At 32.6% G+C, this 68,843-nt stretch overlaps 1 protein-coding gene and 1 pseudogene across 1 annotated transcript; one reads left to right on the forward strand and one right to left on the reverse strand.

Annotated features, from left to right (window-relative positions):
- Positions 1-19,308: 19,308 nt before the first annotated feature.
- On the reverse strand, positions 19,309-23,644 carry LOC134705066 (uncharacterized). Its single transcript, XM_063563834.1, has 3 exons — positions 22,635-23,644; positions 21,724-21,863; positions 19,309-20,533 (listed from the first exon to the last, which is right to left on the reverse strand). The coding sequence occupies exon 1, from the start codon at positions 23,635-23,637 to the stop codon at positions 22,654-22,656; it is 984 nt and encodes a 327-aa protein (XP_063419904.1). The 5' UTR covers positions 23,638-23,644; the 3' UTR covers positions 19,309-20,533; positions 21,724-21,863; positions 22,635-22,653.
- LOC134705734 (uncharacterized) lies at positions 20,632-21,888 on the forward strand (annotated as a pseudogene).
- Positions 23,645-68,843: the final 45,199 nt, after the last annotated feature.

Here is a 68,843-nt window from a genome sequence, read left to right on the forward strand (position 1 = left end):
TTTTATAATGTTCTTAAAATATATATGTCTTCACACAAGTATGTCTTGTGTTAAAACTGATGACAATAGATTAACAAACTATGTTTATCCATCTGCTGGGGTACGTCAAGGGGATCATTCTAGTCTCAACTTGTTTAAAATATTTATAAACGATCTTCCAGATATATTTTCGAAAGAATGTGATCCTGCTAATCTCAATTCCACTGATATTAAATGTTTAATGTATGCTGATGATGTTATTTTAATTTCTGTAACTACTGAAGGTCTTCAAAATAGCCTTGACAAACAAAATAATTACTGACTAAAATGGGGATTAAATAAAAGTTGAATACTTCAAAGAGTAAAATTCTGAATTTTAACAATACAGGAAGATAAAAACTATAATAAGTTCACGTATGGCATTTTGGATCTGGAAAATGTTCGAAATTATACTTTTTGGCATTACTTTTAGTATTTCAGGTATTTTCAAATTTATTTAGCTAAATATTTTAGAATAAAATTAACGGTACCAATTTTCTTGCACCAGATGCGCATTTCGACAATACATGTCTCTTCAGTGGTGCTCGTGGCCAAAATATTTGAAATCCAAAGCTTATATAAAAGATGAAGAGCTATAATCCAAAAGGTCCCAAAAGTATAGCCAAATCCGTGAAAGGAACAGAGCTTTGCATTAGAAGTCATAAACCAAACATTAAAACTTTAATACACATTTTTGATCACATTGTTAAACCTGTTTTATTTCATGGTAGTTAAATCTGGGGATTCTTTAATAATTTTGAGTTAAAGGCCACAAATGACTTCTGTTATTATGTACAACTATGTAATGACCTCCCCCAAGAGAACATTGATTTCATAGAAAAATGTGCAAATATTTATAAGAGGTAAATAAAAGAGCTCCCACAGTAGGAGTTATGGGAGAGTTGGGTTGCTTGCCTCTTATGTTAGAAGTTATTGTTAATATGATTTCATTCTATGTTGGATTACATGACAGCAATGATATTCTCTTACGAGATGCTTTTCTGACCTCAGAAAGTCTCCATCAAAACCATAAATCTTCCTGGATTGGCTGCATTCATGTTTTATTCAGTGTTTTAGGCATCATGGCTAGCAATTAATAAGACAAAACCTAAAAGAAAATTAATCTTTCAGAAAAAATATAGAACATTTGACACGAGCAAATATTTCAAGATTATCCTAACCTAGATCATGAAAATAAATTTTAAGACCATACAAAAAGTTTAAATCTAATTTTAGTTTCAAAATAGTTAACAGGCTGTTCATTGAAAAATTATTAAAAGCCTTGATAGACTAAACTTGGAATTGATATACACAGTCTAACTGAATAAGGAGTTTTAAAGAAAGTAAAGAGACGGGTAGTACAAACAGACTTTTAGTGTTAATATAAACACTTAAAAGTGCGGAGTACATAATTGTTTAAAATATTACCGCACATCCCTATATTTGTACCTTTGAAAAAAGTTGGACTGCATTTTAACTTTTCATTCTAGTAAATGAATTCCTACGAACCACCATACTGACAGTGGCACAGCTTAAGCCTTAAGGAGTTGTGAAATTGCATATTTACAGAAGTGTAACCTTTATATTCTATATCGTTAACATTTAACTTGAAATAAAGGATACAACAGATAAAAATTAGTCTGCTTCTCCGCATTAAAATCGATATTAGGGAAAGGAAGAAATCACAAACCAAGATTAATTCAATTTTTATCGCTGTGAATTGTTTTATGTTGTAACATTACACATTGTTGTTACAGTAGCCTTAAAATAGAATTATGTCTCCCAGCTGAATCATATTCTAGAGCATTCTATTCTTTTCAAGAGTTCATTTAAAAGGTGTTAGACAGTCTCTCAAGACTTGAAAACAAATTTTATTATGGTAAAGTTGAAGTAAGTTCTTCGAATACGGCTTTGGTTAAACAATTTTTTTTACCAGTTTCTTCCATTCAGCAGTAAACTCATGCTTAAGAGGTGTATTTGTTTGCTTGTACAGAGTGTCTGTTCAAAATATGTAAGATATCACGATGGTTCCTCGAGGGAGAGCAACATGAATTTTGTACGTTACAGAACCTTTGTATGAAATCTTAGAGATGGCAAAACAAAACTATATTCCATGTTAACCAGGCCCTCAATGTCCAAGGGCTTGCATCTGCCATTCATCAGGGTAGAAGTAAAACGATAATAGTTGAGGGTTTTTTCGACAAAAAGTTCGTCCTTTTTCTCAAAAATATTTCCGAAAGATCAAGTGCAAATAGATATACATGTATATTCAGTGTCTACTTTACAAAATTAACAAGATCATTTCGAGTGAAAGGATCTAGGTGCTGAGGTTGAATATCTTTTTATTGTTATGCCCCACCTACGATAGTAGAGGGGCATTATGTTTTCTGGTCTGTGACTCCGTTCGTCCGTCCGTTCGTTCGTCCCGCTTTAGGTTAAAGTTTTTGGTCAAGGTAGTTTTTGATGAAGCTGAAGTCCAATCAACTTGCAACTTATTACACTTGTTGCTTATAGTATGATCTTTCTAATTTTAAAGCCAAATTAGACTTGTGACCCAAATTCACGGTCGATTGATCATAAAACATGAAAGTGGGAGTTGCAGGTTTAAGTTTTTGGCCAAGGCAGTTTTTGATGAAGCTGAAGTCCAATCAACTTGAAACTTAGTACACTTGTTGCTTATGATATGACCTTTCTAACTTTACAGCCAAATTAGACTTTTGACTCCAATTTCACGGTCAACTTAACAGAGAAAATGAAAGTGGGAGTTTCAGGTTAAAGTTTTTGGTCAAGGTAGTTTTTGATGAAGCTGAAGTCCAATCAACTTGAAACTTATTACACTTGTTGCTTATAGTCTGATCTTTCTAATTTTAAAGCCAAATTAGACTTATGACCCAAATTCACGGTCGATTGATCATAAAACATGAAGGTGGGAGTTGCAGGTTTAAGTTTTTGGCCAAGGCAGTTTTTGATGAAGCTGAAGTCCAATCAACTTGAAACTTAGTCCACTTGTTGCTTATGATATGATCTTTCTAACTTTACAGCCAAATTAGACTTTTGACTCCAATTTCACGGTCAACTTAACATAGAAAATGAAAGTGGGAGTTTCAGGTTAACGTTTTTGGTCAAGGTAGTTTTTGATGAAATTGAAGTCAAATCAACATGAAACTTAGTACACAAGTTCCCTATAATATAATCTTTCTAATGTTAATGCCGAATTAGATTTTCACTCTCCATGGAACATGGAAAATGATTGAGAGGGGCATCTGTGTACTTTGGACACATTCTTGTTCCTGTTTTTTGTCTTCGTGTCATAATCTTTCTGTTGGTATTATGGTTGTTGGTGTATTTGTGTTTTAAGCATCCGCCATCGGGGTTTCTGACTTTGTGTGTTCCTGGTGTAGGTGGATCCTGTTGTGCATTTTTTTAACAGTTATTTACTGTAGTGTTTCTATTTTTTTAATTTTGTATTCATATTTCACTATAACGAGAAGGTGTATTCTTTATACGATATGTATTATCAACGCCAAAACCTTTTTTCTGGGTGTCTTTCTTCGATTGATTTATAGTAGGTTTGTTTAAACTTTAAAGTCTGTTATATTTGCATGTCTGTAATGTATGTTTATACAGTGTTTGTATCGGTATCCAGATTATTGTCACATTAAAGTATTAAGTCTATTTGGGTTGATCACCGAAATTTGTCAATATAACAAAACTATTTACCACTGTCAAACAAGTGGAGTGTTAAGCTGTACAACCAGGTTCTACAAATTATTTTCTACGAAAATTACCTATTCCAAGTCAAGAGTTTGGCAGTTCACCTGTTCTGATGATTGGCAGCATTTGATTTTGTCGGTTTTCAAAACTATATCAAGTTCTGATTATTATACATAAATTATTTGTCGATGAAAGAGTTGCATATATAATATAACTGCATATTTATTTAGTTTGGTGACCTTCATTCATTCATTAACCGGATTTCCGTAGGAAAATTCTAATGTGTTGATGTAAGGCAGACGGCAGCCAAATTTTGTCCGTGCATTTATTCATGAACCGTTCAACCAAAGCTTTAAAAATTTAAATATGTTGTTACTGAGTAAGTACAAATTGATCATTGTATAAGTTGATAAGTAATACCAAGCTAATATACATGTATGAAGTGTGTAACATATCTCTTTTCTTTTATGCCTATGACAGTTGTTATTGGATCGTTTTGAGCTTTTGCCATTTGATTAGGGACTTTCCTTTTTGAATTGTCACGGAGTTCAATATCTTTATAGTAGAGAAGATTTGGTAAAATTCCACTCAACTTCAGTTTTTAGCCGAATTTTGCTGTAACATAGAACCCAAAACCTCCTTTTTCATTACGACAATTGAATCACACTACTTATTCGACCATTCTTTATTTAGTATACAAATTCTGTTAATTTATTATTCTTGATTAACCGATTTTTTTTCAATGAACCTAGTTTATATGGTACCAGATTTGAAGTATTCTTGACGAGTTCCTTGACCATGTAAACTAAATACTAGTTTACTGAACAATTTAATGTCTAATTAGATTTATAAAGTAGGCAAACAATATTTCAGTTTTAATGAAGCAAAAAAAATCCTAGCAGACAAATGAAATTAGGCCTTTAAGTGGGAGACTCATCACACTTACTTAATGGGATATTTTGAGAATATAGGCAACCTTGAGGCCAAGTTTAATAAGGTAAAATACAACACCAAATGAAGGAGCTCTTACAAAGTAATATTGATGTGTTCTATAAATTTCAGTGTAGTGTCGTTTCCTGTTAAAGGATAAGTATTGATTTTTACCCTAAATGCTTCAGTTAAAATGACCTCTGACGTGCACTGCATATAGTAATTACCTTTTACTTTATACTAGATAACATATCAATAGTTGTTTTTGTAAAACAATTTAACATCCATATTGATATTAAGCATTGTTTTTCATTCATTGTTCCAAGTCTGATATGCAATAGTAGCATCACATTATTCCTATGTCCTATCTGGTAATTATCTGTCCTAGGAGTCGAGATTAAGAATTGAACGATGGAAAGTTAGTGCGGGATTTTTTCTTGCTACCTGATTGGAAGATATAACGAGACGTGAATAATCAAAGTTTATTGATTGGTTAGAACAATCCAAACCTAATAAATGTCCTTCAATCCCGTAGAGTATCGAATTTGTCCTCTCTATTTTAACAGTTGAATTTTCACAGGAAACTTTTATCTATAAATAGTCGAATCTTCTGGAGTAAACCATGTAAACAACAACGTTAAACGATATATTACTACTTCATAACGTGTGACCTCACGTGTGTAGTAAAGTTTGTTGATTGATGCACGTGGCTATTCTAGTAAATGAATTAATCTACAAAGCGCGAGCACTTTCCATTTTCATCAGCTAGGAGTCGAATAGCCCTTTTGAAAAGGCTAACGATTTTGTAAATACAACTATCAATTCAATTTTGACCTAAACATTTACCAAATAAATACAACACTGCCATGGTTATGAAAATCAAATCAAATTACAGAAAATCCTCATGCTTTGGTACAGAATTTTTTAACACATGTTTACAAGGTTCAACCCACCATTTTTTTTTCTTAAAATGCCCTGTACAATGGCCATTTTTCTGACTAATTGGTACAGGGCATTCATTAAATTTTGTACCAAAGCATGAGGATTTTCTGTAATTTGATTAGATGTTCCTACCAGTTCTTATTACAGAAAATCCTCATGCTTTGGTACATAATGTTTTAACACGTGTTTTCAAGGTTCAACCCACCATTTTTTCCCTCTTAAAATGCCCTGTACCAAGTCATGGAGATGGCCGTTGTTATATTATAGTTCGTTTCTGTGTGTGTTACATTGTAATGTTGTGTCGTAGTTCTCTTACATCTGATACGTTTCCCTCAGTTTTAGTTTGTAACCCGGATTTTAAAATTTATTTTTTTCGATTTATGAGATTCGAACAGCGGTATACTACTGTTGCCTTTATTTTTCTGCCGATTATTTGTAACAAAAATTCCTGAATAATTGTTATTAAAGGCTAATTTCAATGTCCTAGTCACTACAGTACAGCACACAAGAAGGTGTGGTAGAAAAGGTTTATAATTGTACTTGTTTCAACATATAGCTTTATTAAGAACAGTTATATGTTTTTATCATTGGTAGAAAAGCATGCAGTTAGACTTTACGTACAAAACGTACTTTTTCAAAGTATGTTAAATGCAAAACCATTATGTTAAAAAGATAGGCGGACAATAAACAATGGACGTGAAGCTGTTTTGTTGCTATTAAGGTAAAGCAATTACCACAAATAATTACAGTACAATTAAATACTTGTCATGTAGAAACTACCGTCTAAAGTATTCCCTCAAATAGTTACTAATGTCAACAAGGAAGTCGGCAGTGAATAAGGCATGTGTGATAATTAAAACATTATATAAAGTGAACAGAGAATTGATTGTGAAACAAGTAGCATTACATTTTTAATTGAAAATAATGGCCATTAACCATTCACATCCCATGTCTATGATATTGATCAACAAGCTTTGCGGATATATGACCATTCAACTAACTACATTAACAGTATTTCTTTAATGTTCGAAATAATTCAAAATGCAAATAAGTAAAGGTAACACGGTTACACAATGTGTTTATAACATAAATTTTATACTTCAGAACAGAATGGAATTTTTTAATAGCTCTATATTTACAATGACTGAAATCTGCTTTGTGCTAACGAATTATCTTCCTTTCATAATACACTACAGATAATTGATGTAGAAGATATCAATAGAGTACCGTAGTGAGAAAATAAAAACAAACACGAGACAAAAATTAAAACAACTAACTTGAAAAGATTGTAAAAAAACTTATTCATCATGCATCTAATGATATGAAAACCTATGTGGCTCGAATGTAAGGGTATGGATTTGGCACCGATATATGTTTTGTCTGCAAGCTTAAAACTTAAAAAATATGTCTCTCCTACATGTAGCAATAGGACATGTATTCAGGTATGCGCAATATAGGGTACTTTCCAATTCTGCACACAATGTTCATTTAGGTCAATTTTGATTCGTGTTTTTTTTATGATAGACGTGTCCTTCTTTTTCAAGTTAAATAACAAAAGAGGGAGGGATGGAACATGCTATCCACAATTTAAAACAATAAATAAAAAAACCCATTAAACTAGCACAAAATAGCCATTAATTGCCAAAGGTGTGCATCAGCTATTCACTTTTTGAAAAAAAATAAAATTTACCGAAACGTGATAATTTCCTTATAAGAGGGAATTATGCACCAATCTCTATTTAAAAAGAGGTTAATTTCAATATCCTCCTAAACCATTGTATAACCCTATATGATTATATGCGGAGTTGACAATACATTTTCATGTTTCAGTTACAACAACTGTGGATACTCATAATAACTGAGTAATACTAATTCCTTACATGTCGAGTCTGAACATATTATGGTCACGACATAATCTTGGTATAACAATCCTTAATCAGATAATGATGTTAGTGATATAGATGGTAAGCTTTTAAATTTCAAATAATTAAGGAGTGTGATTTATATTTCACATTAGTGAAACGTAGTATAACGTAGTTAATCATGTATGATTCAAGTCCTGAAATATTTACATGTATCTTGTCCCATAACCACAATATAGGATGGTGCTTACAGATATATACTTAATTAATGGTTGTATGCTTTAATGAACATGTTTTAATATATACCTTTACAGACAAAGTTTAGGGATATATAGGAATCACTTTGACTGGCTGGCTGTGCTGTTTTGTTTCCCACTACCAATTATTCTGTTCCTTCTTATCATGTTGGTCCGTCCGTCTGTGCATCAGTCATTTATTACCTCGTGTAAAAATGAAATAATACATTTTTGTTGCACCGAAAGAAAGAAAACATGTCGCTAAAATAAGTCGTGCATCTACATTTTAAAATAAGCAAATACTTATCAATTTCATGATTTTTCAGTCAGAAAGATACAAATAAAGAAGACCAGAGTAGCGGTTCAAAAAACCTACGCTACAGACGTTGTACCACCATCGACAAGAAAAATTTAAAGTTTTAAAGAAGGTCAAAATCGGGTAAATCAATACATTTATTATCTTGAAGCCTTAAAAACCATGCTGGTTTATTACATGGCTCTTCTTGTACAAAATAAATTTGCGTTGAGATATAACACCTTATGAATTAATAATTAATATATCCAGTTAAACATGTTAAAATAGATATTTATTTAACATTATTTTCGAGACTAATATGTATAACAATTTACATACTTTTTATGTTTTAAATTTAATTTAAGCACTCGCATTTCAAAGCATTGCGTTACGCAAATAACTAGCTTAAACAGTGAAATATAAATAATGTTCCAATAAATGATTTTCCTATTTCAATCATTTCTTATAGAAACATACACCTGTGACTATTATTGATGATTCTAAGGACAACAACTTTCCTCCAAGCCCTCACATTTTGAAGAACGAAGTCTGTAAACGGAAACTATTTAAAGGTATTTTGAATTATGTATTGTTCAAATTTACAACCAGCAATAATTATACGGATTGGCCATAACTGCATCCTCTTTATTTGTTGTCTTTATCTCAATTTTAAGAACTACAATTACTAATTGAACACATGTGAGGGGATTAGCTGTCATTTCCGACTGTAACAGTTTACTAGTATTGTAATTTTGCAGTGAAACACACATTAACAGAGAACACAGACTACTTTAACAGACATAAGGTGTTATCAAGAGATATTTATATCGGTGAACTTACTGTATCGCAGGGAAAGAACAAACAAATCCAAACACATATCTTCTTAGGTTCAGTAACATAGAGGCAAAAATGGCACAATAAAGAATTCTGATATGTCATTAATGATAAAAGACAAATCACTTTATTAAATAGACACTCGTTTACTTGAGAGAGGGATGTTTCCTTGAAATTTAAAACATATATTTAAAAAGTTAAGAGGCATTCAGACACAAACTCAAAAGTAGCGAAATCTAAGAATTAAGATTATATTCATGAACAATATTAATGGATTTCAGTTGCCATCTTTGTGCATGACACATAATTTGTCGACTAGTCTGACTCAAAAAAAATTGAGTCGCCTGCAACCAGATTTGACATCAGCATCATGTGTTGTCAGTAACATCGCATAGGAGTTGAAGAGTGAAAGAAATTCAGCGGCAGCAACCGTGACTGATTGGTCTGAACTTTTCATGGCAAATAGGTCGTGACATAACCAACAATTTTATTCACGTCAGGTTTGCTTTAAAAGCTGTGGTTGCAGAGATATGAGCCCAAAACTGCATTTTACCTTATGTTCTATTTATAGCCATGTCGGCCACCTTGATTCACTTGGAGGATCACTGGACACATTTTTTAAACTAGATACTCTAATGATTCTGGACATGTTGGTTAAATTTGTCTTAGTAGCTTCAGAGAAGATTTTAGTAAAAAATGTTTAAAAAAAATTAAGGGGCCATTTTGACCATTTTGGTCATATAGACTTATTTGTATATCTTACTTTGCTGAACATTATTGCAGTTTACAGTTTATCTCTTTCTTTAATAATATTCAAGATAAAAACCCAAAACGGCATAATTCCTTAAAATTACAAATTTAGGGGCTGCAATCAGACATGAGATTGATCTGAAAATTTCAGAGCAGATAGATCTTGACCTGATAAACTAGTTTACTCCTTGTCAGATTTGCTCTAAATAGTTGGGTTTCAGAGTTATACGGCTAGCTTAAAATTATTCAACTTCTCAAAAGATGGTGATAAGAAGAAAAAGATTTGCTTTTTCAGTTAATTTTCATTGGTAAGATGAAAGTCTTGATTTTTTAACTTTTTTCATAGCTTTTTTCCCTACCTTTTTATCGAGTCAACTTGGTTTTGTTTGTTCCGTGTTCTTGGACTTATTTTATAAATTTCACGAATTCTTTCTATGCGAGAAAATTATGGATGGAATAAGACTTTTTTGTTTACATTTTAGGAAAAAATCAGTTCTCACACAGATCCAAGAACACTAATATTCCAGCAGTTGCTGTTTTTGTTTATACATTGGCAAACAAAACAACTAGCAAAAACCTTCTTTGAACAATTCGTTTTTTTGTTTTGATGCATTTATTCAACATTATCATACAGGAAATATTCAGTTTTTAAAGCATATACATATCAACATTCTTTAAAAGAGATTTTGCAAATATTAATATTATTAATAAAAAAAAAGGTAAATATCAATACTAATGGAACAGAAATACATAATATTTAGCTATACATAGAACAGTATTAATACTGTGATACTGTACAGGTTCATGGATTATGCCACTGGTTCAACGTGAAGGACAACAACGATTCGGCAATTTACTTATATAAACTGATGCAAGATTATAAAGCTGGAGATCTTGTTATTAATGTTTGAAGGTGTGTATTTTGTATGGAGAACTTTTAAAGTCTTGTTATCTTATAACCTGTTATAGTCATATACCCAACGTTTTTTGTCAAATTTAATTCATTATTCGGTTAAAGAAGAAAACATCCAATTATACAATATACCAAGTGCAATAACTCGTTCAGTTTTGAGGCTGTGCAGATAAAGTTATTATCATTTGTAATGCCTTGTTATACACATATAATACCATATACATTTTTTACCATTATGACAGAATTATAAAAAAAGTACAATTTCGACAAAAACCTTCCACTTTTCCATCTAATAAATCAAGAACAATTTCTCTTGTTATGTAGAATGTGTAACTGGACTTTCACTAGTTTATTGCATTTTGTGAGAGCTTTCCAGTGATGTATAATACATTAAAGGTTTTAACATTTTTGACAGTATTATTAAATAATGTAATTTCGGCAGAAACCATCTTCCTTTTTTTCCCTAACAAATCAAGAGCATTTTTTTAAGAAGATCCATTTGCATCTTGTGAGAGCTTTCCAGTGATATCTAATACTTGAGGGTTCTTAAGATTGAAAAAATACCCCGTTATTACTATATGTACCGAGACGCGTAAACAGTCATACGACCAAGGAAACCATGTCTCCAAAGAAAAATAGTGAGAAACTGTCTGTAACACAACCCAAGTACCTAGAATATCAAGACTTGTATTCTCTTTGAAGTAGACGTTATTTGACGATACCGGCGCGCGTTAGTTATTGTCCCAACACCGATGATATTTTAGAGATACATGTATTTATATTTGTGTGTAAAGTTGATATACTGATGCAATTGCGAGGGCATTTGTTTATCATAGATTCCCTAGTTTAGGGGATTATATTAATCTGAACAGTTTTGATGAAAGTTCTAAGAAATGATAACAGTTCTGATGAAAGTTCTAATATAAGGAAAGTACTGAGGAATCGCCAGATGAGATAGATATAAAATCAGAGGGCAGTTCAGATCTAGATTGACACGAGGATTACTATTTTGAACATCCTGACATTAAGTTATTCATAAAATATTTGCAAAGGCCTCAATAGGGTTACTACTTTTAACATATATTTTCAAAGCCAAGGAAATCACTCTGAAAAGCTTGTATTGTTATTAGAAAGAAAATGATCAATTCATGAATTTCTTTATTTCTGTGTTGAGTTGTTCCAAGAAACTCGCATATATAACAACGACAGAAAAGGTCTGTCAGGAAAGGTGTAGCTTCATTAGACAGACACATAAGTGCAATGTTCATATAAATTGACAAACATATTCAAGGACTTGTGGTTTCTATTCCTATTTTTCAGTGCTGTACTTATAAAAAAGTAAAGTCAATTTAACACCAGACTAACATTTGTACGGCTTAGCTATACAAAAAATATAATGTTTTCTACGAACATTTTATGCTGAATTGAAGAAAAAAATCCTTACGCTTTTCAGGCTTCCATATTATTATTAATGAGCAATACGCAGCTAAACAAAAACTCAAAGGACATTTGCGTATTATCTTTAAAAACGTTGTATATTTCCTAGTTATTTTTTAGAAAAATTGAAACGGGATGCCATCTATTTTTTGTCAAATGAAAACAGTCGATTTTTTTTCTTGGAAATGAAGCATTGACACATGTTAAATTATTCCCTTAAGAATAACTACATGTACTATACACTGTTAGTGGACGCTTTATTCAAAAGAGAATCATAAGTTAAGTAGTCTGCTTGGCGACCGACACGATTTATTACATATTTTTACTTCTTCATAAACTCTCCGATGATAGATTAAAACAAACTAAGAATGTTTTAACTCCATCAGGTAAAGATTACATTAGATGAATCAGTGTATGCTTTTTAAGCCTGTACCAAATCAGGAATATGACCGTTGTTATACATTCGTCTGATGTGTTTGAGCTTATAGTATTATCATTTGATTCGGAACTTTTCGATTTGAATTTACCTCGGAGTTCGGTATTTTTTAAAATTTTACTCTTTGTTTGTTTGTCATATAGCTGCTAACGAACGCTTCTATTTTTGGCGAATATACAAAATTAAATCCTGGTAACTATGATGAGTTTATTTGCAACCACTGGGTCGATGCCACTGCTTGTGGAAATTTATTTCCCCGAGGGTATCACAAGCCCAGTAGTCTGCACTTTTTGTGCTGACATGAATTGTCATTGATATGGTTATATTTATAAATTTACTGTTTACTAAATTTTGAATTTTTTGAATAACTAAGGCTTATTTACCTCAGGCATACATGACCGTAGCTGAATTTGACAACACTTTTCGGAATTTTGGTCTTCGATGCTCTTCAACTTCGTACTTTATTTGGCCTTTTTAACCTTTGTGGATTCGAGTGTCACTGATGAGTCTTTTGTAGACGAAACGCGCGTCTGGCGTATATACAAAATTAAGTCCTGGTATCTATGATGAGTTTATTATTCTACGTATTTATACATCAGTCCTTTCAAGTTTTTGGGTTTGAACTTTCTTTCAATAGGTGAATAAAATAAAATAAATTTGATTTAGTTGTATAACCAGAATTTATCCATCAAATAAATTATTATTTTGTCAAATTATAAACTAAGGTATTTTATTTTCTGAGGAAAGCATTATTATAGAAACATGATCATGTATGTACTCAAATGATAAATGATAGGTACACATGATTACACCAGCGTCAAATCACAAATGGAATAGTTCGAAATTAGATCATATAAAAAATATATCAGTATGGGCTGACTTTCGTTTAGTAATGCATATTATTAATTAACGCTCACCTTCGTTAGAAAAACACATATTATAAAGGGACATCTAAGACAGGGTTACGTTAAATACATCCTTTTAATGAAAAAGTTTATCGCAAGATTCTATGACTTGTAGATTTAAGGTCAACTTCACAATCATACATGATGGTCTTCGAAGTAAATATTCTAGGTACTGACGTTGTTTTTCATTTCAATAACGTGTCAAAGTTGTTGGTTTGTTTTGGTTAATAATTATCTAGTTGTTTGTGTCCATTATTGCATATTAGCATTATCTATATGCCTTTTAGTTTTTCTTTGTTGAAATATTTGTTTGTTATTGAAGTGATGTTGATTGATGTACAAATATTACCCTGGCACAATAACTGTATGAGGGTATGTATAAGTATCGAGCCGCATAAAATGAATATATTAAACAAAATTTATAGACTTAAAAGAGGGACGAAAGACACCAGAGGGAAAGTCAAACTCATAAATCGAAAATAAACTGACAACGCCATGGCTAAAAATGAAATAGCCAAACAGAGAAACAATAGAACACATGACACAACAAAGAAAACTAAAGATTAAGAATAAGAAACACAAACCCCACCTAAAACGGGTGATGATCTCAGGTGCTCCGGAAAGGTAAGGCATATTCTGCTCCATATGTGAAACCCGTCGTGTTGCTCATGTTATAACAAATTAAAATAATAGTAAATAGTCTAATTCGCTAGGACATATTCATAAAAGGGAGGAAGGGGATTATAGTTACGGCGTGAGGATCATATCCGAGAAGTTTTAACAATGAAAGTATCATATCAACAAAAGAAATTATCTGGATGATCGTACCGATTAACAAAAGATTTAACATTATTATTGATCTGTGTTCCATTTATTTTTGCCAAGCCTATTACTGCATATACCAACCCATAACTACTACTGTCGAATCCAAAATCATTTTAACTGTCCCAAAGGTGGGTATATATTCATATCATATTCTTATCCATCTATTGACATTTAGAATCGTATTTACACTGTAAGAGGAACAGTATTTACATTGTATATAATTATGGTTATTTTAGTTAACGTGTCAAATATAACTTGCAACCCCCCTTTTTTAGCTCACCTGGTCCAAAGGGCCAAGTGAGGTGTCCTCATCACTTGGCGTCCGTCGTCCGTTGACTTTTACAAAGATCTTCTCTTCTGAAACTACTTGGCCAAATTAGACCAAACTTATCATTAATCATCCTTAATTTAAGGACTCTATTCGATGACACCCCCTTTTTTTTATATCCAAGATGGCCGCAATGGGTAACAAAAAAACGTGGGTGTGAAATGCAGTTATTGTGATATATCTCCGAAACTAAAGCATCAAGAGCAATTCTTACAAGGGTAAAAATTGTTCATCTGGTCAAGATCTCTCGAAATGTTTCAGACACATTAGGACATCCCGTTGTTGATATTTTGCAGTTTTTGGTTATTATCTTGAATATTATAAAAGATGAAGATAAATAAAGGCAACAGTAGTATACCGCTGTTCAAAATTCATAAATCCATGGACAAAAAACAAAATCGGGGCACCAAACTAGAACTGAGGGAACCGCATTAAATATAATAGGAAAACAACGACACAACATTTAAATGTGACACACGCAGAAACGGACTAAGCATTAGACAAAATCCTATGAGAATAACAAATATAACATCAAAACCAAATACACGAATTTGTGAAAGATAAGTTCCGTGACACGTCTTACTGTAAAAGCAAAATTGTTCAGCTAAATAAGATCTACAAAAAAGTTACCATGATCGTAATTATTATTTGACCCAAAAAAGATGTATTGCCTTATAAGGTCAATTTGTATGCCCCACCTACGATAGTGGAGGGGCATTATTGTTTTCTGGTCTGCGTCCTTTCGTCTGTCTCGCTTCAGGTTAAAGTTTTTGGTCAAGGTAGTTTTTGATGAATTGAAGTCCAATCAACTTGAAAATTGGTACACATGTTCCTTATGGTATGATCTTTCAAATTTTAATGCCAAATTATATTTTTTACCCAATTTCACGGTCTATTGAACATTGAAAATGATAGTGCGAGTGGGGCATCCGTGTACTTTGGACACTTTCTTGTTCATTTTCTTTTACGAAAACACTTCTCAAAACTAGATAAAGATTACTGTAAACAACAAGAACATTCAGTAAAGTAAGATCTAGAACGACCAAAATTGTCAATTGACTCAATAAAAACAAACAGGAAATGTTGTCATGTATTTTTTTTTTTTTAGGGGGGGTGTATAATGCTATGGTGTCGTCGCCGTCCGTAAACAAATTTGGTTTCCATTCAATAACCTGAAGTTTAGGTGAATGGATCTCTATGAAGGTTTTTTAGAAGGTTTCGAACCACAAAAGGAAGGTTGGGATTTATTTTGGTGATGATGGTCTCAACCGTTTAGGAATTAGGTGCCCAAAACCAGCATTTTTTCTAGTTTCAGGACAACTTGTGTTTTAAGTATTTCGATTGCTCTGAAATTGTACCACATTGTTTAATACCAAAAGTAGAAGGTTGGGATTAATTTGAGGGATTATGGTGCCAAAAGTTTAGGAATTAAGGGCATAAAGGGGTCAAATACATGCATGTTTTGTAGTTTCCAGACAATAAATTGTGTTTAAGTGTGCGGATCTCTCTAAAATTATACTGCAATGTATAAAGGAAAGGCTGGGATTTAGCTTGGGGCTAATTGCTCCAAAAAGTGGCGGAGAGGATTTTGTTTAAGGGGTTCATGTTTTTTTTCAAGTTTCAAGAAGAAATCTATATGTCAAAATGTTGATCACTATCGAAATTCAGACAGTACCAAGGATGAATATTGTGTCAAAACTGGCTCCAACTTTTCAAGATTCTACCTCTACGGTTGTATCCTGCTGCGCTCAGCGGAGCATTTGATTATATTTGATATTGTAAAGTGTCCTTTAATTAATATGCACTACAGTGCAAAGACCAAGGTGAGCGACACAGGCTTTTGAGAGCCTCTAGATAAGGAAATACCAAAGGGAAGAAGGACGGAGTTTTTATTATATTTCGAGAAAAATGTAGGTGTATAAGTGGGATTAGAGGATGTATCAAAAGGTTCTTCAAATTTGAAAATATAATTCAATATGTAAAAACGATGATACATTCAAGTGTTTTTTCAATAGAAACTTTTAAGAACGAACAAACTGAGTGTGTACTGATTGATACCATAGTCTGGGAAAATTATATAGTTTTTATCACAGGGACTCGGTTAGCAGATTAAAATTTTGTTAATCAATGTTTTTTATATTTTTTTTTAGTATTTCCTGTCTATTTGTGTTACTTTATTAACGTATTTGACGATGTCATCGATATTTCTTTGTTTTCTAGCAATGTGCACTTTACTATCCATATCCGTATACTGAAAAAACCTAAAGGGATTTAAGTCGCCATCTTGGATTGCCTTACCTTCTTGAAATAAAACATAGCCAGAAATGAGTAGTGGTTTTGCTAATTAATATTTATAATATGTAAATGAGAATTGTACCACGTGATAGTAGTTTGAACTGGACTGGCTTGATAGGCTTGATATCATTAAAATCTTTAAAACACGGATATTATAAGTTGCCCGTCACAGAGTCCTAAGTACAATCACTTTGATATTTCCGTAAAGTTGTCAAGCGGTCAAAATCAAAACAATGAACGTGAATTTAGTGATTTTTTCGTGCTTTTGTGAGTTTATTCTTCTTGAAATAGTGACATTTTAATTTTACGTGGGAACCTAGAGTTCAACGACTACACATACAAGGTTTGGACTTGCTTATTCTTTGGAAATTCAAGTTTCAAAATCCACCCGGCAACATGTTTTTGTAATGATCTTGTAAGCCAATTTTCAACACGAAGTTGGCAAATTTGACGTTTCAGCCATTTTAGCCTGTATTTTACACTGCAATGTTAAAGGCCTCTCGCTTCGATATTTAAAAAAGCTCAGGAACCTGTATTTTTGCAACAACAGTCATTATGTTTCGTTTAAATGGTGTATATTGTTGTGTATATTCATTTTCTGCCCCGGCAACCTGTCAATCACTTAAATTAAAATTAAAAAAGACATTTTTTTCAAAATTCCCTATCATTTTTAGTAATTTCCGTGACCCGTATCCGATTTCTTTAGTATATTATTCAAATAAGCAAAGTGGCGTTGATTTCTGGATATGAAATATTTAAAAATATTAATAAATTACTGTATACCTTACAAATGCACTCGTTTTCTTCCTAAATAATTCTTCTATCACATGCATATTTTCATTTCCCGATCAACGGAACCCTTACGCAGCTTCGGTTGCATCCAGGTCGAAACATTCAAATTTCCCGGCGAAAGCAACGTTGCTGGCACTCTCGTCGTTTCGCAACGATTCAGACGAAAGGGGAGGTAACATCCTGTTATTCGGAACTTCTCGGATGAATACTCCCTACCTGACGATAACTACCCAAATTATCGAAATCAAATTTCCCGCAATAATTTCCCCGCTAACTACAAATCCGCCAAAAACAGAATCTTAACAGTTAAAACAGAATTGTAGAACAAATGGAGGAGACAAGTTCGATAGTTTCATGGTAATTATTTATTGTAATTTAATAGTCAAAATTAGTTATATAACAGTTAGTTAATTTAGTTAGAAGTAAGTCTCTTTCCTGATAAAAATACTAGATTTTTGGTTTGGGGGGGAGGGGGGGGGGGTAGGCAAATCTTAAAAGTAATAATCTGGAAATACACTACTTGAAATAGTTATTTCAGTGTCTGTACCATGTAAGGAGCCTGCAGTTTGATGGTTGTCAGTGGTTCATGTCTCTCATATGGTTTTTTTTCTAACTTACTTATATTTTTTGTCTGGGTCCTAGCCGACTATATGATACTGTTTTTTTCGTTGTTGAGTGACGTACATTGCAAATACTTAGACCTCATGACTTCATATGAAAGAAAGATTGTTTTTCGCAAGAGGTGAAAAAAGTTTGACTAAAAAAAAATACCCCCCCCCCTCAAATTCAAATGGTTGCTGCCTAAGTCCAAAATACTGCTTTGTATTGCTGTGTATTGCAGTATTATGAGAAGTGAATCAATTGACTGAACTCATATGGAACATATTCATGCATAAAGTTAGATCATCGCAAGAAGTATAATAATGGTTAACATCATTTAGACAGCAAGCCAACAAAAAATATCCTTAAAACCTCATATGCGACTTTATTTGGGATTGATCTTCATTTCCTGATTGTCTCATTGGCTATTATACTGAAGATGAAAATAACTTTTTAAAAGAAGCCCAAAATGCAGCACACCTATAATTTGATGAATAAAGAAAATATTTGGTAGATGTAGTTCAGACAGAAACCGGTACCCAGCAAACAAAAATTACTTTTGAAATTAAGAGTTTCAGTGCAAACACTAGACATTACACAGGTAGCTGTTGACTTTTGTCTGTTATAAATTCTATACACTGCTGTACAAGTCAGGGAAGTGCCCACATCACATTATAATCCTATTGCATACAGAAGCCTGCTATTTGGTGTGTCGTTGGTTGCTGTCTGTCATATTTGATTTTCCTTTTTTTATCCGTCATAGATACATTTTTCATGTTTGATGGTCTTTGACAAATTGTTCGTTGTTGAAGACTGTACAGTTGACTTATAGTTGCTTAAATAAAGTCATATTAATTAATTATTGACACTTTCCTACTTGGCAGGCATACCACAACTCCTGTTTTGTTTGCTTATATTGTTAAAGGCAATATACTTTATAAACATAATGCAAGTTTTTATAAACAGCAATAAAGTTGGATACCTATTGCAATATGGTGGATAGATTTCTTCTTAGCAATCATACCACATCTCTCTTTTCATTATATAAAGAGACTGTAAAGCTGCAATTTGACATTATACTTTATTAACATAATAAAAATTTAAACAAATAGCAATAAAACTGGATATCTATTTCAATACATAAACTTAAATACAATTGCCCAATCAATGAATATTTTGTATTTACTGAAGCTAGCTTTTATGGGATTTATATTACTTATGCATACATCCTTGCAAAAAAAACTGTTGCTTGAAAATCTAGTACCATAATGTATGAATAAAAGAAGATGTTGGGTATGCATCAACGAGACAGTAACTCAGGAACAAAAATAACAAAAACAAGACATATTTAAGGCAAAAACAAATGTTTAAGGCTACAAAAACAACACTTTGTAATTCAAAGAATATATTTTTTTAGGCTGACAGAGAATATCTTTCAAGATGAGAACTCATCTATTGAACTGTATGAAATACAACAAAGAAATTTGGAATTTTCCACCCATGAAATTGGAAGAATCATAAGAAAAATTCCAATGTTTATGAATTGTGTGGCTAAAACAAAGCGATGTACAAATAATTATAAAAAATTCACCAAAGTTTATTATGGACTTGCCTGGAAGATTCCAGTTTCAAAAGAAGATGAATTTAAATTTCAACACATTTCAAATATGATTCAATAAAATACCATTTTAATAAGTAAAACTGACCATGCAATAACATTAGGACACTTTAATGGTTGTTTAGTCAATGGCAACAGAATTTTAACAGAAATTACTTTTCATTCCTCTGGAATATGGAATGTAACAATTTCAGGTAAAAAGGTTTTTCTTGATGATTTAAAAATATCTGACACATTTGAATTGTCTAAAGAAAGTATTAAGTGCATAATTGACTTAGCTAAAAACTTTATAATCTGTTCTGGGGTTGATGAATCTGAAATCAACAACATCATTGATTTACCAGAAAATGCGCTGAGAGAAAATCGTGCAGATACCAGTCATGATTCGATATTTAAATACAGATCTAAAAACTGCAAAGGTGTTGTTCCGTTTCAATCAAAATTAAATGTATGTGCGGTATGCAGGAAATTTAAGAACAAAAATAATGACAATGATTTTCAAAATGACAACAAGACTTTACAGAAACCATGTGATGATTTACCAGTAAATAACTATAATTTGTTACAATTAAAACAATTTTTAGGTGGTTTTCCAGAAAAAGCACAATCTTTTTTATTATCACAAACTCAGTTTGTTAATTTAAATCCTCATGCTAGGCGCTGGGATAAAGATATCATCAGAATGTGTCTATCAATTTACTGTCGTTCTCCTCGTGCATATGAAGATCTTGCAAAAAGTGGATTTATGGTTCTTCCGTCCAAGTGTTTACTCCAAACGTATAAAAAAAGAGTGCAGCATGAACCTGGAATACAAAAAGACATTTTACATTGGATGAAAAATGAGGCTTTAGCCCAAAATATTGGATTAGGTGGCTATGAAGGCGGGATTATGTTGGATGAGATGTCCATTCAGGAGGACTTAGAATTTCGCAAAAAAGGCAACTCATTTGAAATTATTGGCTTTAATGAGGGACTTGATGAAACAAACTATATGAAAACTCTTTGCAGTGGTAAGGAAAGTCTTCAACTAGCTTCCCATGTGTTGCAACTTTTGTTTTTAGGACATACAGGTTTCAGGTTCCCTTTTGCACATTATCCGACGACACAAGTCACTCCATCTGAAATGCTTTTAATATTTTGGCAATCAGTAAAAATGCTAGGATTGTTTGGTTTCACAGTAACATATGTTAGTCTTGATGGTGCTCAATACAACAGAGACTTCATGAAGATATTAATTGATGGTAAGACATCAGAAACAATGTTTTCAATGAGTATTAAGAACATATATGACAGTTCAAAACCAAATATACATGTTATAATGGACTATAATTCCCATGTTATGAAAAAAATTAGGAACAACATATCTGAAAGCGGTCTTCTCAATACTCACAAAAAAGTATTAAAATTTGAATCAAATCATATTTTTTGGGAGCACTGGTACAAGGCATACCAATGGGACATAGCTGTGAACCCATTCAAAATTTATCAGCAGTTAACTATGGAACACTTTTTTCTCACATCTCAATCAAAGATGCGGAATAAACTAGCTGAGGATGTTTTAAATGAAAATATGCTTCATTTAATGCAATGCTACCAAATTTCACTGAAAGAAAAAGGTGACGAGCTAAACAGTAGCATTGAATTTCTAAAAAAAACTTCTGTACTTGCAAAAAAATTTAGGGATCAACGTCCCATATGTCAGTATTCTGATAAAAGACTTGATGAGAACAGAGAGGTCCTGAATTGGTTCAGAGCTTGGGAGGCTAGTATTAAGCAAAGTACTGAAATCAAAGATAAATAGAAGTGCCTATTATCATTTCAAACAAGGGAGGATCTTACCTCACTTCTGGTGGGTTTTGATGAAATGTGTAAAGATAGATTTCAACGCATATCCTCATCAATTATTCCAAATCGAATTAACAGTGATGTTTTAGAAAACATATTTTCTCAACAAAGGGGTCTACACAATGGAGCAAATACCAATCCTACTTACCTAACATACAGTAGAACCATGAACACTATTATACTTGGTGAAGGTTCAATATCAAGAAAATCAAATACAGGTGGACTGTCAAACTGTACCACGACAAACATCTATACAACTGGAACTTCCAAGGAGACATGTAGCGAGCCCTGCAAGAAAATCAGGAAACAATAAACTTCTAAAAATGTATGCAATAGAATATAATGACAAAATTTGAATTTGTTGAAATGTTTTATTTTATTTTAAATTGTTATTTATTTTCCTGAGTTCAGATAAATGAAACAGGTCAGATTATTAATGATAATTTGTTTTGGTGAAACGCAAAATTTCTCTGAATTACAAAAATAACTTAAAAATATATAAAAGAAGATGTGGTATGATTGCCAATGAGACAACTATCCACAAAAGATCAAAATGACACAAACATTAACAACTATAGGTCACCGTACGGCCTTCAACAATGAGCAAAGCCCATACTGCATAGTCAGCGATAAAAGGCCCCGAAAGAAGGCAATCTGTGTACATATATATTCTGGAAAAATACATACCATAATAAAAAAAGATTGACATTTTGACCTCTAGATGACATGTTTTTTTGTGTTGTTGGATTGCTATCTCATTGAAATACCCCATACAGTTTCTGTAAATTTGTTAACAATTTTTGTAGACATTGGACAATCTGGAATTGGGCATTGTATAGCTATTTTTTCAAAAATATGTACATGATATATATTTTGTTCAGAATTTTTAGGGTCTTTGTTGTTGGATTACTGTCATTGATGTATACCCCACACCATGCACCTGTAATACATGTAGATATCAGTTTTTAAGTGAGCTCAATTTAAAAATTTTAATCAATTTGAATGGAATTGGCCAACCAATTACTAGAAATAGGTGAATGAAAGGTGAAGTATACTTACATTCATGACATTTGTCTAACTAAACACACATTGGACAATTATATACAGCATCTGGATTGGAACACGTCAGCCAACTGGTTTCATCTTCTAATCCGACACAGTCTCTATGATACCAAATAGAGCATATATCACAGCAAATCCAGTCCTCCTCAGATTTTTCAGGTTTTCCACAAATACCACAATTCTCATCTGAGGAATCTGGAAGTGGTGTTGTTTGTTTCAACTTTCTTCCTATACCCCTTTTCCCCTGTCTACCTTTGGCTTTACTTGTTTGCTTTCTTGTAGTTTTCTTATTACCTTTCCTCTTTGATAAACTTGCTTGGGTGGTGCAATCAGTTGTGACAAAAACACTTGCACTGTCAGGTTCAGTAACAACACTCCGAGAAGGTAAATGAGTTGTAGTTTCAGTTGTGTTATCTTGGTGTACATGTATTTGTGCATCTTCTTGAGATTGTGTCATACTTTTATTAGACACTGTAACTGTTGCACTGGGTACACTTATTTCTGTTTCTGGCATTTCAACAATTGTATCAGGATGATGTATCTCTTTGTCTGTACATGTACTAGAATCTTTGAAAATGCAATAATTTGGCATAGCACTATTCTCATTCAACTTTTCAGCCAATACTTGTCCCAATTCTGGTTTTTTCTTACTCATTGATAAACTCACTCCATATGCTTTCAAGATTTTAATCAAATCTTTCTTTGTGAATTCTAAATAGAATTTTTCATTCTGTAATGACATAGATTTTAGTCCAAGGTGTGAGACAATTTTATTTTCAGATGTGTCAGTCATAAGAAAATTCATATCAATTGTTTTAACTCCTTTTTTCTTTTCAGTTTTTTCCATAACCTTTTTACGCAATGCTTTACTTTTCTCTCTTCTTATGGCTGTCAAGTAATCCTTCCTAAACTGGGCTATAGAAACATTTAGAAAAAGGTTCACAATAAATTTAAATATAATTTCCAAATGCACACAGGTGTTTACTAATTGTTCTCCCATTTCTAATAAAATATCATCTTGCTCTTCCTCCTCAGTTTCTACTGCTGTCCTTACATAACAATATTTTAAGCAGAATTCCTCAAGTAGTGCATTGTCAGATACAATTTCATTTTGAGCAAATTTGAACAGTTCTTTTCTGTGATGTTGAAGGTTTTTGTAACAAAGAAGAGTTCTAACTTTTAATTCAAGACTCTCAAAGAATTCAAAAATTTTGTCATTAATGTTTGTCAGACCTTCTGATAGATTTTGCTTTCTTTTGGTCTCCTCTAAAGTCTCCTCATATATTGATTCATTGGTAATTTCTGATGCAGACACAATCATTTCATCTAAAATGTTAACCCTGAATTTCAATTGTCTAACCTCTGGTACTAACCCAGGAACAAATAAATTATTTTGTATAGTTTTTGTAAGTTTATATCGACACTTTGCAATGACATATCCACCAATATATCGGATTTTCCCTCTCCCTCCTGCAGATATTTCCATATTTATAGGACAATTAATTTGAACTGATTGACCCGTGCTCTGAAGAGAATCTGAGGCATCTCTTAACACCCATTTTTGAATTAAAAACATAACTGCTACCAAAATTTGCTTCCCAAACTTGTTTTCATGAATCAATGCTTTAACTGAACTTTCAAATTCTGATGATTTTAGGTACATATTGAACTTAGTATAAAATTCAGTAAACATTTTTTGCTTAAAAGTCATCTGTTCTTTTGAACAAGTGTTGAACATCTCTAGTACCTTATCATTTTGCACTTTCAACCATTTCATTAGAAAAGATTCCTTTTCCAAAAGTTTATTCTTTGAAGTTTCTGCATTGTTTTCTTCAGGAGTGTCTATGAAATCTTGACAAGCTTCATTAAAAACTGTGTTGAGGTCCAAAATTTGCTCACTACTTGTACATGTAAAAGTATGGTCCAACTCATTTAAAAAATTGAGAAAAAACTCACTTTTTTCAATGTCTGAATCAGATTCTGTAAAATTCTCTTCATTCATATGTACTTCTGAAATATTATCTTTGAACGCAATTTTACAACATACATTTTCAAAATTGATCATGTAGGGAACCTCACATAAACGATAAAACTAGTATACTGCCTCAGGATGTCTTTTTATACTGGATGATTTATAGTTGTAACCTTAATTCCACTGATTAATTTAGCTCGGCCTACTGCCACACCAACTTGTCCTGGTTGGTTTGAATTTTTGCAATCAATCTCCAAATAAGGAATTGTCATACCCTGATATTTATGGATTGTTATTGCAAACGCCAGTTTAATTGGAAACTGAATTCTTTTGGCAATGAATTTTTTGTCGACAGGATCATATTTAGTGAAAGTATATTTGGTTATAGCAACACTCTCATTTTTTCCATCGAGTACAAATTTTACTTGTATTTCATGTTCATATATATTTTGCACTCTCCCTATAAGTCCGTTGACCAATTTGTCACTTAAATTTACTAACAACATTACAGGTGCTGATATTTTCAACCCTAAATGTTTGGGTGCCAGCATTTTTTTTAAATAAAAATGATCCCCTTCATCTTTAGATGGGAAGCAATGCAGGGGGTATTCATTCAATGTCTCTAATTTATCACAATTGAAGAAGTCAACATCAAGGTTTCTAGAAAATAATTTTACAACCGGTTCACCGTCTGGAATTTCTATGTCTCACATATGTCTATGTCTGACACAGCATTTGATAGAGATGTCTCATTTTGTCTATAAATTTTACTGAGATTAATTCTGTGAGGAAATAAATTTATAAAAAAATTGCTTTCAAAGCAATAATGGCCATAATCTCCATACAGTTCATCACGTATTGGTGGCAGCTGAAAAAAATCACCACTAAGGACAACTTGGATTTCTCCAAAATATAATGCTGGATTTTTTATTTTTCGACAAATAAATTCTACTTGTTCAAATATTTTTTTTGACACCATTGAAACTTCATCATTAATTAATACATCTGTTTTAGTAATTCTGCATTTTGTAATTAGAAATCTTTCATCAAAACTGATTAAATTTAACAAGTCATTGTTATTATGTCGACCATCTTCTAGTCCACAAAACCTGTGTAATGTTGTAGCACCTATGGATGAGGGATACTGTCTGCAGGCTATTCCTGTGTAGCATGTCAATTGGACGCATTTTCCTAATAATTTCAATTGCTCAAAACATGATTTAATTGTGTGTGTTTTTCCTGTTCCCCCTTGACCTGTCAAAACAAGGTTATGTCCATTGCAAATAAGTTTTTTAGCCAAATCCTGTCCTGAATCCATGTTGTTGTTTACATTGCGGGAAAATTGCATTCGATAATTTGGGTAGTTATCGTCAGGTAGGGAGTATTCATCCGAGAAGTTCCGAATAACAAGATGTTACCTCCCCTTTCGTCTGAATCGTTGCGAAACGACGAGAGTGCCAGCAACGTTGCTTTCGCCGGGAAATTTGAATGTTTCGACCTGGATGCAACCGAAGCTGCGTAAGGGTTCCGTTGATCGGGAAATGAAAATATGCATGTGATAGAAGAATTATTTAGGAAGAAAACGAGTGCATTTGTAAGGTATATAGTAATTTATTAATATTTTTAAATATTTTTTATTCCAAGAAGGTAAGGCAATCCAAGATGGCGACTTAGATCTCTTTAGGTTTTTTCAGTATACGGATATGGATAGTAAAGTGCACATTGCTGGAAAACAAAGAAATATCGATGACATCGTCAAATACGTTAATAAAGTAACACAAATAGACAGGAAATACTAAAAAAAATATAAAAAACATTGATTAACAAAATTTTAATCTGCTAACCGAGTCCCTGTGGTTTTTATTAGTTGTTATAGGCTTTCTACTGGTAACTGAGTATTTTTGTTTCGATTCTGTGTATATTGGATTTTTTTGTTTGCCTCGTAACCAATAGCCTACTGCAACTAATTTTAACAGTTTGTTATTGTATTGTGTCGTAGCACCACTGTTCCAGGTTATGGAATGTTTGAACACTAGGTCCGAGAACACAATTAATTCGTAGTGCATTTCTTTTAGAACATAAATGAAAATTAAAAAAATCCCACCTGCGCTTTCTCAATGAAATTTTTACAGTGTGTTGTACTACTTTTGGGACAAATTATATCAAAAATATAGAAAACTTCATCGCCTCTAACTCAAAATATGGACAATTTTGTGTTTAGAGTGTCTTGAAATCTTTTGACAGCTTCCGAAGTGCTAATTTTTAACCTTTTTCAGCTGGACCAAATCACTACTTTCCTGTAAAATTCTGGACCCAAATTTTTTTACAGTGTAGTTTCAACCCCCTACTTACAATTTGAGGCATTAAACATGGAGAAATAAATTTGGAAGGGGTATAAAAATTATTGGCAAGTAACCCACTGTTAACACTAGGGACTATATTCGTGAACAACGAAAATCAAGGGACGACAATTGTGGTCTCGGACCACTAAATGTCATGTTGAACCCCCACCTCATTGTTTTTGCGCATGCCCAAAGTCTGAATCCTATAGTTCAGTAGTTGGCGTTGGTTCATGTATGTTCTATTTCATTTTCGTAAATTGTTTTATTAAAAGTAATGTTGGTATTTTTTTTCGATTGAATCGTTTCACCATTTTTACATCAATTCACTTATAGCCGACTATACAATATGAGTTCTCACATGTGTAATGCCTTACAGTATCATTTGCTTTAATTGATTGCTCCCATTTCATTTGAACTCGGGCGGATGTTTGTCACGTCGGCAATCATACCACATCTATATTCATATAAATTTTTTTTATTATTATTATTAAACTTTTTTTTAATAAAAAGTTCAGTTCAGCTCTTTCGGTTTCTTCGATAATATAAAATATGAAATTCCAAAGTAATTTTAGACTAATGTGCTAATATTGTTTAAAAAAAAGTTTATGTTACTTTTTAAACCAACAAATGTTAAGGTTATGAAAATTCAAGTTGCCTATTATATAATAATATTATACATTGTTTACCAGTTGTGATATAATTCACTATAACGCGGACCATAATCGACATTGCTACAGCTTCTTACAGATACAGGATTTAATGCATCATAATTGCTTCAAGTCATGACTACATTGTAGCATTTATTTCATTAACAGACACAAAAATCGAACACGAAAGTCCAGCAGTTATATAAATGTTTGCATAACTTTTATTTAGAGCTTGCATGAAATCTTAAAATGAGTGCATTGACAGAAACCGGTTTGACGTGTCCGATAAACATGTTGATTTAGAAACAAGGTTCCAGTGCCTAGATTATGTTTTGCTTATTATATTCTGTTAAGATTTATAGATTTTTTTTTTAATTTGAATTACCTGTTCAATTATTCATAAAACCATTTAATGGTGAACGTAGTTTTATAAATGTAGATACAAATCTAAGCTTTGTTACTGAGAATAGGTTTGTCACGCTGACATATTTGAGCAGCATAGCGACACAAACTTCATAGTTTGATAGAAATGTATGATATTCTGGAAATAATTTTAACCCGTTTGAACCCGATCGGTAAGTATTGTTACCCTTTTGATTTGTAACGAAGACCTGAGGACAGCGCATTTGTTCTTCAGAGACATTTTGTCAAATAAAGTTATCACTATAAAATTTAAAAATAAACAGCTCTAATATTTGAAGAATAACAGTTTGTAAAAACTGCAATTTAAACATATTTCAAATATGAAATTTCATATATACTAAGGCAGCAATCATTTGATTTTCGGAGGGGGTGGGTGGGAGGCTTATGGATTTTTTTTGAAAAAAAGTTTTTTCCGGTTTTTGACCCTGAGAAAAAAGATTTTTTTCTTTCACCCTCAGCTGCCACTATATTTAATTCTAAAATTGAAAGAAAAAATAAATGTTGTCGAGTTGTCGCTAAAAAAATGCGAAAAAAAAGTTTGTCCAGAAAATCAAATGGTTGATGCCTAAAAAACTTATATGAAAAACATAAAATTAACGAAGAACAATATATTAACCTGATCAACTCATGATCACTGAAGTAAGACTGTGATTATTCAACAAAAATAGAAATTTGCAAGACAATGCCCAACTTTCCTCAATTTCCTGTAAATGCTCATTTATTGTGAGAATAGTACACATTCAAAGATAATCATTGGAGAAACAAAATGATTTTTACTGTGAAATTAGCCGTAGACATATTTAGTAAAAGGAAATTTCAGACATACATTCCCGTTTGAATGGTTTTACACTTATAGTTTTTTGGGGCCTTTTAAAGCTTGCTATTCATAGTGAGCGAAGGCTTCGTGTCTGTCTTATATTTATGTGTAGTGACTATAAAAAAGAAAATGTGGTGTGATTGTCAATGAGACAACTATCCACAAAAGACCAAAATGACACAAACATTAACAACTATAGGTCACCGTACGGCCTTCAACAATGAGCAAAGCCCATACCGCATAGTCAGCAATAAAAGGCCCCGATAAGACAATGTAAAACAATTGAAACGAGAAAACTAACGGCCTTATTAATGTAAAACAATTAACGAAAAACAAATATTTAACACATAAACAAACGACAACCACTGAATTACAGGCTCCAGACTTGAGACAGGCACATACATAAATAATGTGGCGGGATCCCAACCCTCCCCCTAATCTGGGACAGTGGTATAACAGTACAACATAAGAACGAACTATAAAAATCAGTTGAAAAAGGCTGAAGTCATCGGATAGACAAAAAATACAAGTGGACGTGACGTTCTTATTTACAAGTTTGTTGCATGTTCAAATACTGACAAAACCCAAATTCATTTTTAATCAAAATCAGCCTTAAATTCAAAACTACATCGGTATAAAGAAAAGGTTTAATGGCTAATGAGGAAAAAACAAAACCAAGGTATTGAATATAAGGTGTTTTCAATACCGGGAGGGCGGTGCATTTAATAACTTAACTAGTACTTAATCTGTATCAAAAACTATTACTTTATGAAAATAACTTTGTTCTATTAAAGAAACATGCTAAACTTCAGCAACAAAATTATCTGTAATACAAAAGAAATCGTTTTTTTTTTTAAAGTATCACAATTAACAGGCTCTTAAAACTCGAAGAAAATCACGACAGACCAAATACAGTTTTCTATACTATTAAACGAGAAAACCTCATTTGTTTGTCGCTACTCTTCCTTCCACAATAATTTAATGATCATGCCTCTGGCTGACATGAATTGTCATTTATATGATTATAATTATAAATTTACTGTTCAATTTTTTGAAATACTAAGGCTTCAGGCATAGATAGCTGTATTTGGCAAAACTTTTAGGAATTTTAATCCTCAATGCTCTTTAACACAATATTGACTGTTGTACCCCTATTTTTGACATTTTTACTCTTGAGTATGTTTGTTTTGTTCATGCATCGTTGACAATGTAATGGAATTTGATGCGACTGTCATACAAGTGAGAGGTTTAGCTAGCTATAAAACCAGGTTCAATCCACCATTTTCTACATGAGAAAATGCCTGTACCAAGTTAGGAATATGACAGTTGTTATCCATTCGTTTGATGTGTTTGGACTTTTGATTTTGCCTTTTGATTTTTGATTTTCCTATTTGAATTTTCTTCTGAGTTCAGTATTTTTGTGTTTTTACTTTTTTTTTTTAACCTTGTACTTTATTTGGCCTTTTTAACTTTTTGAGGATTCGAGCGTCATTGATGAGTCTTTTGTAGACCAAACGCGCGCCTGGCGTATATACTAAATTTAGTCCTGGTATCCATGACGAGTTTATCTACCATGCATAGTCGCAATGATCGCATTTGTCATCCTCGCTTATGATTATTCCGTTTGGGTTATTTTATGAGAAAAAAAACGAAAATAAAGGCGTCCAGATATTGTTTACGTCATTGGGTGGACTTTTAAGACAGACATGACAGTTGCAAGTTATGGTTCTACCCTTTAGGCTAAAATAGTAAAAAAAAAAAAAGGCAGGACCCAATTTGGTAAAAAATAAAAAGGCAGAACTGAGATTACATATAAAAAAAATAGAGCACTATTTTTACCCCCCCCCCCCAAAAAAAAAACCAAACAAATCCCATAAAAATCAAATGTTAGCCCCCTTACACCAATTTTATTTAATTGACCTACTCTGTGTCATTTTAAACTGTCCTACACGGAAGTCTCGCAATATTCCAAGAGTTGGAATTATAAGGATTAACCGGTTTGTTGTGTTTTAATTGAACTGTCGGCACACACACTGAATAAAAAAACCAATGTTTAATCCTATATTAATATTTAATCTTTTTAAACATCCATGACGCATATAGAGATGTGTGTTTTCAGTGAACGGGCCAACTCTATCTTAGGCACTCTATCTTAGGCAAACTATCTTAAATTTAAATTCCAACGGGTGTTTTCAGTTACCCGACCAATTAACTGTATCTTGGTCAAACCAACTTAAATTTAAATTCCCGCGATTCGCAGGTGTGTTCTAGTAAGATTATAAATCAAAAGGGTTTCCTACACTGCAACAAGAAAGAAAACTTTTTGTCGGGTTGTTGTCTCTTTGATATATTCCACATGTTGATTCTCAATTTTATATCAAATATATTATGAACATGACAAGTTATAATTTTGGTCCTAGTCAATAGTACACTAAATGTATATGTAATACCTTAAAAAAACAGAAGACACTATAATTATTGGAACATGAATTGCCATTGGCCAAAATATACTTGGCAGTTAGTGCACAGCAGGATAATGTTAATATTTGCGTGAGATAAGAACATTATGCAAAAGGTAAAATCACACAAATACTGAACTCTCAGGAAAATTCAAAAGCTCAAGCACATCAAACGAATGGATAACAACTGTCACAGTTATGACATGGTATAGGCATTTTCTTATGTAGAAAATGGTGGATTGATCCTGGTTTTATAGCTTGCTAAACTTCTCACTTGTATGACAGTCGCATAAGATTCCATAATATTGACAACGATGCGTAAAAAACACAAACAGACAAAATAGGTAAAAATGTTAATGTTACAGCAGTCAACATTGTGTTAAAATCTTGGTTTTACTTCAGACTTACTTGTTAACTGCAATTCAAACGTATTTGTAATATTAATCATCTTATAGGATTTGTGACTTTAACAAAACAAAAACATTGTTGACAAAAGAGACTCTAGTTTTATGTCATCTTCTTAAAAGTATCTTTTATAAACAACATCAACAAAAATAATAACTACTTGGTCAATTACAATTTCAAGGTATTCTGCGTCAGGTTTTATTTCATTTTTAAAATATATTGGAGTTTGTACGATAATAAATGTTCCTTCTTCATATCACCCTTATCCTTTATTCAAGTTACTTGAATTTCCTACCTATATATTTATCCAATGACATTTCGTCCACACTTGTCTTGAAATTCAAAAGATACCATTGTACAATAACACAACGACGGGATGTATAAGTACAGAGTCACGGTATATTTATCGCAAAAACACCACAAGTCATATATCCAATAATGACAGGACGTACTAGTACCTAAAGTATTTTAATCACAATAAAATATATATGTAAAACGAAGCACACATAGGCATATATCAAACTTTACAACCTCATTAATTGCTTTCATATTTTTTTATTTCTATTTTTGTATGTTAAATCCACCTATAAACGATTAAGATTTAAAATACTGGGACCGAATGGTTCGAAAATAAAATCACAAAAATACAGAAAGTCCCTAATCAAATTGCAAATATATAACATGAAACGAATAGACAACAACCGACTCTAACCTTTGTTAGTCTTGTATGATTTTTAATTTCAGTTACTTGTGTATAATTCGGAGTTTAGTATGACGTCCATGATCACTGAACTAGTATACATATTTATTCAGGGGCCAGCTGAAGGACGCCTCCATGTGCGAGAGTTTTTCGCTGTATTGAAGATCCATTCATTGGTGGCCTTCGACTGTTGTCTGCACTATGGTCGTGTTGTCTGTTTGACACATTCCCCATTACCAATCCCAATTTTATAGTAGAAAAGCATATGAATTTAAAGAAGAGTGTCAAACAAGACGAAGGAATATATGAATGCGATTTGCAAAATGTGCTTTTAAGGGACTGCACCAAGTTCTGGCTAAATCAACGGTTGAACAATTGCCACCTGGGGGAGCATAATTCAGTCATTCAGAAGAAATTAGAGGAAAAGCAGTCAGTGACTCGATCTTTTTTTAAGATATAGTTCAAACAACGTCTAACGAACTTTATCTGATGTTTGTTTTTTAAATTAGAAATCTTTGTTCACGACTCTACATGCCGAGAAAGGGAACACAATTTTAGAAGACAAACGAATGCTGGTGACGATTTCTGATTTCATGTCATGTCATGTATGTGTAAAAATCTTGACCACTTCAAACTTATGTTTTACTGTGGCTAATTAGTTTTTATTGATACCTTTGTCAATCAATTTTCCGAAAAATAAGTAGTTAGCAATATCCTTAAACTTTACTTTCCGCTATATAAATGATGTTCTCTCACTAAATTCTTTAATTTGGTGACTATGTTCAACGCATCTTATCCCATTGAATTAGAGATAAAGGATACAACCGATACAAGTTGTGTCTGCCTCATATCTTGCCTTACATCTAGAAATTGACAATGAGGGTCGGTAAAAATAAAAATTTTACGACGATATCTATTTCCAATTTTCCCCTTTACATCGAAAGCTACTAACCAATGAAAATAGTATTGGTGAAAAACAATTCGAGTTGTTTGAAAGATTAGCTGAATTATGTCCGATTATAGAAGGGACTGGACTAAATGAGTGCTAAGAAAGAAACTGTTCAGCTTGCGGTGTACACCTACTACAAATTAGTGAATCTACAAAATGGAAATATACAAAACCAGGTGGAACACTTGAAAACCGTATTAAAAATTTCCTGGTCACAGTTTTAGGACAAAATGACGAACAGATCAATTGAAGAAAAGTTATCTGAACATGAATGCATTACAGTCACTAACAGTGCATGATTTTTCAGAACGCTACCGATGCACAGAGAGAAAATGAAATGCAATTTTTCTACTTAAAGCCAAAAGAAGTATCTATCCACGTTACTTTAATTAACCGTCATGTTGTTTTAGAGATCGAGCACCCCAGATGACCCTACTATAATATGTGAACACATATCATATCACCAGATGAGAAACATGACCATTATTATAACCGTTCTGTTCATAATCTTTTATCTAAATATTGCAACGAAATAAATTATCGTTTTGATACTATGTACGAATTTTGTGAAGGTTGTCTGACAATATAACAGTCGGCATTATATAGGTACACTGGCAGATTTGTATCCGAATTTGGATAAAAAATAATTAGGAACTAATCTGTAAGTTGTCATTGAAAGGGGACACCATGATGCCACTGGTACGCTTTTCAAAAATTAAGCAGATGTTGGCGTTATACGCGGGAAATGTCAGATATGTTTACTGTAGAACGATTTCAATTCACGCAGTTTTGCATTACAACACCACATATGTGATGATGAGGTAAATTATATCTTTCTCCTTGAAGCTACATCGAGGAGTAATGTTCCTACGGGAGAGCAGACTGATGAGTGGGGGTTTTATTTCCCTGCAGGAACATCTGTAATGGAATCTATGGACATTGTTAAATGAAGAAAAACATCACGGTTAACAGTATTCTTTTGAAAATCAAAAAAGCAATTGCCCCAAGCACTTCGGTGTTGTATGTATGCCAAGTCAGTATTTTGAGAAGAAAATGACAAATATTTTGGAATGTATTACTTAATGTGAACTGATTCATTGTTTTCAATTCGAAATTCATTTTGTTTCACGGCTGCATTATGAATTACGGCACAGGATGAGAGATAGAACAGTAGTTTACCGCAATTCGAAAAAATAAATCCGGGTTACAAACTAAAACTGAGGGAAACGCATCAAATTTAAGTAATCTACGACAAAACAGAAACACAACATTAAAATGTAACACGCAGACACGACCTATTGTTTAACAATGGTCATTTCCCTGACTTGGTACCAGGCATTTTAAAAATAAAAATGGTGGATTGAACCTGGTTTTGTGGCATGCCAAACCTCCATGACAGGACTACAATACAAATAAATGAGAGAAAATATATAGGACAGACAAACAAATGAATAATAGCCATCAAATGTACCAGGTTAAAAATTAATACGCCAGACGACGTGTGCCAGGTGCACACAAGACTAACCAGTAACGCTAAGTTTGGAGGCCAAAACAGTACAAAGTTGAAAAGCACTGAGGATCAAAAGTCCCAAAACAGAATGTAACCAATACGTCAGGGACAAGAACCATCATAATTATTTAGAATAAGAATAACCACAATAGATATACATGATTAAACTGAAGTGGTGACTAGCTATAGAATAAAAACGGGACACATCACACAAAATACAGCCGTTATAGATTAAACTCAGTGCAAGGCTCAACATGACGTTACATTTGAATTTGTAAAATGTAACCCATACGCCTTTATAAAAGAACTACATGATTTAACTGAAGTGGTGACTAGCTATAGAATAAAAACAGAAAAATACAAAAAAACACAGCCGTGTTAGCCAAAACCCAGGGTAAGGCTCAAAATGACGTCACATTCGAATTTGTAAAACAAGTTCCCAAGAATTTGTATTGAATTCAAGATTAAATTTAATTTACTTTTTCTGAAGATTTTAAAAAAAATTTACTTCTACATTAGAGGTCAAGAAATGTATGCCGTATGTTTTTCTTCTGACGTTTGATAAATCTTGCATTATACAATGTGTAAGTTTTAGAAATGCAAAATAAGGCAAATTTTACAAAGGAAAAAAATCACATGAAATTAAAGCACATATTTATTTTATCACTAATTTACAGGCCCGTAGCAAGTAAGGAGAAGGGGGGGGGGGGGGGGGTCTTTGGACTCATAAACTCGACTTCAACCGTCACAAATCGTACAGAACATTGACTTTAACAGTGCTTATTTGTTTTCAAGGGGGTTCGGTCGAACCCCCTGGCTACGGGTATGCTAAAATTGTTAGTAAACCCGTCTTTAAGGTTTATGACCCTTTTCTCTAGCCATTTTTTGTACGAATTTTTCAAACTTTAATTATATCTAAACTACAGATGTAATGAATAATAGAGATAGGCCAATTTGTACATATACCAAGAGGAAACTTGATGCAAAGCATTATTATTTATTGTTTCATTGCATTAAATAGAAAACGAATACTTTGGCAAATAAACCAAAATGTTTATAAAAAATTCACAGAGATTTTTTATTATTCACTTTCTTTTTATGATGTACTAGAGTTTATTTTTTTTAAGTAACATGTAAATGCTAAAATACCTCGTGCTGAGTCACTGAAGTCGAGCGCACCCTGCAAAGTGTACTTGCTTTGGTCCATATTTTAATTTGTTTTAACCAATAACCACATTAATAGACTCGTTTTAAGGAAATCAATGTTAGCACTGCATGCAATAATCTTATATCCATCAGTCAAGAAATAGCCAAATATGAGGGTACAAGGATAAATGCTGTCACAGTGGATTTTCTATAAAATTTCCATATGTTTAGCATTGAATCAACGCAAGGGTACATAATCCTTAACAACTATCCCCTCCCACTAAAAATCAAGATTGGAAGTTAAATATTGTCATCATTGTTTTGATGGATATCAAAATATTACAATAACTGAAAACGCGCAAAAATTGATTTGTTTAAATAAAGGCAACAGTAGTATACCGCTGTTCATTACTCATAAATCCATGGACAAAAAACCAAATCGGGGTAACAAACTAAAACCGAGGAAAAATATAAGAGGAGAACAACGACATAACACTAAAATGTAACGCACACAGAAACGGACCGAGAATAACAAATATAACATCAAAACCAAATACATGAATTTGGGATAGACAAGTACTGTGACACGTCGTATCGCAATGTAAATTTACACTAAAAAAGAAGAGAAAACAAACGACGCAACGTTAAACTGCAACACACACACAGAACCGAACTATAATATAACAATGGCCGTATTCCTGACTTGGTACAGGTCATTTTTAAAGGAAAAAATGGTGGGTTGAACCTGGTTTTGTGGCATGCCAAACCTTGCACTTTATGGCCATGTAAAATATAACATCAACATGACAACGCAACACCACAGGACTACAATATAAATAAATTAGAGAACACAATTAACAAAGAATCACACGAACAACAGCCAACAAAAGGCAACAAGTTCAAAATTTTAATACGCAAGAAGTGCATTTTGTCCACCTAAGACCTTCTAGTGACGCCCAGATACAAAAGTTTGAAAGCCGAAACAAGTACAGAGTTGAACAGCATCGAGGACCAAAAGATCAAAAAAGTTGTGCCAAAAACAGCAAGGGTTTTCTGTTAGTAACCAGAAAATCCCTAAAACGTTGATCTAAAAAACACTATACACCGGGCTTCCCTACTGCCATGTTTAAAAGAAGAAATAACTATCAAACTAAAAATAATCAGGCCTTTCTGCTTGTCACTACGATTTTCAGAATTCCTTAATGTTTTGCCATAAACAGATAAGGTATCTATTCGTGAAGAAGAAACTCCTTAGTATTTAAAAAAATCAACATTTTGTAAACATTAAGTTAAAAATATGGCTATATCATTGATAACTCGTATCTCAAGTGTTCAATACCGGGCTGGTGACCCCCTCTGGGAAAAAAACTCCACCAGCAGTGGCATCGACCCAGTGGTTTTAAATAATCTCATCAGAGCTATAGTGTGTGTATTTGAAAGTATAGCTGGAAGGACTGAAAGAAATAGAAAACAAGCGTTATGAAAAACTAAAAAAACAAATGGCTTAGAAAAGTAATAATAGAGCTTTAATTAGAACATTTTTTTTAAGTCATCCTTTGCCATGCTGGTTGGGAAAAAACACTTGTATTTTGCTAAATGTTCACACACTTTGTTATGCAATTTGTCTCTTTGGGTAAATCTCAGGGCATTTTCAATTTCAATTAAAGTAGCATGTTGCTTATTTCCCCTCATATTCATCATGACAGAATATGCATCTTTAATCTTAGAATTATTAGAAAAGAGGGACGAAAGATACCAGAGGGACATTCAAACTCAAATATCGAAAATAAACCGCCTTTGCATGGCTCAAAATACTAAGACAAATAATAGTATAGAAGACACAACATGGAAAACTAAAGACTTAGCAACATGAACCCCACCAAAAACTGGGGGTGATCTCATGTGCTCCGGAAGAATACGCACATCCTGTTCCGCATGTGGCACCCGTCGTGTTGCTAATGTTATTATAAATCTTGTAAATAGTCTAATTCGATAGGTCACATTCCTGAAATGGGAAGGGTATTGTAGAAAGTGAATCTGATGGTTATTCAGCATTATTTTTTTAGTCACTTTTAACTGATGTATAGGTATTTGATTTTAGGGTGGAAACCTAAAGCTGAATTCACTGTCTCATTGTTTTCAATTGAGAATGGGTCGCTGCTATTAGATGTTATCAGCTTTGTCAAAAAGTTACCATTCGTTATGTCATAATCAATGGGACAGCAAACTCTTAACTCCGACTGCTTCGTCCTCAATCTCACTAATCGTTAATTTGGGGCTTAAATCTTTGAACTTTCTCACATACGATTTTCTTGACAAAATTATTGTTATTAATAACCCGTGCTGGCGATTTTACCGGGTCGGTCGTTGGAGAGGAAACAAACAATATTGTATGTTTGGCTCTACTTTGTGTCCTTTCAAGGACAAACAGTATTAAAATGCTAATAGTCTAAATTAAATAGCATATGTTACATATGTTCATAATTACAAATCAACTGTAAACAGAACTTATTTTTTTTAAACTAAGGCTTTTCTACTTCAGGAATATATTACCTTAGCCGTATTTGGCATAACTTTTAGGAATTTTTTGTCCTCAATGCTCTCCAACTTCGTACTTATTTGGCCTTTTATAAACAATATTATTCGAGCGTCACTGATGAGTATTTTGTATACGAAACGCGCGTATGACGTTAATGTCAAATTTTGGTCCTGGTATCTATGATGAGTTTATTTGCAAAGAACATCAAAAATAAGATTCAGACAGAACGTGTTCAACCAAATTGTAAAGGATAAGCAAAGAGGGACGAAAGATACCAAAGGGACAGTCAAACTCAAACTCGTAAATCTAAAACAAACTGACAACGCCATGGCTAAAAATGAAAAAGACAAACAGAAAAACAATAGTACACATGACACAACATAGAAAACTAAAGAATAAACAACACAAACCCCACCAAAAACTAGGGGTGATCTCAGGTGCTCCGGAAGGGTAAGCAGATCCTGCTCCACATGCGGCACCCGTCGTGTTGCTTATGTGATTACAAATCCGGTAAATAGTCTAATTCGGTAGGTCAAATTCATGAAAGGGAAGGGGATTGTAGTTACGACGTAAGGAACATATCCGATATCATTTGTGAAACGGTTATTCCATAACGGTCAACCAACTCGTGATGGCGTCCGTAAAATTTACGAAGGGATGATTTCAACTTCACCATTTGGAACTCTTGGTTTATTAGCTTCCTTGTGAGCAGTAACCCTCTATCAAGAAAATCATGATAGGAAATGCAAGCACGGGAATATCGTATCAATTGGGAGATATATACCCCGTATGCAGGTGCTGCTGGAATGTTGCTACTTAGAAATGGAAAGTTCACAATTGGAAAGCTGAAATCATCTCTTTTGTCGTAAAGTTTTGTCTTCAACCGACCCTCATTGTCAATTTCTAGATGTAAGTCAAGATATGAAGCCGACTTAACTGTATCTGTAGTATCCTTTATCTCCAATTCGATGGGATAGATGCGATCCACATAGTCACCAAATTTTGAATTGTTTAGTGAAAGAACGTCATCTATATAGCGGAAAGTAGAGTTAAAGGATATTGCTAACTTCTTATCTTTCTTCCTAATAAGTTCCTGCATGAAGTCAGCCTCATAATAATAAAGAAACAAGTCAGCAAGTAGAGGGGCACAGTTTGTTCCCATTGGGATGCCGACAGTCTGTTGAAAAACACGTCCTCCGAACGTAACAAATATGTTGTCAATCAAGAAATCAAGCATCTTGATAATATCGGTTTCAGAGAATTTTTTGTTTGAATCAGAATGATTCTTTACAAAGTATGATTTATCCCTCCCTAAGACAAGATACTTGTATCTACGTTGGCCATTCTTTTTTATGAAGCAAAGTAATACCAACTCTTTTAATTTGTCTTTTAGTTTGGAATGTGGAATACTTGTGTAAAGAGTAGAAAAGTCAAATGTTTTAATACTGTTACAAGATGAAAGAGAGTTAGATTGTATGTACTCTAAAAGATCTTTGGAATTTTTAAGTATCCACATCTGATTCACGCCACCTCTAGAATATGCAGTTTCACAATAACTTTGAAGCCCGTCTTTGATTGCTGATAAAATGGATGTTAATAATTTAGAAAGGGGTTTCGTGGAGCACTTGGAAGACCCAGCAATATACCGTTGTTTGTAAGGACACTTATGTAGTTTAGGTATCCAATACAGTGATGGAAGATCCAGTTCTTCCATCACTAAATTGTATTTTGTTTCTGAACGTGATGATTACATTTCTCAACAGATAATGCTTTGTCGATGAGAAACAGTAAAGCATTGTGGTCAAGTTAATGGCAGGTGCAATATCTATCTTCCAAAAAAAAAAAAAAATTAAGAAAAACAAGAAAATTAATATTTTTTATGTTGATTACCGGCCGACATTTTTATTTAACAGGTTTTCCTTTTTAATTTTATATGTGACTTCTAAGTACGAGTTAAAATAAAATTTCCATACTATTTATTAGAATTCCTTTATTTCACAATTTTGTTGTTTTTTGTTCTCTTACATTAATTTTTCAAGATATTAATAACACAGAATTAAAGAATATTGCCTCAAGTACAATAATGTAGGAGTGAGATGTTTAAAAAAAAACACTGAATCCATTGGATGTTTGATGTACACTGATTTAATTCATACATGGTTTTTGTGTTAGTTGTTATTTGCTTTGAACTAGCTATCAGAATTTGCATGTTCTCATGGGTCTAAACGTAGTGGTTGTGGGGATGTATAAATACTCTTCCACGTCCTGTATATGTGTTTGCTACATATTTTTTCTGCTTTAAATAACTCGAATGAGATAATACCTTATCAACTGATTTTTCAAATTGTTCACATTTCATGCTGTTACACCACTGTCCCAGGTTAGAAGAGGGATTTCGAAACCAAATTTATGGCTACCACGTTCTGAATGTGCCTGTTCCAAGTCGGGAGCCTTCTAACTCGGTGAATGTCAATTATTGCATTTTATCATTTTCGTTTATGAAAATAGACCGTTATATTTCTCGTTTGGAACATATTCCATTCGTTTTTTTGTGTTCTTTTTTATAGCTGATTTTGAAAACTATAGATTTTATGTTTCTAGACCGTACGGTGTGTTTTGTTTTAAATCTTTTATTCCGTGAAAGCCATACGCTGAACTAAAATTATTATCTTCTATGTAGTTTTGATACTGGCGAAGAGTTGTCTCTTAGGTAGTTATACCACATTTTCTTATTTCTATAAATGAGAGGCCAGGGCGAAACACACTAGAGGTACCGTCAAACGCATGGATCGAAAATAAACTCAACGCTATGGCGAAAAAAGAAAAATATGGCAGGACTTAAAAAGATTAAGACATATTCGATGCAACGTGGTGAGTTAAGTCTTTGATTTATTTCTGTTTGTTACAAGCATGGAAGTATTACATGAATATTTTTCAATTAAGTACTTCCTTGTCTGGAGTTAGATATATGTGTTTTGTATTTTTTTAATGAAATTATATTGAGTTATTGTATGCGTTTGATTAACGGGAAACTCAAACAACCTCACAATTAAAAAACCAATTCAATTGCTGTAACAGAGCAAATCAAATCTGAACCTTGTCAATATTAAAGAAAGAAAGAACCAGTATGAAGTGCTTCTATCAAAAGCGAGGATTAAAACTTCATTTACTTCGCAGTTTTAATTCTCCTTTTAGTACATCGGTTCTTCCCAACAATTGGTTTCTGTACTAATTAATCAAATAACTATTATAGCATTAGCTTGATATAAATAACTTTACTTCTAATACCATTAAAGTACATGAAAGTTATTTGTTGTCTAAAAAACAAAGTTTTTGTCGGGCAATTACATTTCATTATGAAAGCGTTTTTGAACCAGATTAGAATGCAAACTAAGAATTCTAAAATTGGATTTACAATTTGCAAAAAAATAGCGTTCATATACCATATTAAACAAATATCTACATCGATCTAAATAATAAGATTATTTACATTGGCACGTTCTCATTTATATATGTAGTTGAGGGGTTCTGAGATTAAGCATATCAAACATGATTGGGTAGGAAGAAGACATTTTTATGCAATATTATATTTGTCAATTATCGATTCGATTCTATTATTACATGTAAAAGAGGGTGTTTTTTTTTCTCACTTTGCTATTCTTAGACTGGTTTTGCACAAGGAAACACAGGCTGTTAATTATGTAAGCATATTAAGTTAAAAGTGATTTTTAGGCATTTTAATCGAAAACTTTATACTAAACAATTACTATTGTCAATGAAAATGTATGTCAGTCCCAAGGGAGGCAAATTTAAAAATAGCTTGCTATCTTGGAACAGTTTTACTAACAATATATTATTTCCTAGAAGAATAGGTGCGCGAGAGAAACCAGATGACCCCTCAAACTCGCAGATCAAAAATAAACTGACAACACAATGGCTGAACAAGAAAAGACCAACAAACAAACAATAGAACACAAGACGCATCATAAAGAACTAAAGACGATGACGACTGATGTACCCATATTTTGACTATTTTATTTATATATTGTGTCTTGTTTAGTTTACGCATCAATGTTAATATAACGGAATTTGATCAGACTGTCATCAAAGTGAGAGGGTTGGTGCTATGAAACCAAGTGTAATCCACAATTTTCTACATTTGAAAATGCCTGTACAAGGTCAGGAATATGACAGTTCTACTTTTTTTATTCGTTTTGTTATTTGATTTTGCCATGTGATTATGGGCTTTCCGAATTGATTTTCCTCTTAGTTCAGGATTTTTGTGATTTTACTTTTTAGTATGCCGTATTTCAAAAGGTTATCCATAGGATAGTATAATTAAATCTTTGTATATTGTTTTTATAGGTATGACTATTATTTTTTTTATCACTAAATCGAAATCAAACCAAATTTAATTTGTATATACATATGAAATTGAAAATGGAAATGGGGAATGTGTCACAGAGACAACAACCCGACCAAATAAAAAAAAAACAGCAGAAGGTCACCAACAGGTCTTGCACATTCATGGCTCTGTCAACCGTTAGTTTAGTTTAAACATATTTATATATAGTGGATTGGGAAACAAGTTTAGCAACTTATAATAATCCTTTTCCACTTTGCGGGTGCGAGTGCTGCTTTGTAGCGGCATTATCCTACTCTTTTTCGTAATCTGCAAGGGTGTCTTCAACGTGCAAGAGATATGGCTCTCTCTCTAAACACGGGTCAGCCATTTATCGTCCCTTTCCGACGGACTATCATCGTTTCCTCAAGACCATACTCGCAAATGGTGTCAAGGGAGAGCCGAAAATTCAGTCCCTGCTATTTTCATCCCAAACGGTATAGAACCAGGAACCTTTGTGTTAGCAGTCCGATGCACTAACCACTACACCACTTCTCTCGTCCGTTTATACCTGGTACTGTCGTCTTTAGACTAAATTCATTGGAGGTTGGATGTGTTCTAATTAACATTTAAGGCTTAGATGTATGATGTTTCTTTAATGTTTAGTTGTTATTGACTTTACAATAGCTGTCAGTAAAAGATATTACTCTCAGATCTTTATTTAGTGACTTTTTATGTTTACGGGATGAGTAAGTACCATGCCACGTCCAATCTTATTTTTTGTTAGATGAAGGTTTGCTTTGTATATACTGGTGAGGTAAGCCTGTAGTTCAGTGGTTGCCGTTTGTTGCTGTATATCGTATTTGTTTGAAGTGTTAAGATATGTAGGTATTGTATACTTAAATTCGGCCGTTAATTTCTCCTTCATTTTATTCATATTAGTCATTTACGACCCTTTTACAGCTGACAATGCGGTTCTGGTTTTACTCATTGTTAAAGGCCGTACGGTGACTTTTTTTTGTAGCTTTCTGTGTCATTTGGTCTCGTTTTGCAATCACAACACATCTTCTTATATTTGTATTTGTTTTACAATAATACTTCAATTAAAATGTTAAGATTAAACTATTCCAAATCTTTTCAATAAGTTGGTAGAAAACACCGAAGAAAAGTACCCCTTATAAGTTTTCAATAATATTAAGACCGGACATAAACAAATCTTCCCTTCTTTAATATGGCCTTGATCACGAAACGTTACTTATACTAGATAAGAAAGTGAAGTGCTTTTCTTAAGATTGTATCAATAAATCCTTTCAGAAACGTCGACCTCTGTATCATAATTGCAAGTAAAGTGTTTTATAATTGACGGGTTCGTAATTTTATATTTACCAACCAAATGTAGGTTGTTTTAGGTTTTTTTTATCAGTGTATATATTTTCATTACCTCGTGGTATTTACGATCTGAATATCACGTGACCTCACAGAACAAATCAATTTTGATATTTTTGTTTCAAAATGAGTAGTTGTCCTATTTTATTTTATAAATCAACTTGATAATGTCATAGATTAGTAAAGCCATTGTTCCAAAACAAATAAAGGATCGCCTTGACTGACGTAAAGCTGTATGAATGACATAACACATAAAATGGAATGATAGGCAATATATTTCTCTGAAGAATCCATGAGGAATAAAACTTAGATGTTGTACAAACAGTAATCAGTAGATGATGTAAATTATTTGTCATGAAAGATTTGTAACTTTAATCATTAATCACATTGAAACTGTTGATTCAATTATATTTTTCTGACAATTTGACAGCCCATTATGTCAATATATCATCAACTTAGATTTGCATAAAATAACACAAGCTATAAAATATAGTTTCTTAAAGAAATAATTGATGCAAACTATACTTTATTGTAGTTTTACATGGGTAGGCATTATATTCGGAATTACTTTTGCCCGAGAAATAGTGAGGGCTAAAATAAAACGCATATAATGCCTATCTATGTTAAAACAATAAGAATAGCTTGCTTCAATTATTTCGATTTTGATAAGGAAAATAAAGGTAATTTAATATGCTCTTCCATGAACCCCACTTTTTTGTTTGTTAAAAGTCAAACGACTGGTCATGTAATTTTTCAGAAGGGGGAAGGGGTGAGTTTTGAACAGTAGTCGTATCTGGGTCAAATGTGTCAATTTTCAATTGCAACACATTACAGTCATAATTAATGAATAAGTAACAAGATGTGCATCATTTAAGAGTTTGGAACTGTTTTAAGATAGAATCATGGTATATCGCTATCTTGGATTGTATAATCACAGTAAAACATCGGTCTAGTTATTTGACTATATCCGCAAATTTAAAGGTTAGAATGCTCGATAATATAAAGAAAAGTTGGTATTTTATTGTATAATCCAAAATATTTAAACAAATATATTTGTTTTTGCTTTTAGAATCATTTTTTTCAAATGAGCCATTTAAGGGAAGGTAACTCTTTTAGTAAAAAAAAATACTGGACTGAACAGAATTGTTTTCTCTTTACTTGTAGCAAGAGAACAAGTTCGGTGACACCATTTTTTCTTTTTTTAAACTATAGTACAAACCCTATCTTTTCAAAATTCTATCTCATAGATTTTGTTTTATGCACACAAATGTGTTTTTCCATTAACAATCTAACCAAATTTAGTAAATTTTCAAAGACGCATAGTTTGAAAAATAGCACGGTGACTCATACTTTTAATTACATTTCTGAGCATAGTAAAATCTTCATTTTGGCTAAGTATAAGAAAATTCTGTCTAAAAAAATATTTACTTATGATCTACCTTTAGTTGATGAAATATATTAAATGCATGCCAATTTGATAAAACGCATTATTCTGGAGTAGTCAATAAACGCATGTGCAAACACATTTTAGTGGATTTAGAGCATGGGTTTATTCCCAAAGTGAAAGAAGTGTGTCATATTAGAATATCGCATAGTCAAGCCAGTACAATGATATCAGACAAGTTAAACAGTTATCAAATGTACCAGGATTATCATTTAGTACGTCAGACGCGCGTTTCGTCTACATCATCAGTGACGCTTATTTCCAAATATTTATAAAGCCAACTAGTACAAAGTTGAAGAGCATCCAAAATTCCAAAAATGTGTGCCAAATACGGTTAGCAGTGGCATCAACCCAGTGGTGTAAATAATTATCAAAGGTACCAGGATATTCGTACAGTTAACGACTTTAAATACTACGACGGAAGCCATTCAAATTTAGGATTCACTGTTGACATTATAAACATTTTGAGGATGTACGAGTTATCAACATATTTTAACGATTTCTGTGAAACCGGACTTTTTCAAACATCTCTAATATGGGAGCGTATTGTGAAAACAGCAGTGGCCGCTTTCGAAATTGTTAATTGGACAAGACGTTTTAACATTGATGATGATTTTGTTGCTTTAAAATGATCATAAAAGAATATGCACCTCACCCTGAATGGACTATAGCATTGAAGCGTCCAAACCTTGGAAAACAAGCACATTATTCAATTTTTGTTTGCTGTTTAATAAAAGACAATGACAAAAGGCAATACATTCTATGTGACAGATGCGGTAAAATGTTTTTAGATCCAATAGTTCACGCCATTTCTTCGTGTGACTATCTTGACGAAACACGTGATAACTTGTGGTGTGAAATTATAAACATCGATCCAATTACTTTTAGTATCTTCCTTGCAAACATGTCTGATGAAGAACTATTTTATTTCTTGCGATTCGGACAATTTTCCACTAGAAACCGACCAACTAGAGACATTCCGAGCTATATGCGTTCGATATATTCATAAATTTGGAACCTTACTACAAGATTAATATAACTGTAATATCCGTTACTGACACTCACTTCAACTGATCATGATATTTTCTGATTTAATTTGCCTATGTTGTTCAAATGAAGGACACCTACGTGTGCGAGAATTCTAGCTACATTGAAGACCCATTGGTGGCCTTCGGCTGTGGTCTGCTCTATGGTCGGGTTGTTGTAGCTTTGACACATTCCCCATTTCCTTTCTCAATTCTATAACATATGAGGTGCATTTAGGAGCATTCTGGATAGCCGAGTTCCAACTTCGCTTAAACTGATCAATCATTCGAAATTCGAGACTTTTCGGAAACCGTTTTGTTAAGTTATTTCGCGTATGGAATAAGTCTGATAATCCAGCTTTGTCCAATATGGTTTTGATATAGTTTATCAATACAATATCAACGTTCCATGTATAATACCGAAAATATGCAAATATATCATCTACCAGCAACGTGCACCAATATGTAATCATTCTACAATTAATGCAAATTTCTAACGGATAACGTCCAGTTTCAGCTTTTGATTCTTACTACTTTATTTGACCTTTTGATTTTTTATGGGGTGCGAGCGTCACTGATGAGTCTTTTGTAGACAAAACGCTCGTTTGGCGTAGATACGAAATTTAATCCTAGTATCTATGATGAAATTATAAATATAAAAGATGTAAAAAAAATGCTTTTAAAAGAATTTAAAGTACACTTGTTCGATAATGTTATTTTTTCTAAATCGCCAAACTTCATATCCGGAAAGAAAAATTGGTTTCATTATTCGTTGGATATCAATTTTCGTGTTTTTTCATGAGAACAATTGAATCACGAAATTAAATGGTTATGCCCGCGTCACACTGTCCCGATTTTTACGCCGATGTAATCACGATTAGGGAAATTTCCAAACAGGGACTGATCGTATCCAGATCGGGCTATTCGTAATGCAATCTTTAACCATCGTAGAACAATCGGCAACTTTTTCTAGACTTCGGGGACAACTTCGGGAAGGGTTCTAAATTTTTTAACATGTTAAAAAATCACCGAAGGTGCGTCCGATGTTGAGGGTTCGTATTGAGCTCGTATCACCATCCTCACCATCGTAATGTCACCGGGAATGCATCTTTGCACATCGTATTGCATTCGTGTTTCCATCGTTTCCATCGGGCAGTTTTGACATTACGATGTCTACCCGAATCAAACACGAAGCTACCAGAAGGTCTTACGATGGAATCACGACTTCGTGAAGACCTCGTAATTCCGTCGTGTTGCCATCGAATTAAAGTACGTTGGCGACAAGATAGAACTACGACGGCAATAAATTCAGCTAAATGTAAGTTAATTTTCGCGCTAAAATAATTCAAAGTGACAGTCGCGATATGCACTGGTCAGTCTAATACGACAGTTAAGAAAGACGTTCACAAAACATGGAGCTCATATCATATGATTCTATCAGAACAAGAAAGGCGACAGCGTGGTTTCTAATAATAAAAATAGAACAACGTATGGCCATCGCGCCATCATCGTAATCAATCGTGTAGCCTTCGTAATCCATCGTGTAGCCTTCGTGATCCATCGTGTAGGCTTCGGTTGAGTTATGAAGCTTAAATAAACGTCTTCGGTTAACCTTCGTATGTCCATCTTTTGCTATCGTATATGATTTCGGCACCATCGTATAGACTTCGTTATTCATCGTACTTGCTTCGGTCACTTTTTGGTATTTCAACGAGATCGGGACCAACTTCGTACGAACTTACAATTTTCGCATTCGGGTGTCCATCGTATATAAAAATCGGGACAGTGTGACACGGGCATTAGCGAATGACAAATTTTCCATAGACTTGTATGCAGGCTTCGAATTAAAGTACGAAGGCGACAAGATAGAACTACGACGGCAATAAATTCAGCTAAATGTAAGTTAATTTTCGCGCTAAAATAATTCAAAGTGACAGTCGCGATATGCACTGGTCAGTCTAATACGACAGTTAAGAAAGACGTTCACAAAACATGGAGCTCATATCATATGATTCTATCAGAACAAGAAAGGCGACAGCGTTGTTTCTAATAATTCAAATAGAACAAGAAGAGCAGCTATTACAGGCTCAGGATTTACTTTTACAATCAAAATAATTTTTTTTGTAAATTTTTCATATCAAGTAACATAATGAAAATCATAAACGCGCCTCATACACTAACACTGAATATTCACGTATATAGGGAAACCAACTTTTTCTTCATTATTCTGATTTTTTATGTACCGTCTGAGTTGTTGTCACACGAACGTTTACTCCATAACCATTTTGTTTTCTATACGTCATATTTTGCCGCATTTGTTGCTGTCCCCACTTCTTTCCTTTTGTATATATTGTTATGATATTCTCCTGGAAAGAACTCCTTTTAAATAAAAGGGATCAACGAACCCATTACCTTACATTTAAGATAGATCAGTAAACATGGGAATAATTATGGGTGATTATTCAGACTAGTGCACTCATTTAACAGTTCAAACAAGGCAATGCCGAGCGGTGGCATCCCCTCGTATGTAACATATTGGAGACAAATATGAACACTATATTTGTATATGAAAATGGTAAATTGAATATGCATCTTTGATACATAAACTATTCTTTTAGAAATCAAACAAAAGATTCAGTAACTGGAAATACCTTTAATATTGTCTTTAGAATAAGCAGGTAAAAAATTGAGCAACCAATTTCCTGTGTATTATGCTATTTTAAGGAGAAAAAACAAGTCCATCTGCATGACCTTGACCTTTGACATTGAACGTAAAAAATGTCAGATCATTACAAAGAGGAACTATATACCAAATGTGGTTAAAATCTTTTGAAGCATATTGGTTTGAGAGTGTCAACAAGGGTGGTATTGCCTTGTATTACGACTGCCACTGTGACCTTGACCTTTCAACTTTAACGAGTAATACCATACCAAGTTTTAAACATTTTGGTTCTAGAGTGTCCATAACAATTTTATCTACACGCAACTTACATGTAGTAGGCGAGGGTATGTTAAACTAAGTTTTTTAAGAATAAGACAAAAAGATCGATTTCCCGCCATGCATGGCAGACTTGTACAGAAACGATATGTTTTCGAAATTCTGTTCGTATCATAAAAAAGTTCAATACAGGTAGCACGCAGTTTTAGATCGTTTGTATAGTTATCGTAAGCTGTACACGTCGTCTTTTATACATCGTATGGCCATCGCGCCATCATCGTTATCAATCGTGTAGCCTTCGTAATCCATCGTGTAGCCTTCGTGATCCATCGTGTAGGCTTCGGTTGAGTTATGAAGCTTAAATAAACGTCTTCGGTTAACCTTCGTATGTCCATCTTTTGCTATCGTATATGATTTCGGCACCATCGTATAGACTTCGTTATTCATCGTACTTGCTTCGGTCACTTTTTGGTATTTCAACGAGATCGGGACCAACTTCGTACGAACTTACAATTTTCGCATTCGGGTGTCCATCGTATATAAAAATCGGGACAGTGTGACACGGGCATTAGCGAATGACAAATTTTCCATAGACTTGTATGCAGGCTTCGAATTAAAGTACGAAGGCGACAAGATAGAACTACGACGGCAATAAATTCAGCTAAATGTAAGTTAATTTTCGCGCTAAAATAATTCAAAGTGACAGTCGCGATATGCACTGGTCAGTCTAATACGACAGTTAAGAAAGACGTTCACAAAACATGGAGCTCATATCATATGATTCTATCAGAACAAGAAAGGCGACAGCGTTGTTTCTAATAATTCAAATAGAACAAGAAGAGCAGCTATTACAGGCTCAGGATTTACTTTTACAATCAAAATTTTTTTTTTTGTCAATTTTTCATATCAAGTAACATAATGAAAATCATAAAGGCGCCTCATACACTAACACTGCATATTCACGTATATAGGGACACCAACTTTTTCTTCATTATTCTGATTTTTTATGTACCGTCTGAGTTGTTGTCACACGAACGTTTACTCCATAACCATTTTGTTTTCTATACGTCATATTTTGCCGCATTTGTTTTTGCCGCATTTGTTGCTTTCCCCACTTCTTTCCTTTTGTATACATTGTTATGATATTCTCCTGGAAAGAACTCCTTTTAAATAAAAGGGATCAACGAACCCATTACCTTACATTTAAGATAGATCAGTAAACATGGGAATAATTATGGGTGATTATTCAGACTAGTGCACTCATTTAACAGTTCAAACAAGGCAATGCCGAGCGGTGGCATCCCCTCGTATGTAACATATTGGAGACAAATATGAACACTTTATTTGTATATGAAAATGGTAAATTGAATATGCATCTTTGATACATAAACTATTCTTTTAGAAATCAAACAAAAGATTCAGTAACTGGAAATACCTTTAATATTGTCTTCAGAATAAGCAGGTAAAAAATTGAGCAACCAATTTCCTGTGTATATGCTATTTTAAGGAGAAAAAACAAGTCCATCTGCATGACCTTGACCTTTGACCTTGAACGTAAAAAATGTCAGATCATTACAAAGAGGAACTATATACCAAATGTGGTTAAAATCTTTTGAAGCATATTGGTTTGAGAGTGTCAACAAGGGTGGTATTGCCTTGTATTACGACTGCCACTGTGACCTTGACCTTTCAACTTTAACGAGTAATACCATACCAAGTTTTAAACATTTTGGTTCTAGAGTGTCCATAACAATTTTATCTACACGCAACTTACATGTAGTAGGCGAGGGTATGTTAAACTAAGTTTTTTAAGAATAAGACAAAAAGATCGATTTCCCGCCATGCATGGCAGACTTGTACAGAAACGATATGTTGTCGAAATTCTGTTCGTATCATAAAAAAGTACAATACAGGTAGAACGCAGTTTTAGATCGTTTGTATAGTTATCGTAAGCTGTACACGTCGTCTTTTATACATCGTATGGCCATCGCGCCATCATCGTTATCAATCGTGTAGCCTTCGTAATCCATCGTGTAGGCTTCGGTTGAGTTATGAAGCTTAAATAAACGTCTTCGGTTAACCTTCGTATGTCCATCTTTTGCTATCGTATATGATTTCGGCACCATCGTATAGACTTCGTTATTCATCGTACTTGCTTCGGTCGCTTTTTGGTATTTCAACGAGATCGGGACCAACTTCGTACGAACTTACAATTTTCGCATTCGGGTGTCCATCGTATATAAAAATCGGGACAGTGTGACACGGGCATTAGCGAATGACAAATTTTCCATAGACTTGTATGCAGGCTTCGACAAAACCACGAAATTAAACATCCAGTTACATGCAAGTTTTACCTTTTTCACGAAAACTGGTATTCGAGAGAATAAATGAGTCCAGATTATACTGTCTATGAAAATTTCGTTGCTTTTGTTTTCATGAAAGATCCAGATCTGGTTATCAACAGTCCAAGGTAGTTGATTTTTTTCACACTTTTAAGTTCGTTTTCCTTTTAAATGAAGTGTATATTATAATAGATATAGGAAAATGTGGTGTGAATGCCAATGAGACAACTTTCCATCCAAATAATAATTTATAAAAGTTAACAATTATAGGTCAATATACGGCCTTTAACACGGAGCGTTGGCTCACACCGAACAACAAACTATAAAGGGCCCCATAACTAGTGTAAAACCATCCAAACGGGAAAACCAACGGTCCAATCTATATAAAAAAAACGAGATACAAGAAACATGTATAAATTACATAAACAAACGACAACTACTGTACATCACATTTCTGTCTTAGGACAGGTGCAAACATTTGCAGCGGGATTAAACGTTTTTATGGTACCAAACCTTCTCCTTTTTTCTGGAACAATAGCATAATATTACAACATGGAAAAACACACGATAAAGTATCAATTGGCAGGCTTACCTCAATCAAAAAACGTAAATTAACACACTATGAACGAATAAATTAATCTGTGATATCTGAATGCAAATGCACAGTTAATAAAATATTAGGGACACTCATTCAAGGCCAAAAAGCAAACCAACAAGTCCAAACAAAGCCATGGCAAGACACCACTGCGAAATATTTAACTCTTCGAAAATGATCACTTTTGAAAAAAAGACGGTTTTAATATAAGCCTGTTTTACTTTTTAGAACACTTAATCTTAATGTTTAGATGTATTCACTTTATTAAGTTTCCATGTATCACAATATTCACTGAATTATTCAACTTTATTTGAAGGTCTCTGCGTGTTTTTGATATAAGAACAGTATAACCGGGGTATTAAAGGATTAACAGCTTTATGTAAACAGTATGGTAATTTTCAATCGATGACAAACCTTTCACATTCAGTGATAATAAAAAAAATCTCCGAGGTCATTTATATATATAAATAGAACTGACAGATTTACACCTCGTCTTACTCCAGTGTTACTTTGAATTTTTACCTAATTTTATGTTGTTTTTCCATTTATATTATTAAACCTCATCTTGAAACATAGACCGTTTCTACATACTGCGTCGAAACCCTTTGCGAAATCAATAAACCACGTATTACCTTTTTTTTTAAATCTGGACAAATAAAAAAGACATTGTAATAAAAATAGTAATTATGTTATCTGTTGTTGAATCTTTTATTATAAAACCGCGTTGATTGTTGTGTATTATTTAAATTCACTCGGTTGTATTGCATTGTTGTTTGTCATTTGTTGCACTTCAGTGTTTCTGTGGTTTCATTGTTTTCCTCTCCTGGTTGATGTGTTTCCCTCGGTTTTAGTTTGTATCCCGTTTCTCTCAATCACCTTTGAACAGCGATTTACCATTGTTGCCTTTATTCGTTCATTTATCAGCTCACCATAGTTATAGGTCTAATTCATATATATCGCAGTATTTCATTGGGCGTAATCACTTCATTTAACACATCCTTGTCTTCTTCTTAATATCCTTTATTTACATGTTTGAAGAAATATAAAATTGTTTCTGTTACATTAAAAACAGATATTAAGACAGTACCAAACTAATCTTGATTGCTTTTTGTGTTTGTCTGTGGTGTTTTTTTTTTGTGTGTTTTGTATGGGATTTGTTTTAGGTTTAGCAATGTGATTTTTGAATGCATGAGCAAACTATCATGACATATAACATATATGTAGTGAAATGAAAGAGACACGAGATAATTGTTTTTAAAACGGAATATCTGCATCAATAAGTAACAACTTTACGACGATTTTTATCATGATTTAGTCACTGACTTTCATGTCGGTCTGCTTAAGCATAATATATTTGAACACTGATACTATATAATCTTAGACAATTATACCACATCTGCATATTTTCTTCTTAGTACTCTGAAAAATCCGTATTTATTTTCCTTTATATGACAAAATATCTGACAACGAATAAGGAATGCATCGTTCAATGTAAAACTACCTTGGTTTACAAGAGATAATATTGCATTGTTGGCAGGGAGGGGTCCGATTACTTTCAATGTGATTGATTAAATTACAATAACTTTGTCAGACTTGTACGATAAAATTGGATTAACGATAACATCATTTATAAAAGTGTTTCATTGACATAGTAATCATGACAACATCGGGTTATAATGATTTTAAATTAACCCATTTGAAAGATGTTAATGAATAAAACACTTCAGTGTTTCTGTTGTTTCGTTTTTTTCCTCTTATTGTTAATGGGTTTGCCTCGGGTTTATTTTGTAACCCGGATCTGTTTTCTCTCAAACGATTTATGACTTTCGAACAACGGTATACTACTATTGCACATATCGAAACATGTTTTATTTTGATATGTTTATATACAATAATAAGTTCAAAATTCATCATTCTAATATGCCACAAAGATTTACAACATATATACATGAACATGTTATTCATGTTCATTGTCCATTACATTTGATCACTATTTATCTCTGAAAAGTTTGAAATTTTAGTCTACATCTGTTTGGTCGACAAACAAGTATCTCCACAGCAGCATATGACGCCTGTATCGAAAAATACCTCCAGGTCAGCTTTGACATTTGTTGATATGTACTCTCTTGATTTCCTAAATTCTAAAGGGTCACACTCCATATCTACAAGTGGTCGTCTTTATATAATGAGAACGTTTTCTTGGTGTAACAGAAGAGTCAAGAAAGGGAACAAATCTGTTTTAGCTTTCTTGTTTGGAGGTGACAGAGACTCATCGTCTTCATCCATATTGTTGCCTTTAATCTCCTTACTTTATCTTTCAGTAAGTTGTCAAAGTCATTTATGTTTTTGTTATTCCACTGAAGTTAAGAACGTTGATCAAGCTATTGCAATAATTAAAGATTCATTTCCGTCATATTTGGAAAGTCATTTTGAGATAGATTATGTTAATGTACCTATGTTGTTGTTATACAAAGATACCAAACTTTGGAATTTCATCTTTGAGACGATCTGGTTATACCGTCTGAGACTTGAAGTCACGCATCAGCAATATGTATGGCATGCTCTTGATATTGAGCTAAGTCCTTGATCAACAGTTACTAAAACGGCAGACTAGTAGTAACATTTAGTTGTATTAGCTGTGCTGCATCTTCAAATGGCGTCAGAATTTCACAGAGCTTTTTTAAAAGCTTTCCCTCATATGAAGCTTAACAGAATGATCTAGTTACGGCAGTTTACTCTCTTGTAATTTTAATATAGACCTGGGGCAAGTTTCTATCCTAAGACATATCTCACTAAATGTATTGATTAATTTAATAATATAATTTGCAAAATTAATATAAAAAAGAATTGTAATTTATATAAATAATTTATAAATAATATACAAATATTATACATATGAAACTTTAAATACAAAATTGATAAAAAAGAATAAAAAAAAAAAATATTATGACATTTTTTTGTACAAGTGAGTTAAATTCAATGTGTTTCTGTATTGGTAATAATAACGGTTAGATTATTATATCGTACATTCTTGTTTTCAATACATCGAATGTACATACATAGTTGACTAATCATGATAATAATCAACCTATATACAGATTAAGTTATAAGCAAGTAAAAGAGAAAAGATAAAAACTAATAACAACATAATTTGCAGAATCAAGATAAAAAAATAGCGTTATTTATATGAAAATAAACGTATGACTATCCTTAGACCATCATAAGAATTTCCTTTATGACCACCTTTGAGAATTGTCCTAATTGAGGACCATTTTGTGAAACCAACTGTCGTAAGACTATCCTAAGACAGCTTCGTGATACTTCTAGGAACTCTCTCATCTCTCTCTCCCTCTCTCAATGTACTGTTTTCTTTATCTTGTAATTACGTCTATGTATACTTGGTCGTTCTAAAGATTAAACCTCTCACGAAGCTATTATTTTTTTGCACATTTATCAATAATTCAACATTCCAATAGCCTTCTCTACGATTGTCAGTTCATCCAAAATGAAACCGAAAGTCGTAAAATGTAATTAAGGGTCTCTCTTCCATAAACAAAATGTGTAAACTAAGAAGCCTTGGCATTTATTCACATTTTCTGTCAATATTGTCAACTTCCTATTAAACTGATTGATAAGAATGGATAAATGTCCAGTGTCCTCTCGTAGTTTTTGTTATTAATCAATGTATTTTTACCAAGGTTGTGTTAGCATCTATTTCTGCAATCAAGCATTTCCTTTTCCAAATGGCAGAAGATAATACAATGTGATTAAAGATGGTTATCTAATCAAGCGCCATTGATAATTGGATATCCTCTTAATGTGAACATTAACTACACCAAAGCTAACTGACCACATTAAATCCATCTACTTCACGCGAATAAAAAATTAACAATGAAAACAACGACTTGTTTTTTTCCGGGCAACACGCGCCTATGTTATAAAACTTTTTCGAACACATTCCTAAAAGTTTTGCCAAATACAACTAAGGTAATCTATTCCTGAGGTAGAAAAGCCTTAGTTTTTCCTTAATTCAAAGTTTTGTCAACAGTAAATTTATAATTATAAACATATTTTATTAATCATAACTCAAGTCAACACAAAAGTGCAGACTACTGGGCTGGTGATAACATCGGGGAAATAAATCTCCACCAGCAGTGGCATCGACGCAAATAAACTCATCATAGATACCAGGAATATAATTTAATATTAACGCTTGACGCGCGTTTAGTCTACAAAAGACTCATCAGTGACGCTCGAATCAAACGTTTATAAAAGGCCATATAAAGTACGAAGTTGAAGAGATTTGAGGATCAAATTTCTAAACGTTTTGCCAAATACAGCTAAGGTAATCTATTCCTGCGGTAGAAAATCCTTAGTTTTTTTTCAAAATTTTAAGTTTTGTTAACAGGTAATTTATAATTCGGTAATGTTATTAGTTACATGTATTTTAGAAGTTTTACTTATTTCCTTTGATATTCAACTTTCTTGTTCAGACGGGGAAACTTTGAAAAAAAGCTGAGGTAAATGTTTCATTTACTATTTGTATAATATGGGTTTTTTTTATGAAAAGAAATATTGCCATAAAAAGTCTTGTAAAATATAAAAATGTCATTTTTCATAATTCAAAAATAACATCTTAAAACGTATTTCTACACTTTTAAAAGTGACAATACTACAAATTGATTTATCTGTGAAATTTATACGGTTTTTAAAAGAATTCAAGAATTTTTCATTTTTTGTAACTTGATGAATTTACCTTCAGTTTTGTAATTGGACAAGCGAATAATTTCACTTATCTTACATTTTAAAAAAGAAGTGCCAGTAAGCCAATTACCATCAAAAACTAAATAACAATAAAATAAGCAACTTCCGGTTACCGTAAGGCATCAATGAGATCAAAGCAATACAATAACTATGTTTAGATACAAAAAGCCTTGGAATAACAAGTTACATGTGACACAATTCAATTGGGAAAATCAACCGACTGATTGGAGCTAACAATAATATCAAAAGAAACACAATTATGTCAAACACAGAAATCAACATTAACCACAGGACTTGAGGGTTTGGGGTTTCAGCAGAATGTGTGGAGAGTTGAAACATATATGTTTGTTTAGCTTCACAAAATGCAAAGCTACTGTAGATTTTTAGCTCACCTGGCCTAAAAGGCCATGTGAGCTTTTCTCATCACTTGGCGTCCGTCGTCGTCGTCGTCGTTGTCTGTCGTCGTTAACAATTTTTCAAACATCTTCTCCTCTGAAACTACTGAATGGATTTGAATGAAACTTAACATGATTGTTCCTTAGTATATCCTGCACAAAATGGGCGCTTCGATTTTTGATCCGTCAAAAAACATGGCCGCCGTTACTTAAAATAGAACATAGGGGTCAAATGCAGTTTTTGGCTTATATCTCAAAAACGAAAGCATTAAGAGCAAATCTGACATGGAGTAAAAATGTTCATTAGGTCAAGATCTATCAGCCCTGAAATTTTCAGATGAATCAAACAAACCATTGTTGGGTTGCTGCCACTTAATTGGTAATTTTAAGGAAATTTTGCAGTTTTTGGTCATTATCTTGAATATTATTATAGATAAAGATAAACTGTAAACAGAAAAAAAGATCAGCATAGTAAGATCTACAAATAAGTTAATATGACCAAAATTGTCAATTGACCCCTTAAGGGGTTATTGTCCTTTAATGACATTTTTTCACAATTTGTTCATCATATTTGCTAACTTTAAAAAATCTTCTCCTCTGAAACTACTGAATGGATTTGGTTAAAACTTAGCATGGTTGCTCCTTAGATTATCCTGCACAAAGTGTGTGCTTTGATTTTTGATCCGTCAAAAAACATGGCCGCCGTTACTTAAAATAGAACATAGGGGTCAAATGCAGTTTTTGGCTTATATCTCAAAAACGAAAGCATTAAGAGCAAATCTGACATGGAGTAAAAATGTTCATTAGGTCAATATCTATCAGCCCTGAAATTTTCAGATGAATCAAACATCCAATTGTTGGGTTGCTGCCACTTAATTGGTAATTTTAAGGAAATTTTGCAGTTTTTGGTCATTATCTTGAATATTATTATAGATAAAGATAAAATATAAACAGCAAAAATGATCAGCAAAGTAAGATCTACAAATAAGTCAATTTGACCAAAATTGTCAATTGACCTCTTTAGGAGTTATTGCCCTTTAAAGACTTTTTTCACAATTTGTTCATCATGTTGACTTACTTTACAAAATCTTCTCTTTTGAAACTGCTGTATCAATTTCAGCCAAACTTAGGCTAAATGAGTTTCAGAGTTTCAGAGTATCTAGTATAAATTTTATATTTCATTTCCTTTTATGTCAAGAAACATAGCTCCTATGGCTAAAATAGAACATAGGAGAAAATGATTTTTTTTTGCTTTTGAAGAAAATAGGACGATTCAAAGAACATTTAAATAAATTGAAAAGCCAAAATAATCATTGGTGAGAGATTAAACCAAAAAAATTCAGGTGAGCGATTCAGGCTCTTGAGAGCCTCTTGTTTTAATCTATTAAGACCTGTGTTGTAATATCATACTTGTCCCTTCCAGATGATGCTTTAAAAGTGTGGATTTTTAGAGAACTTTTATTTTTACGTCGATATTTTGGTATGATTTGTTTAAACTTATAATTTAATGACTTTATTTTATAATAAACAATAATTTAAATACCAAGATTAGATATTTTCTATGAAAATCAGAAAAAGGGCTCGCAGTTCCAAATTTGAGTTAATTGATATAAAGATACTCCCGTTTAGAAACAAACAGTTTAAACAGTAAGTGTCTACGTCAAGTTTCTTAATGGAACTTAATCAGAATTGTGTTTCATAAAATTGTGCAAAATTAAAAAAAAGTATAGAAAGACAATGATGCCCTCTTTAATTTTCACAAGTGAAAAATTCTAAAAAACAAACTAAGGTAACTAAGGTGGAAAACTTTTGAAAAGTAAACGTCTAATCAGCTCATCATAGAAACCAGGCTTAAATTTTGTATTTACGCCAAACGCACATTGACGCTAGATTCCATAAATGTTAAAAAGGCCAAATAAAATACGAAGTTAAAGAGCATTAAGGTCCAAAATTCCGAAAAGTACAGCCAAGGTGTTCCTAATAAAATCTTACCTGTATTTTTTTATCTATGATATTAAGTGTGTTCAAATTTCTCTCCATTTTCATTACAACCCGCCAAATGTGTGACGAACGGATATCTGCATCATTATTGTATTAATTACCCTTACAAACGAGAGACATAAACCATAGAAACTTGTACATACACTAGTAATCAAATGTATGATTAATTGTGTCTGCTTCTTAGACAGGTATTGAAAAAGTTTCCAGACTAGCAACGTTCTAGACCTTGCAATACGGCTTTAAATTAGTTGCCTCTTACTTGTCCTTTTGAGTTGCTGCCTCAATAATTTTTCACAAATGGATATTTGAAATATACGTCAATGGAAAATCATCCAACATCACGAACTAAATTCTTAAAATATCTCGGTCAATAAACTGTCTTCAACATAAGCAGGGTTTACTTCGGATTTGCTAGTTTTATTTCCTTCTTGATGTAGCACAGACAATGTACAAATGTATCTGAAATCAAACACTAACTTTCCAAAATTAATCAACACACTTTTAAAAACGAACGCTTTAAAAATTCCTGACCAAATTCGTCAAAAATTCAGTTTGAGTTGAATCAATATTTGATTATTTATTAATTATCAAATTTAAAATGGACTCTTAATTTGTTATAATCTCAAAATATACGTCTGTTCTACTGTTTAAATTAGTAATATCTGAAAGATGTTTAAAAAAAAATCGGTAATATTGCACCTTCTTTTTTTTTTTTTTTTACCACAGAACAGTATAATTAATGAAAACTGTTTGTTGAAATAGATTTTTTTAAGGAAAAGGGCTTACAAGTTTTCACAAACCTCAGCTTTCACCGATTGTTTCTAAACAATAAAAAATGTTTTTATTTCATTTACCGAACGATGAATTAAAATTGGTTTCAAAATATTTATAAACCAGCAAATACTTGTGATTTTACTAAAAGATATACCGTGTAAATTATATAATATCACAAGAAATCTCCTGTACCAATGTATCACAAGCTGAAACAACTTGGACGTCTTGCCACTTTATCATTATTATAGTAATCGTTAGAGCTTTTTATTCATGCCATCAGATCAAATTCCGATAAACATGTTCGGTTCTGTTCATTGCAAATTTGGAATTAAATCAATTTACATTATACAATTTGATATAAAACATCATAAATTTAATCTTAATTTACAATATAGCAATTTCAAACAAAAGGACACGCAAAAGGTGTCTCGTAACGGATCAGATATCTTGATTAACGCTCGTAGATAAACGTTATAAATACAGTAGATAAGGATGAATTCTTAATTCTGTCTTATGAATTATCGTAATGACAAAAAGTCACAGATCTAACGTACAGTTTTCAAATACATATTGAATTCGATACCAGTAGAAGGAAATATTATTACCAAGGATTTATAAGCTCAGCTTTCAAGGTAAGAAAAACATAAATATCAGTATGACAAATATTATTCTTTTGGTCGATTAATTACTATTTATGATACATACATTGAACAATTTCATCGTTCTGAACATGCATGCAATATTTGCCACTGAACTTTAGACAACCAACAATCAGTCAATTTAACAATTTGACGACTTAATCAGATAATAAAATTATATTATTATATGTTGATGGATTCAATGAATAGTTAACTGTAAACAATTAAATCATGATTTTACTGTTTAGTCTGTTCTTGTTAATGTCTATTCAACGTGGATCTGTACTTAAACATCCCGTTATTGTGTTATGGGGAAAAACATTCTTCTCTTTCATTTTATTTATATACCTTTTTATGCGTCTTTGTCATACATGACATGGCTCTGTACTTGTACACTCCGTCATTGTGTTTTTGTGCTTTGCTGTGCTTTGGGGTTCTTTTTTTGGTGTTTGCTTATGTTCTTTGACTTCATGCTTTTTTGCCCTTTTTTGTTGCTTATTTGTTGATACAGTGATTAATGTAATATCACAATGTTGACTGCTGTTTCCCTATTTATGACTCTTTTTACACATATCTGTTTGTGTTGTTCGCACATCGTTTTCAATTAAATGGAATTTTATGCGACTGTCATTCAAGTGAGAATTTTAGCTAGGTGTAAAACCATGTTTAATCCATGATTTTCTACTACGAAAATGCCTGTACTAGATTAGAAATATGACCGTTGTTATTCATTTGTTTGATGTGTTTGAACTTTTAAATTTGCCATTTGACTACGGACTGAATTTTCCTCGGGAGTTCGGTATTTTTGTAATTTTACTTCTTTGTACTGGTTAAATTGTGGTAGTTTTATGGTATCGTAAAAACATGTATCTACGTAATAAGAACGTGTAATGTAAACATAAAGTCCATATTGTGACATGGCGTGGCTGCATTTTTTATACATGACTCACCACTATTTTTAGATATATGTAATACAAATGTCTTTTTAACGGACGAAAGGCGAAGAGATGTCAATTTTAAATTCATATGTGTTGTAAATAAGGGGCAAAAGATATGAGACACCCGTCGTCTTACTCACTCAAATGGGGTGATGCCTTATCATTTGACAAAACTAGTAACCGTATATCGTAAGAGTGAGTAAGAAGATGGGTGTCGCATGTGCAGCAGGATCCCCTCTTCAACTTCGTACTTTATTTGGCCTTTTTAACTTTTTTTGGATTCGAGCGTCATTGATGAGTCTTTTGTAGACGAAACGCGCGTCTGGCGTATACTAAATTTAGTCCTGATATCTGTGATGAGTTTATTTACCTTTTGGGAGCACGTGAGATCAGTCCGGTATTTTTTGGAAGGGGGACGGGGTCACGCCATTTACGGATAAGTTACATCTCGTTTTATATATAAACTTATATACTATGAAATATGATTTCCCTATACAAACAAAGTATTTTTTGTTGTAATAAAAAGAAAACTTGGGGATTCACGAATAAAAATTACGTTTACTTTCTAATGTACGAATTCAAATTTATTTGTTTTAAGCATTGTGTATGGTTGCAGATTATGTTCTTTGATTCCATATGGGAAATGATTAGTAGATCGAGAAACCTATCAAAGTCTTGATAAGATTATATCATTATAGTTTCGTTCTCAATTATTATATACAAAGACATGTTTTATGGATATGTTCTTACAAAAAAATAGATTTTTTTTTCCATTTAAAAATAATTTGTTGGGTTTATTTATTAATGTATAGCTTATTAATTTAGATTTGCAAGTTTGTAAAATGTATTATAATTCTATGAATGTAAAGGTTAAAAATTGTATTTCGTAATGGTTGAACGTTTAATATTCGCTCTCAATTCAATATACGAAGGTAAGTTATTTTGTTGGGTTTTTTTTATAAAATATTGATGGCCAATTTTATTGTCAACATTTCTAGTAACTTGATTTTTTTTTTATTAATTCTAATTGACATTTTGTTAATATAAACTTGTATTCTAACTGAGTAATTTGCTGGATATTTATTCAGCTTCTCAGTATTGCTTTTTTAGTATTGATATTTAGGTTATCCAGTTGTGTTCTATTTGAAATGATGCCGTATTTTTAATTTCATCAATTTTACCGATTTCAAACAGTTCATTTATTGTATAGATTATAGTGTTTTTGATCTGATTATACATCACAACTGTTGGATTTTAATTAATATAATTGTATCTATCTAAAATTAGTGATCATTTTTTAATCACCTGCACCCCTAAGCATCCAGCGTTTAAGGTAAGGTGTGCATGCTACCTGGATTTTATTCTTAGTGATACTATACCATATTTGATGCGACTGTCATACAAGCGAGAGGTTTAGCGCTCTAAAACCAGGTTCAATCTACCATTTTCTACATTTGAGAATGCCTGTTCGAAGTCAGGAATATGACAGTTGTTGACAGTTCGTTTGTTGTGTTTTGTCGTTTGATTTTGCCATTTGATTAGGGAGTTTGCGTTTTGAATTTACCACGGAGTTATTTTACTTTTCACATATTTTCAACAAATCAAAATCAGTTCAATAAAGTTAAAATGAATAGCAGAACTGTAGGGCCACCACCGTTAATTGGGGATTTGATTGTCATAAATGCAGTTTAAGGTGGTATGGGTGTCTTCCTCCATCTTGGATTGTAAAAAACAGAGAAACAAAGGTCCAGATTTTTCCATCAAGTTAGCAAAATTCGATGCAGGAATGCAGATATTTAATTTGAATTTTCATTTATAAAAACCTATTTATAACAATATAACTTATAACTATAAATATTTTTGCAAATGTTAATTATTTTTGATTGTTTTTTAATTTTTTGTTAAATTTACATTTTAAGGGGAGGTAACTCTAAAACAGTACATTTTCTGAAGGATTCTACAGTGAATTTTCATATTTTGTATTTTAGCCGGGAAAAACGTACGGTGACCCTATCTTTTCTTTTGATATTCTAAAAGCAGTGTCTGAAAGCTATCTTTTCCTGAAGTATTTAACAATCCTATCATTTTGTTAAGTTTCTAAACACAAAATGGTACTTTTTCCTGCATAATCCATACAAAATGTGTCATTTTGTCCAGTCCTGTAACTTTAGAAATGCCCGGTTAACTATCATTTTTATTATATTTTTCAACATGTATCAATAGATACTACGTTTTGGCAAAGTATGAACAAATTCTATCATTTTTAGTTTAGACTCCCATACCACCTTAACTCTGCTACGATGGGGGCATAAACATGTATAAAACTGAAATATGATAAAATTCCGCGGAATATGAATGAAGATCGAAGGTTACCTCAGATCGAAATTTTGGTTTAGTGATTTATATAATCTTTGTATTTAATGTATAACCCAATCTTATTTTGCAACTTTTCGATTTTGTAATTGGTATATGTTATATTGTCTTTTATTATTAAACTTTCTATTGATATACAGACACTAAAAGTTAAGAGAGTGGACAAACTACAAAATATAAAAATCTGTCAACCAAACAAAAATATTTGTTAAATAAAGTTAGTTTTATAATTGGATACCAAATTATGTATGTATCTTGAAATGATGGTCTTTAATAAGCATACTCGAAACCAAACGTTTCTACATGATCACCTTTTCTGACGCATGCATTATGTTTGCTGGCATTTACCCATATTGTATGAGTAATCAGAAGAACACTGGTTTTGATAAACAAGTAACATGAAAGAGGTTTATGTCAGGTAAATTTGTTAACGTGTTTGTAAATGTGGAAGGTTCAAAGCTAAGTTATATAAAATATTTAATACGACAAAAGACTATCATCTTTATTTCATTATATAGGCGACATACTTATATTTTATGCATGTGTTACATCAAGGACAATACAGTCATGTGTGATGTTTGTACTTGAACATCTGGCAACTGTCATTTTGCATTCAATTTATGAAAACCTAGATGCCTTTAAACAAATTCTCAAGGCACATAATGATGCAATATGGAGTAAAGCGTTGTTTTGTGATTTATTAATGATATTGGCGCCAAATTTGCGGAAAGATTAACTGTTATCAAATAAGTTGCATGCATTTGAAAGCAGTTGCAAAGGATAACTGAAAATGTATAAGTTACAGTAAGTACACGAAATGTACTATCGTACATTATTTCGAGGAAAATAAGAACTGGCATATTTAAATCTTCAATAATTCTAATAAGTAGCAGTGATTCATGTTATTTGGGAATGTTTCACGACGTTAATTATGAGCAAAACTGGTATCTATCAGGAGTTTATTCCTAACTCATTCGGTATAAAGGGCTTGTTGGTGCTACCCAGACTTTGTTTAATGTCACCAATGTCTGAGCAGAAAGATGATGAATCAAGGTTTTTGTAAAAGAACGTCTCGTCCTTTTTTTTTACCAATATATCATCGGAAGTTACCAAGACCTTGTTGATAAATAGTAAACGATGGTGTTGAAGTTTAGATTCTAGGTACTGGCGTTGCGTATCATGTGAGTTACGTGTTATAGTGTTTTTTGATTTGTCATTGTAAATTATTTCTTTAAGTCTTTTCAGTTATTTATTTTTCGATTATATTCATTTGACGTGGTTCGGTACCTATACATATACATCCTGTCATTGCGTTATTGTGCTACGGTTAATTTGTGCACTTGTATTCGTGTATATCGTGTTTGCTAATGGGCTTGGTTTTTATGCATTTTTTTTTTTTTTACATATTTGTTTGTTTACACAGTGATAAAGATTATATATGTTGACTGTTGTACCTTTTATTTTCGACAATTTTTCCAATTACATCTATTTGATTTTTTCACACATTATTGTCAAGATACTGGAATTTTACACGACTTTCATATAAATGAGAGGTTTTGCTAGTTATTAAAATAGGTTAAGTCAACCATTTTCTACGTAAGTAAGCGCCTGTACCAAGTCACAAGTATGACAGTTGTTATCCATTTGTTGAGATGTTTGGGTTTTTTTTTACCATTTGATTAAGAAAGTTTTGGTTTTTTACCTTTTAGTAATGTGCTTTTAGAAAATAAAAAGACCATGCGGTCGCTGTACTCGTTTTCTTATATCCGCAAATAGATAAATTAACTGTATTTTCCTGTATACAACCGACTTGAGAGTTATTTCCTCTGATACAACGAAGGTTTAAAGGTTCCAACTTTTTCAGTCTTCAGGTAAAGTTGAATATGTTCCAAGATGACAGAAGAATATAAATAAAATTTGACAAATGATTAAAGAATTGTTTTTCATAATAAAATTCGTTAAAAAAACCCTGGAAAAACATATGTTTTTATTTTAATGTTCTCACGTATTTTTTGTCGAAGTCATATTGATTTCTAACTTTACCTGTGTTTGTGTGACGGTCATTGTCTACATCGGCGTTTTGCATTTGCGCCGATCTGCATTTCATTTGCGCCGATTTTTTCTTTCATTTGCGCCGATTTTTGTTTTTATTTGCCCCGATTTTATTACAGGTAAATCACATGTGAATAGATATAAGAAGATGTGATATGAGTGTCAATGTTATTTTTCATTTCTCATTATAGACCTCTTCCATTTGCTACTTGTACACATGTAATGAATTGTCAATCACAACATGTATATAACTGTTGTCCCCTTCTCGCCACTGGAAGGTGGAAGAAGGCCTACACGATACATCTCCATACTTTTTTCCTTGTTGACCGTATCTGTAGTTCTTTAGAATCTGTCTTTCGGACATCTGCCACATGGTTATGCTCGATCTATGTTTTGACAATAGAATCCGTGGTAACTCTGGCTTTACACGATTTCATGGTACATTAGTAAGATATGTAGTTACAATGTAAGTTTCAGAACACTGACCTTACGATATGGATGGCCCTCGATGATTAAAGAATTGACTCCTCGGTCCGTTTCAGTGTGCAATAATTCCACCAAGTTACAATATGAATCAAACTTAACTTAAACATGGATGAAAAACAATTATAACCAGATTTTACCAATGGTATAGCACAGTACATGTACAAGTTTTAACTTACCTGTAAATCTAATAAGGAGTAAATATAAAATCGGCGCAAATGAAAGAATGAAAATTTTCAAAATCGGCGCAAATGTCATACGCCCGTCTACATACTTGGATGATAGCTTAGTGGTAATCTCTGTTTGATAGTTATTACGCTAAATCTTCTGAATTGAAAAAAAAACCACAAAAAAATCAGACATCAAACTAATGGAATCTACCTTCTCTTTAGATTTTTCACAGCATTTAAAATAATCGGAAATGAAAAATAAGACTTTCAATACGTCGAGGAGTTTTTTAATTTTTTTCTACAGCAAAATATTTAAAATAATTTCAAACAGATATCCTGTAGCAAAGTTTTGCGTACATTTTAGATCGGAATATACTGAAATTAATTTATCTCATTACTTACAATTAGGAATTTCAATTACCAGCGCTGTATGTCTCATTAATTTAAAAATGATCTTAGTATGTGGTTTCCACAGATGAGTAAAAAAACAAGAAAATCTAATCAATTTCCAGAATAAATAAAAACTGATTATGAATTATGCTACAGAAGCATGTTCAGGATTTAGCTAGTTTCATTAGATATATTCAAGTAATGTTCTTTTCACCGTTCAAGGCACATTTGGATTCACTTATTCAGTTTAAAAATATTCATTATAAACTAAACCTTATAATACAAACACGCTAAAGGTACCAGCCTAATCGTATGGTTCGCCAAACGCATTTTTCGTCAGCATATTTTTTATGATTACTTTCTGGGACAAGTAAAAGTTGTATCCTTTAATGTTAATATTTGATAGAATTATAGTACGGTAAATCAATGTTTTGTATAAATTTCAATTTGATTGATTTCCAATTTTTAATTACAAATATAACAATAAAGATTTTGAATCTCCACTCACGCTCAAAATAGTTATTAATCTTTATTCACAATTTTTGTACCAGTACATTCATATATCTTTAATGTTCGTATTTTTTTCCCGTTCTGCGTGCGTTATATAGACAATATCTGTTTGGTGTCTTTAAATATCAGCTGTATTTGTACGAAGCTAAGAAACAGGTGTAATTCGAGCCGAGTACAAATACAGCTGATATTAGAGACACTTAACAGTTATTGTTTTTATCTTGCAATTAATTTTGTATATTGTTTGTGCTTTGAAAGACACAAATACTCACTTTTTTGCAATTATATTTTTTCGATTTGAAATCCCTTGAGGCCAGCGTAGTAATTAATATCAAAATCACACATTCAGCTGAAAACTGGTTCGCAAAAAAATCTCGAATGATCGACAACAATACATCTCTCAAGGAGAATAATTATCTTTGTTAACATAACAACTAATTTCAACAGTAAAAACAAATAACAAAACATTGTCCAATTTGAAGCAGAAGTGTACAGTTGACCTAAGCTGCAGTATTTTGAACTGAAATTGAAGGGTTGATTTTGATACACATGTACACATTCAAGTTTTTAAATCGATGATTGTCGTCGAAGAAAATACTGCTGTTCATGTGTGTCAATTATCAAAAAATGAGTAAATTCTTATTGTTCTAAAGAAATGTTTAAAATAAACAAACCGTATAATAGTAAACGGTAATTAGCATAAGATCAAACAATACGTCATTGGAATGCGACTGCAA

Source organism: Mytilus trossulus, chromosome 2 (assembly GCF_036588685.1).
Source record: "Mytilus trossulus isolate FHL-02 chromosome 2, PNRI_Mtr1.1.1.hap1, whole genome shotgun sequence".
Lineage (NCBI taxonomy): Eukaryota > Metazoa > Mollusca > Bivalvia > Mytilida > Mytilidae > Mytilus > Mytilus trossulus.

What these genes read in the sequence shown, in the direction of transcription:
- LOC134705066 (XM_063563834.1), bottom strand. Translation starts at nt 23,637, where the DNA reads ATGGGAGAACAATTAGTAAACACCTGTGTGCATTTGGAAATTATATTT.